This window comes from Poecilia mexicana, unplaced genomic scaffold (assembly GCF_051168715.1).
Source record: "Poecilia mexicana isolate PSO_F unplaced genomic scaffold, ASM5116871v1 scaffold_3, whole genome shotgun sequence".
In the NCBI taxonomy this organism is placed as follows: Eukaryota; Metazoa; Chordata; class Actinopteri; order Cyprinodontiformes; family Poeciliidae; genus Poecilia; species Poecilia mexicana.
In genome coordinates this window covers 32,475,712-32,547,800 of record NW_028263372.1, presented here as the reverse complement: position 1 = coordinate 32,547,800, position 72,089 = coordinate 32,475,712, and the positions used below count along the sequence as shown (strand labels likewise).

At 36.2% G+C, this 72,089-nt stretch overlaps 1 protein-coding gene across 1 annotated transcript; it reads right to left on the bottom strand.

The window, feature by feature from the left end:
- Positions 1 to 48,685: 48,685 nt before the first annotated feature.
- hsd17b12b (hydroxysteroid (17-beta) dehydrogenase 12b) lies at positions 48,686 to 71,827 on the bottom strand. Its single transcript, XM_014970861.2, has 11 exons — positions 71,480 to 71,827; positions 61,990 to 62,036; positions 61,599 to 61,674; positions 60,919 to 61,026; positions 59,808 to 59,872; positions 59,535 to 59,579; positions 58,625 to 58,659; positions 55,661 to 55,742; positions 54,661 to 54,726; positions 54,354 to 54,503; positions 48,686 to 49,721 (listed from the first exon to the last, which is right to left on the bottom strand). The coding sequence occupies exons 1-11, from the start codon at positions 71,655 to 71,657 to the stop codon at positions 49,614 to 49,616; spliced, it is 960 nt and encodes a 319-aa protein (XP_014826347.2). The 5' UTR covers positions 71,658 to 71,827; the 3' UTR covers positions 48,686 to 49,613.
- Positions 71,828 to 72,089: the final 262 nt, after the last annotated feature.

Here is a 72,089-nt window from a genome sequence, read left to right as displayed (position 1 = left end):
TTTTGAAGAATTAAAACCGAGACTTTTTCTACTTTGAACATTTTTTTGTCTTCGTTTGAGTCTGGTCCCTCACACTGTCAGTGGTTAAAATGTTATGACTGACTTGTGTATTCATGGTAAAATGAGGTTTGTGCTGATTCAACAAGCTACAGCTTGTGGGTAAATTCCCTGCACATCAAAATGTGCAGAAAGCATGTTAAAGTGTAATGCTAGGAGGCTCCTGTCAGGTTGGCAGTGAGGGTCCTTTCAATATTTATCATGTTTGGCCTCTTGCACTGGGATGAAACTTGGCTTGTAAAAAACAGTTTTGTGCTGCAGAACAATGTAGCTTTACATGGGTCTTAAGAGATTAGTTGTAGCTTTAATTTGCTGACTTTAGCTGCATTGCCAAGGCCTTGATCAAGCTTTGCTTTGTAAACTGCTGCTTTATCATTGTCTTTTTGTAAGAAAGATAGTCCTAGATGCAATATGTTTCACTATTAGCTCAGCAAAGGATAATAAATATTTAAAAGTACCCTTTTTATCTCACAATACTTGAAGCATATCTGCTCATGTTGACCTTATTTATATACTGAGTTTTAACTCTTTAATAAACATGTTCCTTGACTTACTTTTGTTTAAAGCCCAGTTTTTAACATGTTCAAGATTTTTGTTACTGCCACTAATGAACATGAAGGTCTTTGTTATCTCCATTGCAAGGACTGTCGCAAGCATTAAAACATTTATTCCAAATAAGGATAATTTTTAAAACTGTTTTGCAAAGATGACCTTCAGACACCGCAATTAAATTTAGAAGTAACACATCTTCAAACGCTTGAATTTATGGCTGACCATGAAGGGAAAAAACTAATAAATGACACAAATATTTATTTGAAACACTAAATATGCTGGTCCACAGCAGTTCAAACGTTCCCATTTTTTGACATGGACTGCTCAAGGGGCAGCACCTGCATTTAATAATAGTTCAAGTATACTCGAAACACTACATGCTACTTCAGCTTATTAGGGTAATTAGATTTGCACTAATATGGATAGATCAAATGCAAACACATAAAACAGATAAAAGCTTTAAAAAAAAGCTTGCATATGTAAATACAATCTCATTAACCCTTCTAGGCGGGATGTGTCGCCGGCGACATCCAAATTTGCAGTACCGTAATTCCGCCACACGTAGCGCTATCTGAAAAATTCCAACGGTTTCTGAAAGGGGAGGCGTTGCCCTTTCCAGCAAGTATCGGGTTAATACGGCAACGTCACAGCTGCAGCTGCAGAGAGGTAATTAATCCGGGGGGCACTCGTTTTATAGATGGCATATTGCGAAAATAACTTGCTGGATATTGAAAGTTCCAGTTGTTATCGATACATGGGTAAGTATATCATCTGACAGGACATTTAAAGAACCACTTACAGTTAAAATAAGGAACGTTTATTTAGGCAGACGCTTGAAACTCCGGCGTAAAAGGGTTAATATGATCAATTCTACAGTATGTACAACTGAAAGTAAATTACACTAAATATTAAGAGTAGTGGTAAAAGTATGTTTTTGGCTTCTCTGCATCTATTTGTAAAGGAAAAATAAGAACATATTTAAGAATGTTAGACAGCTCAAGGGCGGCAATGACATGCTATGCCAAATTCCACTTTATAAAGTAGTACTTCAAAACTGGACTTATTCAATCAAGTTCAATTTTACAGATCATATTCCCAGACATTTTTTGGGTTTCAGTTTCTTAAAAGATGCTGAATTGTATATTTGGAAGTCTATACCAACAGGAGATTTCAATCAATTTTCCCTTTTTGAAATATTTCCACATGCCAAAACACAAATTTAGATCGGCAGCTTGATTCTGGTTTTAGATTAGTGTATGAACATATTTCCAGCCATACTGCTACTGATAACTGCCAGTTGTCAATATGTTCAAAGAACGAGAATAAAGGGAAATAAACTAAATCATGTAACACATCCAGTTTGTGAAAATCTATCAACAGTATTACGTAGAAACAAAGTTTTATTACATAGTATCAAGAGAATCACGCAATTCAGCTAGTTCTCCATCACTCATACCTTATTTTAGATTCTTGAAATCCACCAAGCAGAGTGACAAACATTGAGGTCCTAAAGTATAAGCATCTAAAGATTGAGAAATCCATCAGCATTTTACATTATTCAGTAATTGTTTTCAGAAAGATGATTCAGTTTTACGCTGGGTGGTTTATCAAAAACAACTTCTGCAATGTCCTCCAGTCTTTCCTTCTCAAATTTAATCTCCTCTTCCAGAGACGGAAAGATCCTGCAATAGATACCGTGTGCACCTTCTTGCAACCGAAACTGAGGCTGTCTCTCCCTAGGGATATTACAGTAGTTTAATTCTATACACCCAATATAATGCTATTGATCAACACCTCCTAACTGTCTGGTTCCCACACAGGCATTGCCTTATCCAAGAACAAACTGCTGAGCATCCAAGTAAAGAGAAAACCTTCTCCTAAAGATATACAGTCGCAAGGAAAAATACACTCTTTAATTTAGCTTTAACATATGAGTCATCCAAACTTTGCACAACTAAGCTTGTTAAAAGCATACCTCAAGAGTGCAGAACTACTAACTATAACTCTCAATATGGCATTATTTATGAAAAAATGACACAGAACTTCAAGTTTTTGGGGAAAGAAAAGAGGTACACCCATCTCTAAATCAAGTGTGAAAAATCACTGAAACAAATAAATTGGGTGGGGACATCCTGACCAGGCTGTCATTCCATCACAAGAGCATCACAAAACCAAACCAGACAAACAGACGTGTGTGCATCCAGTTACACCTTAAGGGTATTAGGCAAACATTTGTGTTTTAGAACTGCAGGCAGATACTAAAATACCCTCAGACAAGCCACTCACACACCAGTAGATAATTCAAGATCTGCCCAGAAAGGCAGACAAATGCAGAAAGATAACTCATGTGTAAATGTTTAAATATGTCTTTATTAGCCACTACGCTATGAGTTAGAGTTTGGCAACTAGGCTGCAGTCTCATTACTCCACAATGATGCTGTTCAACGTGTCATGTTGTGATGAATGGGTTTCTTCTCCCTGAACATGTCTTACACATGTCAGGAAGTGAAGCAAGGGTGTCTGACCTCAGAGCCTTAGGGGCGTGATGGGATGGTGGATGGACTGAAGAGAACCAAGGTGAAGTTGGCAGCAGCATGCAGGGAGCAGCAGTTGCACAAGACAGGCAGACAGACAGGAGTAGTGCAGAAAATGCAAATAGCAGCTGGAGGCTTTGCAGCTTAAATAGACCACCAAAATCTTTAGAGTACATTCTATGGATTCTGGAGTGTGAAAAAGATTACATGTGAATGAGCAGCGTGTGGACTGCCTCAGCAATCTGAGCTTCCGCTTGCAGTTTTCTTATGTTTGATTTTTTGTCATGATTAAATGTTTCAGAGCACCAAGTAAATTTTTATATATATAAAAAAATAATTACACTTTGTGAGAATAACTGCCATCAAGCACTTGATCTTTGGACGAGTGTTTTACATCAGTGTGGAGGAATTTTACCTCACCAAATTGTATAATGGTTCTGAGCATTAAAAGCGTGTTTAAGGTAATGCTGGATTTACTTTACAATTTGGATTTTGACTATTTAATTTATTTGCTTGTTATTTATGTGGCCAATTAGAGCAGGACCTGCTGGTCTAATTGGCCAGCAGGTCCTGCTCTAAAGTGGCCAATGATCAGGACATCATTGATTGTCTGTTTGTCAAGTCTGTTTGAACCAAATGTCACAAACTCATGGCCAGATATTTTTTTCTGCAGAACTTTCCGGTAGAGAGCAGTATGCATAATTCCAACAACTACTGCAAGTTATCTAGGTAAAACAGACCATTTCAGTATCACCACCATGTTTGACCAAGATTCACCAATGGCCAATATGTTTTCTTTGTGGAATATGGGACTCATTGTGGTTCACTAGAGTACCAAAGTCTTGGAAAAGGCTTGGAAAACCCCTTGTAATCCCTGAAGGATTTTGCTTTTATACATATATGTACTTACTTATTTTTGTTTCTTCTACATCTCTTTTAGACAGGGAGTTTTGGTTTTGGGCTCTTTTAGGGCATTTCATTAGAAGTTCTTTTTAGGTAATTTCTTGATTCTGCAGCTCAGGCCGTCACCTGGCCTATGTGGGGTTCATGAAATTGAGCCAATAATTGGGTTTAATCATAGGTAATTCATGACTTAACAATAGGGGAATTACTGTATTACATATATTGTCCGTCACATCTAATTGGCACATTGAAAAGAGTGTGAACAGCATTATAATTCAATCATTACATGATTAAAAGAAGAATGTCCTCTTAAGTGGCAAGGCCGACACTGAAAATGACGTCAAAACATTCTTGTTGGCACACTTGTGGAAGTCTAACTGAACATTGCTTGTAAAGTTAAAGTCTCCAAGGTTTTCTCTACCGAAGAGCAACAATAAAACATCTGGAACATTTTTTTTTATGATTCAGCACAAGAAACTGCTTAGAAACATAGTGGGCAGATGACCATGTATTAGAGAGTGACCTCCCGCCTTTGAAAATGTCTCAAAAGGTTGTTTTTCTCTTCTTTCCTTTGTTACTGAAATTCTTTGTAAGAATTTTCTTTTATATATCCCACAAAGGGTTCTTTTTAGCAAGACACAAATTCAACAAAAAGACAGATTGAAAACTCACACACATATATACATTTTAATGAAATTTGTTACTTAATGTTTAATATTTTTTGCAATTTCAAATGAATGTTGAATTTTATACCATAAAAGCCATCGCCTTATTAATATTAACATGTTTCAGCAAATCATGTGCATTTCACCAATGCTTTGTCAGTCAGAGGTGTTGAAACAAAGTGAACAAACATCAATGCATTGTATATTAATTGTCAGAATCTTGAGATGCAGAACAGTGGTTTCCATGTAATTTCAATACCTCCAAAAGTGGGTTTATTAATACAAGTACTGCATTGTTAAATACAACACTTGACTTTTGTTTCTAAAATGATATGGGTCTGTATGTTTGTGTGTGTTGGGGGGGCTTGCTTTTTTTCCCAGTCTTTTTCAATATGTAATACTTTTTGTTTTAAGTCAAATTGGGATACATGGTGACATTTCGAAACATCTTATTACTGAACTTAAAAGAGCTAGGGAAAACACTGAGCTGAAAAGAAGACAGACCCACATTTGAAGCAGAACATATATTTCATGATGCTGTAACATGAAATTGAATGACACCAACAAAAGTATTTTAAGGCTGTCATGTTTTTTGTGCTCTGTGAATTGGATTCAACTTGTGAAGGTCTGAAATGCCTAAAACAGCTAGTGTAAGCTTTTTCTGGTGGGCATCACAAACAAATACCAGGAAGTAATGTTAAAAATGGCTGACCAGCGAGACTTGACTGGAGAAAGCTCTAAGCCAGAGGATTTGATTTAACGGGTAAGTGCTAAACTCAGGGACTCCCTTTATTTTCACAAATCTGACTCTTATAGTTGGTCACAAAGGACATTTTCTGTCTTGCAGTAAAGTAAAGAAGCTGAAATGGTTTTCACACAGTTCTCAGTGTAATAACAAATTGAATTTCTACAAAACAATGGCTGCTGCTATACACACACACACACATATATATATATATATATATATATATATATATATATATAGGGCAACACTCAAACTTAAATAAGACTTCAGTACATTTCAACTCAAAACAAAATGTGAAATGTCTGTGCCCTAAAGGTTAGCCTTACAGGCAAAAATCCCACAACATTAAATAAGAGTCCTTTCAGTCAATGTTTTTGCAAGTAATTTAGAACATGCAACATTACCAACTAAATCAGTGTTTCTCAACCTTTTTCGGGCCAGCGCCCCCTATCCCATATCCAGGTCCCTCACCGCCCCCCAACAAAGAATTTGTAGGCTACTTTGCACTGACTATTATTTTATTATTAATATTACTATCACTATTGTAGATGTTTTGATTTTATGCTTGTTTCTGTATTTATCATCAAGATAATTTCCCAGAGAACAAAAGAGCAATGTGATAGAAATTATTTTCACAGGTGTCTACAAAAAATTTAATGAACATTCAACTTAAAATCGGTAGGCCTAACAGCAGCCAATCAGAGTGTAAAGAATATTCCTATTCTGTGCCATTTTCTAGTTGTTAAATATTCCACAAAATGACCAGATAAAAGATGTACAGCAATGCCAGTTTAAACTTTGAACTATTTGCAAAACGACTGAGCTCTGCAACATTAAAACAAGGATAGAACTGTAACTACATTAATCATAGCTCTTCTTCTCTTCAGTGTTTCTGTGAGTTTCTGGTGGTGCAGCTCTGTGCTGCCTTCAGGAGAATGGGACATGTGCAAACCAGAGCTTTCAGTGGAAAAACAAAAGTTCCTTTTAATGCTATACAAATATGAGACAGAAACATGGATATGGATTATATATTTATTTTGCCCTGTCTATTGATTTATAGATTAATAGTTTTACTGGACAGAAATTACAAAGAACAAATCTGGTTCTTAATCAAATCCTAATGAGTCAAATTGAAAGTGTCATGGAGTCATCAGCCTCATGACATTAACACCGACATGAAAAATAATATTGAAGAAATAAATATATCAAATCTAATTAAAAACATAAATAAGTGATAAGTTCTTTACTGTTATGGTCTGTAAGATATATTTATTCTCAGTACTAGATATGGTCTCAACAAACCCATGGCACTTCAACAATATTATTTTACCTTTTATCTGGTAATAGTGTCCTTGTTCTTGCCATACAGTCCTCTGAACTAATTATTGTTCGAAAGGTCTTGCCATACCAGTTTATTCCTCTGTATTTACTTTAATTTCTTAGTTTATTCTTGCATTTTGTTCTTCATTCATTTTCATTTAGTTTCCTTTGATTAGTATTATACTCTCTTGGTTAATTGCTATGTCCACTTTAGTTTCTTTCCTGTTGCTACATTTATTTTATCTTTTATTGACGCTCACCATCATTAATCTTCACTCACTTCACTGCACCGCCTAATCATCATGTTTCACATCATGTGTTGATTTTCCACTGTTCAGCGTCAGATTCTCTGTTTTCTTGCCATATTTCACATCTAGTTCGTCGCTCCGTTTTATGTCCCGCTTCTCCTGTTTCAGAGTTTTGCTTAGTGTGCGCATCGTTTTTGTTTTTTTTTTGTAACCCCGTAAGGTGCAGGGCAGTCGGGAAGTGTATCGATGGGGAAAAGGCAGACTGACATAAACCTTTTAAAGCAACGGAAACAATTTCGGTATTCCGATTATTGAAATTTAAAAGTGCTGTGGTAATACCGTTGTTCTATCACATCCGTTTCATACAAGACCACTTACAGCACCGGTGTTAATGCTATAAAATGAGCGCTCTCTATTGTGGTATCACCCATGGAGGGATTTCTTTATTTAAATGGGTTCATTTTTCAGAGGGATACAAAGACAGAGTATCGTGATTTTAGTAATTACATGTTTATAAGAGCGATTTTATGTTGTCCTTCCATGGAAGCGGGCAGCATCCAGACGGAAATAAAACACTTTTTAATATAAGTTGCTTCTTTGACATGATCACAGAACTGCCAAAACATATGTACAAAAATCCTAAATAAAACATAAAATATTTGAAAGTCAGACAGCAGACAAAGTGAATCACAGCAACGTCATCAGTCGGTGTAACGCTGAACTGATGCGGTGAAGCTACTAGTAGCAGGAGCGGAGCGGAGCCAAAAGCTACAAACACTGAATAGAAGGAGAGCTGCCATCGATACAGTTGCAGCCAGGCATGATTTAATGTTACACAATACAGTTTTAGGAAGTTGCTCAAAGTCTAAACTGGTATTGTTGTGATTGTAAAGTGTGAAGTTTAACTTTGACCAAACGCCCCCCTTTTGTAAAAATTTCCGCCAACTTCCCGTCTTGTCCCCTTTCCTCTAGCCATGCCCAGCGCCACTTGTTTTTAATTCCTTTCTCAAGTAAACGTGTTTCTTTACCGGGTGAGACAAACTCCATCTTCTTTCATATCGCATTTGATTTAACCGCCGAACCGAACGCATGCGCTTCTTTTCTACAAACCGTCTTACAGTCATTGGTCAAGAACACGGGAGCTACAATTCTGATTGGCAGACATCTTTGTCTATTATCTACAGTTTAGTTGAGGCGGGCCGTTTGGTCCAATGCTCGCTTTGCTTGAAAAGCTGGAAGTCTGGTCCCCAAACAGAGCTCTTTAAACCCAGAGACTACAGTTTGGTTGAGGCGGACCATGAAGATTGGTTGAGGTGGGAGGTGGACCATTTGGTCAAAAGCCGGAAATCCAGCCCCCGGCCTGAGATCTTTAAGCCCTGCATGCGCACATATATATATATATATATATATATATATATATATATATATATATATATATATATTTATTTTTTTTTTTTTTTACTGTCTTATATACAAACAAAACAGCAAACATTAAGACCTCCACAGTTTTTGTACAATTCTCATACCACACATTACTTAACCAACATAATGGTATTGTAAGCAAATAGCATTTCTTTCATCTGGCTGTCCAGTATGAACACACTTAAATTATCTTCCTCATGGCAGCCACATCAACCTGTGCCGGAATCTACACGACTCAAGTTGTGTAGTGTCTGATATAGCATATTAAATCTTGAGCCCTCAGGATGGGCTTGGAGCACATTTTTAAGCAAAAGTTTAAATATCATTATGCAGAGCGGACAACTACACCTTGATGCAAAAATAGATGTAAATTACTCCTGAGCTTGATGGATGTGTTTGAGTCTGCAGACTGGATTTGGAGCAACCTGCTTAGTGAGTTCAGTCAGAAATAAACAGGCAAGCCTATAAAAAAACATGTCCAGAAGATGAAGATTACACTGCTTTCTTATTTTCTGTACTCTTCTTTTTTGTAACTGTGGATTTAACAGTTTTTTCTCAGCACTGCTTTAAAGAAAAAATTTTATTTCTATTTAATGTAACAGTCAAAATGAGCTTTGACTGTGAGTGATAAAATTGAAATGAAAACCTATAACGATAAATGGCAAATTTGTGTTTTGTTGGCAGATCCTGATTTGAGTTTTAGACAGAAGAGTTGTTCATCAGGATTTAGAAAGAAAAAAAGTGTTTTATCAGCAATAATAAAGAGCAATCTGCTTTCTGTGAGTGCTATGTCAATCACTGCAATAGTCCAGCTGACATCTGATCTGTTATGCAGCATGTGCATTTTTCAGGCAAACCCATGGGGTGTAAGCAACACTGTTTCAATTCACAAGGCCAACGACCTCCAAATCTCAACTTGTAAAGTATTCCTTGTGGTTTACAATTTTAGTTTTGTCTCAAAAAATACCAAAAGCAATATTTAATTTTAAAAAGAAATAATAGTTAATTTAATTTGTTCTCTGTTTGATGACAATGGTAGTCTACAGTATCCTAGGGTATATTCAGAGTCAAACACTGAATTTTGCAGGTCAAATAAAATTAGTCTCATGAATTATGTATGTGGTCAACCTGCCAATATGGCTTCAGAAACTTGCAAATGGTTTAATATCGTTAGTAAACTATCTTCTTGTTTACTAGCAAATATACTTTGGGGGAAATTTCCCCTGCACTACAGTAAAACTCAATTTGTGGGTTTACAGTAACATTTAAGTGGGTCAACAACAAAAAAAGAAAAAAGTTTGGGAACTCAAGTTACTAAAGGCTTAAAGCAACATAGAGGCAAAGGAGGATGGCAAACAGCTTACTCTCCTATCTTTTTCCACTCTCTCCCACACTGGATTAAAGAAAGATAGGGGAGTTGGGCATGGAAATGGAATGATTTATTTAAGACAGGTCGCTCCACCAGGAGTAAGGATGGTCCCTGGGGATACCTTATTTTCTGTACAGAGCTCTTTTCCTTTTCTCACTCACTTATTGCACACGCACAGACATTTACATAAGGATTTAAACAGGAGAGCACTATAAAGCTGGAGCATAATGTAGGATTTGACATCTTATGATAAATGCGTGTGTCTGCAGTGTTGTTATAGTCAGTTCATTGTGACTTATTTACTGTCACATAGATTTATTTTTGTGCTGCCATGAGTTACTCAGGACTAATACAGCCTGTGTCTCTTTATGTTGATGATACAAATTATCCCCAATGCACAATTATACATTTACATTAGACTTATTTAGAAACATGACTAAATAGCTATCTCAGAATTTAGTAAGAGGTTACACACATCCCCCCTTACAATTCTCCTTTAGAAATCATCATTCATTAGCATACATTTAACAAATGCTAACACAGCTGTTTAGCTTCTTTTTTTTTAACTTGTTGAACTACAGTCAAACTTTGGGACAGAAAGATAAGGACAATTTTCACATTACAAGCATAATATTATTGCATCATACAAAGAACTGTTTCCATTAAACCTCCATTAATGAAACACCCAGCAGAGCAGTTGCATCAAAGACAAAAACATAAAAGCAAATTTCAGAAGGTGTTAGGCTTTCAGATAAAGCTGTGCTCATTTAAGAATCTTTTGTAAAACAGAATAAAGCAAACTGTAGACAAAGTATCATATCCTACTATAGCGACAAAAACATCTAGGAGAGGATATTAGTTGAACAATATGGTCAATAAGAGGTAAAACTCTAAAATTGAGACTAAGAAATGTATGTTTGTGTGTTTTCTTTAGGTTTAGATTAAGAATATCAACATCAAGTAAATGTGACCCATGAATGGAGCCTTGAGGAATCCCTGATATAATTTCATTTGCTTGTATTTACACAAGGTAAGTAATCCAAAGTAGTTGCTGTCAGTTATACAAAATGATAACCAAATATGATTCTAAAGTGTGTTTCAGCATTTTTCATCTTGTAAGGTTGTTTTTTTTATCCCCCAACAAAATCTACTCTGAGAATCCACTGCTCCTTATGGGGCCCAAAGCTCAATCCCCATTTTGGTATTGGGTAAAAGGTTAAATTTAGGACTAAGATGTGAATTGTGTTAGGCATGTACTGGTAATGGCTAGAGTTAGTACTAATATTTAAGATTAGAATGTAAAAATGAATGAAAACTGAATGCATATCAAAACAAAGTCCTTCAGGAGAAAGAAAGACATAACATGGGTGTCTGGGGAGTAGTTTTTTTTTTTTTTCTGAAGCTGCAGGTTTTCCACCATTAGGCATAAACGGTCTAACTGCAGCCCTGAATTTGTTGATTGGGTTGCAGTGCTTTTAAGGAACTGGCAGACAAACTACTATTCAGATGATGTTCAACCAATGCGAAGCAGTCAAGGATCCTCCAGGTGAACTGTAACTTGGCCTCTAAGCTAATCACGTTGTGTCTTTTGTGCCTCTTCGGTTTCTTCGTCCTCTGAAAGTACTTACTTCTCCAGGCATTATTTTCTCCTCCAAGAGATACTCACCTGGATCTTCACCTTCTGCCACAGTGGTCCCTCGCCACTCCTGCTTCCTCCATTGAACACCTGCCTGTCTGCTTTCATCAGTTCGCTGCACTTAGTCCTGGACAAGTCATCACCTTGGATCTCCCATCCTCGTTGCTCAGTCTCCCAGCGCTGCTTTCTCTTTGTTTGGGTTTAGTAAAAGATGAATCAACAAGGATTCAGAGAAGGCCTTGAAAGTATTTTTTATGTTACCCTTTTTTCATAAAAAGTAAAAATAAAAAAAAATCAACAAGGTTCCATCCTGTAATGTAACATAAGTATTTTTATTTTCTTTAGAAGATGAGTGTTCTTACTGGAAAAAATATATATATATTTTGCTAATTTCTCCCTTCAGAGTCTTGTTCTTTGTACTTAAACTGCTGATTTAAATGAGTGTGAACTTGAAAATTTGTTCATAATTTTATTAAAGTGGACACATTTTAATTTGTGACCGACTGGCTTTTTTAGAAATTTACTAATGACTAAAAGATATTCAGAATTTATCACTCATCTATCCCAGTAGAAAACCTGAGTGCAACCTTCAGCGACACTGAAAATCCCATTTGAAACTGAAATTGATGTAGTATTATGACTGACATTCTAACTTTGCCTACAAAATAAAATAGTGAACTTTTTAAAGAAAAGAATCTTACTAGCATGAAGAAATATTTCAGCTCTTCCAGTTAGTTGCTGGAGACACACTGGGATCCAGACGTTTAGCTGGGAGATCTCTCTTTAAGGACCGCTGGGATTTCAACTGTTAATCTAAAAAGACACAAAACACTAAGAAGCAGGGTTTACCACTAAACCTTCAGAGTCACAAAGAGAGATTAATGACAAACAACAGATCCTGTTTGAGTTGGTGTAGTTGGTGAATAGAACAGTGTATATTTTCAGACACTTATTTAATTAAAGCTGTGACCTTTCTCACTAAATAGATTTACTCTCATTGCATAGATTTCTTAAATCATCTTTGGATGATTTATTTTTTGTTATTATTCTTTCTAGTCAATGTTGATTCTATCATATGTGTCCTTTATTTGGTGTGTTTTGCACTGACAACTGATGAAAACATTTTTCTGTGACATTTGTTGGAATAGCAGAAAGTTTAAGTGGTCTATTTGGATGCAATTGTGTTGTGAGCTATTTTTATGGAAACATCACAGGATGTGAGTCAGTTTACCACTTATCAGCTGCAAATGAGTACCATGCTTATTTCTTAGTAAATCGGTGTTGGTGCACCTATTACTCACTGTGCCTTATGGGCAAAATGGTTAATATGTTGAAGAGCCCTCATGTTATAAGGAATTTGTTACCCTGCAACCTTGGATGGCTAAGGGTAATGTAGAGAACGATTTTCCCTCAACGTGTGATGCTGTGGTATGAGAAAGACGACACACACACGTTGAGCTTCCTTCACATTCAACCGGAAGATTTATACTACATCTGTGCAGTATATAATCATATACAACATGCTTCAGATATTGCATACTTTAGGTATCACATACTTCAACAGAGAACCATTAGCTGCATTACATCAGAAATGAATGTAATATTCCTTTAAACCAAACAACTATTCTTTTAACATCCATTTAGCATTATGAATTCCATCAAATGACAAAATTAATTTACAAATAGCTTTTACTTCTCTAAACTATATTAATTTTGTAGTTAGTGTTTTAAATCCAATACCTTGTCCCCTTTTCTGAGACCTTTCGTATACTATCAAAATAAAAAATATATATAAAATGGCTTTTAATTATTTTAATAGCTTTTACCATTTTTAATCAGTGCAAATAAAATATATTTTAACATGTAAGCATCTTAGCTTTTAACAATGCCCATTGTTTCAATAGAATAACAATATTTTACGTCTCACATAACAAACAACTCTTAATATAAAACTGAAAAAACATTGCAATAGTCCTAAGTTTCACATATATATCATAAATATAGTTTCTGTTTTTTTGCAACAAACCCATAAAAAAGAATCAAATAAAATAAAGAAACCAAAATAATGTCCTTTGAGTGAGAACTCTCTCAAAAAGTGCAAAACACAAGTTCAAATGAACTCCGCAGTCCTTCAGCTAGCTCCTGCGCTAGCTTAAGTCCGCTAGCATTAGCCTTCAGAGCAAGTCCAGTTTGTACACAATAACAATCACAAAACGAACTACGTGACTCATTAGTTGACATTCGATTTAAGAAACTGTTCGACTCTTCAAGAGAACTAATATATGTGTATAAAATTAAATTTCTACTGACCTGTGATATGAGAAAGACGAGACACACACATTGAGCTTCCTTCACGTTAAACCGGAAGATTTACTCTTCTTGTGTGCTCAATCTTCTCTATGCCACCAACGCGGCAGCGCCCCTAGCGGTTGTGTGTGGAATTGCATGGACTAACTGAAATAACACTAAAAAACTTATTACAACGAGAAATTAAAGATACAAAATGAAAAATTATGTTGGGGTGCCTATTTTCTTAATTATTGTTTTATCTATAAATTGTTTTTCATCCCTCTACAAATACATTTAGAAGTATCTATGTAACATATTGTACAAATATGTTTGAGTCATAACTTTCATATCTATTATCTTGAGACCAGTGAAGGCCCTGGTATTGAAGTCAGTCAGCATAATCTGGCTGTATACAGAATAAAATAAAACAACTCTATCTATCTATCTATCTATCTATCTATCTATCTATCTATCTATCTATCTATCTATCTATCTGCAGGGTGGTGTATATATTACATATTGCACACACAGAACCGATGATCCACTGCATCCTCAGCTCCATAATTGAAGCCTGAGTGTAAAAGCTACTCTCAAAGCCATTTGTGATGCTCTTTATTGATTCATTTTTCAAGAATTTTCTGCCTTTCTACTCTGCAAGCCTGAGTATTTTTTTTTCTGTTTTTACTCCAAGAGCTTTGATTTTTCACTTTGATTTCAGTCCAACCTGAGCTAAAAGCTCATGCCAGGTCTGTGACATCAAGCCTCTGGGCCACTTGGTTATGCAAATCAACACTGCTTGACACTACAAGGGAAATTTTGTTTGACCTCAAAATGATAACACAACAAAGAAGGCATTTGACAAAAGTCATATGTGACAGAAGACATATGTGATGTGCAATATTGCATATGCACATCACATTTGTGTAAAAGATGAAACTCCGTTGCCCTTACTGTTTCTCAACTCAAGCTGAACAGACCAGAATGAGTTTTGGTAGCCTATCTTAAAAACATCCACTGCTTTGCAGAAACTTCTGATACATCTACTCTCCTTGCTCTTCCCAAGGCTCTTGAATAACATTTTATTCTCTGTGATGACTTTTTCATCTTGAAGAGCACCTCGAGGCTTCCTCAATTCAAAAGCAGGTTGAGTACTGTGAGTGTCTCTCTGGTCTTTAACACCAAAACACAAAAAAAATAAGAAATGATGTTGTGGTCTATTCATTGAGAAATAATTACCTAATCATTTTCCTGTTTCCTGAGGGAAATGTAAATAACCAATCATTTTATAGAAAATTTGTTACAGTGTTCAGCTGGTCTGTTTTAAATTAAACATCCAATTAAAAAATGCAAATAACTTCTTGTGAGATCTACAGCGTTGCCAGTAAATAGTAAATGAGTCAACCCTAAATTTCAGCATGCTGTTAGGTGAGGAAGCCATTAAAATGTATACGTAACTATGGTTATTACTTCAGAGAAATTATGTGGCTGTCATAATTCAGAGACCAATGATGCATTTTCTTTCATATGTCAGATGGCTTGCTACAGCTAGTATATTGCGCTGCACTCACAACATTTTCACATTTATTAGATAAATCGACCTTTTCACAAACACAGTAACACCTTTTAATTTATACTTAGGTAAAAGTACTATTTTCCTCACACACATTTACACACGGATCAATGTATTGACAGAAGCAAAGCGTTCAGTGTGTCACTCGATGACACTTTCTAGAGGCAAGGTTCGAACAAAAAGCCTCCTGACTGACAGATATCCTCTCCTTACCCCTATAGGCAGTTACTCCAGTCTGGAATTCTGCCCTTCACTTATTTTAGAAACAAACATTTTCCTAAAAGAGATGCTGCATTTCAATTGGTTAAAAACAATAACTTAGTAGAGTGCATGAAAATTATGACTAACAACTTATACATTTTTAAAATGGTGGTATCAGCTGGTGGTTCCTAAACAGTTGTATGAAACAGCAGCTTACTGTTAGTGTTGTGAAATTCTTCTGACTTTAATGTGTAAAACCCAAATAACCATTTTAATTTCTTGTTGCAACTCAAAAATTACCCGCATTTATGGACCAGTGGCACATTTTTTAATTCCGTGTACAAGTAAAATCTCTTAAAAGTGTCATCAGTGGGTTGTCTATGCGTGATCTCAATGTGTTATGATGTCTTTGTCAGCATGCATGTGTTGTAAAACCCACCTGACGTCTTTAACAAAAGATCAGAGTGGAGAAAAGCCCAATACAAATTAACTACAGACATAATGGCATAGCTGTGCATTTCAATAATGCTCACTATGATGTTGCTTCCCTATGCTTCTCCAGCATCTAATGCGTGATATACCACCAATGGTGACCAAGATAAAATACTTGAACAGCATGAGGTCTCCAGGATTTATACTCTTCAAAGATTAGCCCATATGGGGTAAGATTAGTGAATCACTCCTTTGATATCTTTTGTGTGTTCGGTTATGCTGAATATTTTCTGATTAAATCAATAATACTTGAGAGATTCTTTCCTCTGTTATTTCTCCTCTTTTTCAGCTTCAAATAAAAGTGAATATGTAAATGTACTTTTCTGTTTTCCTCAGTCGCTTTAGTGCTTTTCTCAGAACAAAATTTAACAGAAGTACTTGTTCAATCTTCAAATTGCTGTGTCACTTGTGTTTATCAAAATAAACGCTGTTTCTCATTTCTGGGAACATGATGCAAATGCTTTTGTACATCCATGCAGGGATTATGTACACTTCTCTGTTTTTTCCTACATTTTCAATTCCTTGTGTCATGTTTATCAACATGTATTATATGGGTCTCCGTTGAATGGTCTCAACCTCCACAATATTTTAGCATAAATTTGTTGAGTAAGTCTTGTTTGAACAAGTTGATATTATGTCAACTTGTTCAAATGCTTGAACAAGTTGACATAATATGTCAAGTACATTTCTACAAATTTCCATTAATCTTTATAAAAAATAAAAAAATTCCCTTCTCACCCTCCGCGGGTGGTCTCTTTCATCCTCTGAGCTCGGGTCCTCTACCAGAGGCCTGGGAGCTTGAGGGTTCTGTGCAGTATCTTGGCTGTGCCTAGAACTGCACATTTCTGGACTGAGATGTCTGATGTTGTTCCTGGGATCTGTTTGAGCCACTGCTCCAGTTTGGGGGTGACTGCCCCGAGGGCCCCGATGACCACAGGCACCACTGTGGTCTTCACCTTCCAGGCCTTCTCCAGTTCCTCTCTGAGGCCCTGGTATTTCTCCAGTTTCTCATGCTCCTTTTTCCTGATGTTGTGGTCACTTGGTATTGCTACATCCACCACAACGGCTTTCCTCTGTTCTTTATCCACCACCACTATGTCCGGTTGGTTCGCCATTACCATCTTGTCTGTCTGGATCTGGAAGTCCCACAGGATCTTAGCTCGGTCATTCTCCACCACCTTTGGGGGTGTTCCCCACTTTGACCTCGGGGCTTCCAGTCCATATTCGGCACAAATGTTCCTGTACACTATGCCCGCCACTTGGTTATGTCGTTCCATGTACGCTTTCCCTGCCAGCATCTTGCACCCTGCTGTTATGTGCTGGACTGTCTCAGAGGCCTCCTTGCACAACCTACACCTTGGGTCTTGTCTGGTGTGGTAGATCTGAGCCTCTATTGCTCTGGTGTTTAGGGCCTGTTCCTGGGCGGCCAGGATGAGGGCCTCTGTGCTGTCCTTGAGTCCAGCTTTCTCCAGCCATTGGTAGGATTTCCTGATATCAGCCATTTCAGTTATTTGTTGGTGGTACATCCCATGTAGGGGCTTGTCTTGCCATGATGGTTCCTCCAGCACCTAGTCCTCTGTTCCCCATTGTCTGAGACATTCGCTGAGCACATCGTCCATTGAGGCTTTGTCCTTGATGTATTTATGGATCTTGGATGTTTCATCCTGGACAGTGGCTCTCACACTCACTAGTCCTCTGCCTCCTTCCTTACGGCTTGTGTACAGTCTCAGGGTGCTGGATTTGGGGTGGAACCCTCCATGCATGGTTAGTAGCTTCCGAGTCTTAACGTCCGTGGCCTTTATCTCTTCCATTGGCCAGCTAATTATTCCGGCAGGGTATCTGATTACTGGCAAGGCATAGCTGTTTATTGCACGGATCTTGTTCTTGCCATTGAGCTGGCTTCTCAGGACTTGCCTTATTCGTTGGAGGTATTTGGCTGTGGCTCCTTTCCTTGTGATATATATATATATATATATATATATATATATATATATATATATATATATATATATATATATATCATATATCATATATATATATATATATATATATATATATATATATATATATATATATATATATATATATATATATATATATATATATATGTGTGTGTGTGTGTGTATATTAATCTCTCCTGTAGTGGTAAACTGCTTCCAGGTAAATCCTGGCTTTCAACATAGGTAAATCTGTGCAACCAATGATCAACCGGTTTTTTAAAACAACAAACGAGGTTGAGGAAGGATTCCAGTTCCCATCTCTCCAACATCATCTGGCCAAGGTTTGCCATCCACAACAAGATGCTGATGGAGATCTTCACCCTACTCCTCATTCCTTAACCCAATAAGGAATTTTTCTCAGCATGCAACTGAAAAGAATAGGAAGACTGCTCTGGATGTATAGTTTTTCTCAAGGAGATTGTCTTATATTTTCATTTCTATTTTAGTTGTTGTTGTTATATACAGTGGTGACTTTGAATTTTAAAATCCAGGCCTCAAGGGCCGATGTCCTGCAGCTTTTACGTGTCCCTGATCCAACACACATGAATCAAATGACTGAATTATTGACCTTAGTATGCGGTCAGATTCTCCAGAGTCCTGCTAATTACCTGATTATTTGACTCATGTCTGCTGAAGCAGAGACACATCTAAGTTACAGGATACCAGTGTTCAAGGCCTGGATTTGAAGACCACTTGCTCTGGACTACTGACCACTTACCTCAAAAAGCTCAAGCACAAATGTACAGAAGAAATGTAAATAATTTTTGAAAAACTTTTTTGCGGTAGTACAATTGTAAAAACCAGTTTGATATTTCTATAGACTCCTGAAGCCTTCCACATCCTATGATTTTCTGTAAGTTTCCAGAATAGCTTTTGACAGTGAATGGTTCATTTTATTTGTTTTATTTTTACAGGACTCACAGGGAAATAGTGTCGAGTATTGCTTTATCTTTATGTGTGGTTCCAATTGAAAAAGTATAAATTATCCAACTAAAATCTTCAAAATGGTTTTGTGTTCATCAGACATAAAATTATTGAATATTCTAAATCATCCTTTCAACACTTGCTTAAGATTAACTGAAATTGAAATTGAATCCTAAGGGAACAAAAAGTTGGTACTTGGCTGTTACTAAGGAATTTGTGGCTGATGACTTACAGGTAAATTTTCTGTAAACTTTTTGATTCAGAAATTCATTTCATGACCTTATTTACACTGGTGAGTCCCATTGAAACATGAGGTCAGATTTTCAAGAGAGACCCATTTAAGCCATTGCACAATATGAGAGCAATTTGTTACATACAATCATAATCCAAATGGTAAGAAACAGAACTCTTTAAATCAGAGCAGACAGGTCATTGAAAGCAGGATAAAATGTTATCAGGTGCTATAAGTATCGTCAATTCCAAAACGTTCCTAGTGGTGAATTTTGTAATTCTGCACTAGAAACAGCTACACATTTTAAGATACTTTTCGAGAACCTTTAAATAATGTTAAAGTAGCCCAATGAAATTAGTCTGGACAACTTCAGATCCGGCTGTATAATGTTCCAGGTCGATGGACCTGCAAATGAGAATGTCTTTTTGCAAAGCTCTGTGTGTGCTGACGGGACATTGTAGGTGATAAAAACCTCAGAGCACAGCCTGTTACTAGTCAATCTGTGTGACATGAAAGACACAACATATGCAGGTACCGCTCTAAGAATAGCTATGCAAATGAAATGCTTACATATTTCATTTGTAAGTAAATAAATGCTTGCATACAGAAGAATTTGATAAAGTTGTTAGGCTACCATTACCTAATTTCCTTTTAGATCTGCTCATGTTGAATAGAGAAACTTTACATTTAAAATAAAGACAGTCTAATTAATGCACTGCCTCTTCTGGCCACACATTTCAAAACTGATCCAGCATAAAACTCATTGCTGATCCCTGCCTAAGCTTCAGATGAGAAAATCTAGGTTGGGACATTCTATACGGCAACAGTTAACCTTCTGTCAGTACCTTGTGTGCTTCAAGGTTCATGACTTTTGAGTCTGTACCCTGAAAAGTATATAATATGAAAAAGTAAAGGTAGGTGAAATAGGGTAAATCCTCTCCCTGGTTGGCTGCTTGAATCTGTATAAAGAATTTCACTGGGAATGAAAATTAACATTTATTTTTCATGTACCAAATATCACATTGCCAGCTAGACCACATTCCGGCAGTATAACTCAGCTACCATCAGGTTTTTGCCTCTAACAAAATTTATGTGCTCTAATGCTACTTCTGGCTGGAGCAGCTGCCAACCAACCAACATGACAACATAAAAGTTTAACCAAACATGTCCGCAAGAGCTCTATGTTGGGGTTCATTTGTTAAGCACCTAATTTGTATGAGAGTGAATACCCAAAGTTGTATCCTCTGATCATTTTTTGAGTTGTATACCTAACAAAATGATATTTCTTTGACCTTTCAGGTAATCATAATTACCAGATCCAAAAGTACAAAAAAAAACCATTCAGGTTGAACACTACATCATAATTTCACTCCTTTAAATAGAATCTAATTTGATGCAGTCTTTCTAGTGCCAGTCAACGTTACCAACAAAGTGTACAGACTCTTCTGTCAATGTCAAACATCCAAGAGTTTCCTACCACTTACTGGGTTTCCAGTCTTTGCACTCTCCCACTTTGCAAAGTGAGCACTCCCTTCCAAGGAAAAGAAGCCTGAAGGCTTATGTGTACATGTGTGCGTATGTGCGTTGACAGCGCATTTGTTTGTGTTGCACATGACGGAGCAGGCTCTCCACAAAAGACCTCACAGTGTAATGGGTTTGTGTGCAACAAACGTAAGACAAGAAGAAATGAGCCATAAGCAACCCCACGGGTATCACTTTGCTTTTCACTGAGCTGTGTGTGAAGATGAGACCAAATATAAACGCGAAATGCTGCTTTTGTGAAATGGTACTGATGCAGGAGTTTGCTCATTTTCTGTCAAAAGAGAAGAAAAAAAGGCTACACCCTATATACACAGTAAACTGAGTATAACAATGATGCTGGCGGAAAATAACGTAATAGCATCAGGTCCAGTCTTCTGTGAAGCCACTTCTACTTTAAATGAATAGACTGAGAAATGATTTTGTCAACAATAATAGTTTGAGTGTTTGTTGGTCTAAGGATAAATACTATAATATTATTCTTTACAATACAATGTGCCAAAAAGTGCAGGTTTGCTTTCTCAAAGCCTTTTAGTGATAAATAGTAGCACTCCTATTAACTTGATCTCCTACTTTTGTTGAGTATTTCTAAAACAAAGACAATGAACCAGGGAAATAAATGTAATATAAAGACTTAATATAAAAGCTCTCTGAAGGTTGAAGTGTTCAGTGATCTCCATGACATTGATTATATTTTTTTTGAGTTTGCACAGTTAATTTTAGTTGGAACTCTTTTTCTGTTTCGAAAAATTAACATAAATTTGTAATTTGTTTACTCAGCTGAAACAGAACAATCACATTACCAATCGTAGCGCATTAGAAACATGAGTGTTACCCTGGCTCTCAGTAGTGTTCTATTTCTACATTGTTGTAGAGTCACCTACATATCCTCCCAATGCATCTTTAAATTGGGTAATTTCAACTGTCTAACCTGAAGGTTATTGATTCTGAAATGTGACGCATAGTGAAATTGCTATTACCATGTTTGGGCTTTTTGGGGTCAGAAACCATCGTTTTGCACCAAGACCTAATCAAAACAGGGGGAAATAATTCTGTGCAGAGGAGAAATTGTGACCTGTTTTAGTACAAACTCTAGATTTAACAACAGCCATGCAGTAAATTGCATTAATGCAACTTGGCCACTCGACACTTCAGTAAGGGGCTCGGCCTCAATCATAGACTTGCCCCAGTGGTCAAGAATGTTGTTGGGGAGACAATTATATCTGCACATCTACCTTTTATTGTCAGTAATAAGTTCATGCCCTTTTCTCTTTGGGTTGTTTAGTCATTTTTGGTGACAGAGGAGATCACGAAATGAACAAGAAATGTGTCAGCTAAGTCAAGGGCAAAAGTGTGCATAACAATTGTCATACTTAGAACACCTTCTTCCTATAAAATAACTTTTGAACATCAATAGAAATGTCAGAAATGTGACACAGGCTGCTTTAGTGGGAGATATTTTTGTACAAAAAGTTTTTGTTATTAGCAAGAGTAAAAAATAGGAAAACATTTCTCCCTTGTAATTAATGTATTTATAAAATGTATTTAATTTTCAAATAAATATATTTACACTTTCAGAGGTTCTACAATTTCTAGACTTTAATCTTTCAGACTTACCATTTCTTTTTTTTCCAAAAACTTAAAAATATTGTTTTTGCTACACCTTTATTTATCATTTGTAATAGAATTACTACAGTAGTTTCTACAATGCATTTCTCCTGATATGGCCAGAAAACCCATGATAATGTTTCATTTGCTTTACAAGAAGAAATGAAAGTAGAATCTTAGATAAAATCAACTCAAACATAGAAACTGTGCCATCCTGCGCCTTTATCTAATCCCACTACAACTGGTGGAATTAGAAAAGGAGCACTGACTTGGGAGAACAATTAATTACACCATGTTATTTTTCTAGAGGGAGAAGCTGAAAATAAGTTAGCCGGGTGACTGACAGCATCTCTAATTTGTTATGACCTATAGGCATAGAAAATTTGGCGATTTAGGCTTCATTGCCACTGAACATTATTATGAATCAATTTGGCTGATTTGTTAGACTAGATGGCTTTATATTTGTTACTTTTTATTATTCATGAGTCAAATCTATAACTGTGTAATGAGGAGCGGCATAATGATGATGTTTAGAAGTGTGTCTGACATTTACTCTCGCATTCAGTGAGCATTTTCGGCTTAATTATCATTGTATCAAAATTGGCTCAAGTGTTTTGGGATTAAATATGAAGACAACAGGTAATTATTAAGTTTCTGCTTTCAAAAGAAAGCAGTTGCAGTTTTAATGGCCAATAAGAAAGTAGTTAAAAGTGTTGGTGTGTGGAGTTTCAGTCATAGTTTAATTCCCCTCATGCATCAACTATAGGTGAGCAGCAAATGGCTCAAAATAGTCATTGTAGCCACAAGCCTCATTGTACTGGTTAGTTCAATTAGCACCTATCTGGTAAAGTAAACATTGAAAGATAGCAAGTTAATTAAGAAAATAGATTCTGTTTCCATAGTAGCTAAATAATCTAAGGCACAGGTGATTTCCTGCTGTGTTCAGAGGTGCTTCAGTTGTGTTACATAAATCAATCACCAGTCAAGGTTATAACCTTTGCTTTTTCCAGTTAGTGGTAAGTACAAAAGTTCAAATAATTCATTTGTTGGACAAATTTATAAGGACTAAGCAAAAGAAGAAACAACTTTTATCTTTGGATCTGTAAAAGAAAAACACTATGAGATCTAATTCTGATTTTAAGCAAATTTTTGTGAGTATCAAATAACCCTTTTAAAATGCTTCAAACATTAGTGTTTGTTCATTTGCAGAGTTATTATGGGAGAACCTATTTTTTGTGGGTATATTCCAAATCAACCTAAATCCTATAGATATGACCCCCCTCCTATCCTTCTATCCCCTTTTTTCTATTATCAACTGTTTCATCTGCAAAAATTAATTTACTGGTCACTTGGAGGAGCAGACCCTATCTTGTAAAAACTAATCTTTTTTTCTTTTTCTTTTCTTGTAATGACATATTCTTTTGACGTGAATACATTTTAGCTGAGGAATTTTGAGAACATAAAGCAAAGTGTCAATCAAGGGGCTTGTAGAATAACGTAAAGACTTGTGATTGACTGTTCCATTGCCTTCCCTTTGTTATTAAAAATGATAACCATGTGCATTGTGAAGTCAGTTTTTATAGCTACATCTCCTAAGTTAATCCTTTAGAAAACTACCTTCCAGTGCAGAAACAGCTGCAAGTCTTTTGGGGGATAACGTCACAAGTTTTGCACATACATATTAAATTTTACTCCCATTCAGCAGAATGTGAACCATATAACAAACAGACATGCACATCATCAGTAAATGAGCTGAAATTCTTTCTTCATGTTTCTTGTTGGAACATAGCGAACCTGTTTTATCTGATTCAAGGAGAAGTTTAAAGCTACTAAACCTCCCCACTTGCTCACTGTTTATTCCAAGCGCTGGCTGAATGTTCCTCTTTTTTTTTTTTTTTTACGTCAAGGACCATCTTCTTTGTCTTCTTAGGTCACTCTCCCTGTGCCAGGCTGCCATTGTGTGGTCCTCTCATTGTTGTTGCTCATGAGCCCTAAGATAGCCATGCTGACTCCAAATTAAAGCAGGGCATTGTTGTTATCCTTGCAGCCGCAGGTGAAGAGGGAGTAAAGGGCAGGGCTGAGCACACAGCCTTGAGGCGTTCAAGTGCTGAGAGTGATGGTAGATTTTACTACTAAACACCATTTATGTTAGCTCTGCTTTTCATTATTTATGAATTCATTATCCAATCATTTATTCTGAGCCAAAAAGTGAAACTCTCCATTTACTGGTCCATCTTCATTTCAACCCATACCATTGGTCGGGAGACATGGATTGTTACCAGACTAACAAAATCCTTCAAGTACCTGAAAATAGCTTCTCCTTAGGCTAATTGCAAACTCTGAAACTGTAAATTTTGATTATAAATTGGACAATATACTTTTTTTTCAACTATTCACTAAACAAACCAGCAAAGTCATATTTGCTTATGCAAGGTTGCTAGTGAGGTGTGTTTGACTGTCACTTCTTTTAGAGGTCCAGACACATTAATTTCTGTAATTTGAATAATTTGCATATGCACATCTACTGCTGCTCAGGGATAAAGAAAGCAAATGTATTCTTCCCTACAGGTCTCTCCTTGTTATAAGGGAACAATAATGCAACTGCTCATTCACTTTTCCAAAGCCCAGACCACTGATTGCACAATGAAAGATAACTTAGCAGAAATTTATCATGTTCTGTCAGACATTTACAGTTGTAATATTATACTTAAAGGCTACTCTGCTTCATGTTGCTTTTCACAAACAACTAGCAGATATTAGCAATTAAAGCTAGAAAATGTTCTGTTTTTACGTATTTATTAAAAATACAAATCTGTTCACTGTTTCTTTTTACATCTCTCTGATAGCCTCCTGATTTTCTCAGCAAATCCATGCAGATTTTCCCATGCATGATTTTATTTCTATATAAACATACATCTGGGATAGAAGGGTGTAATTGTTGCCCTGAAGAGAACTAACACGTTTTTATATCATCTGTTAAATACCCCTCTAAGGATTTTGGTATCAATTCTTTAATTACCGAAATGTAAATTATCTCGTCTATGTTACCGTTTCAGGCTACAAATCTATATGGAAAGTCAGGGCTTGGGCAAACAAGCAAATAAATAAATGAATACCAGCACTTGTGATTTATCAAGCTAGCAGTTTAAATTTGTTTTAGGACAATCAAGGTAAGGGTAAAAAGAATCCAAATATTTGAAAAGCAGCTTCTTATGTTTTGGCTTGAGGTGAACATCACTTACGCTAATTAATGTGACAAACATTACTGCTGGCATTGAATCTTTGGCTAATTAACAATAATGCTATGAGTAACTTGATGCCAGACGAAACCTGAACAATGCTGCGATATGAGTCCTCAGTCTTAGGCCTGAAGGTTGTTGTTTTCTTGCAGCTCATTGAAACCTGAGACTGCAACAGCAGATAATTTGAGCCATTTGATTCACCTGAAGATAACACATAATATCAGTTGAAACAAGTCCAGTGTTATTACTTGAAGAAGCACACACTATTATTTTGAGAACAGCAATATTGCAACACAAGTTTCTTGCTTTGATACTATCATTTTTTCAGACTTTTGTGATAGTAAATGTAGCTTAGATTATTGACCCATGTTAGTTTAGTTATTTTGAAGCTCGAAAGCACAGATTCTACCAGGAAACAGGTCATCAACATACTCAAGGTACAGTTTGCATTACTATCTACACACAATCACACATACGCTTTTTATGTATATTTATTATTTTTAAACCTTTTTAAAGTGTTTCTATAACATCAGAATAGTTATTCCTTCCTGGCGTTCTCAGGCAGGCATGATTGAAGAAACCAGCCTCCAGATGCTCCTGTTGTTTTACAGGAGCACAGCACATGACAGATTACAAAAAGTCTGCATGCACAAGAGCTGCCAAAGCAATACAAAAGTGCCCTATGTAGTGGGTACTGAGATAACATTTGACAACACTCACTATGCTGAGAATGGCATCATTAACTATGCATAAATCTCCTGTGGCTTCAGTAAAGTGACTCAACAACCACAACAATATGTGACCTAGAAAGTAAAAGGTTTAGTAACATGAGCAAATTTGCTTTCCAAAACAAGTAAGGTTAAGTACAAACATTTGGATAAAATGGCAGGCGCGATGATTTCAAAATATATATTTTTTTTACGACATCTGCACTGTAGATACAACAGCAGGCAAAAAGATTTTGTTTTTGCAAAAATATTTCATTTTTTTATTAACTCTGGTGAGCTCCTAACATATTTATTGCAGTGATAATAAAAGTGACAATAACAATTATAATGTTTTATGACATTGTATTTTTGTATGGAATTATAAATATATAGAGGCTTGACAGACAACTTTCTTATTTGATTCACACAAGGTTTTTGGCCACTTTAGTATACCAGTTGCACAGTTATACTAGTGAGCAATACCAAGCAGTAGATGTATTGATTGTGAAACAAATCTTGTGTTAATTGATATTCTCATGCAACCAAACATAGAAACATAGTTTGATCACATAAAATGTAAGCCCCACCATGCTAAATGTTTTGGGGATTTATAAGCTTTATGTGCAGCTATGTTAAGTTATGTTAAGCTATTTTGTACTTCTTAAATAAAGCAGTCTCTTTATCTATCAGAATTATTTTTCTCTTAAATTCTTAATTTTTATTTTTATTTTATTTTTTTTTTACCAAAATGTTAATTAATTCTTTATGTAAATCTCTGCATATATCTGTAAATAGGATTAGGGTTTATTTAGGATCAACACTAAATGATGTTTATAGGTAGATGTAACTAAATCGAAATGGTTCTGTATACAAAATATACTACATCCAATAATTTAAAATAGCTACATTTTGTGAAAGGTCAAATTAGGTAGTTTTTGAGTTTACAACACAGTTAATATCACAATAATAAAAAAAAATCTTCTCAAGATACTATTTCCCAGGTATACTATAAAGATGCAATATTTCCCATCATTATTCAAAATTGTTGCTGAGATAAATGTGAACCAATTGGATTGAGAAAAACAGTTTTGACGATGCAGTTTGGCATTTGAGTATCAACTGTTAGTGTTTTTGGAGGCGAATGAGACCCTATTTAGAAAAAAAAACTATGGATCTACAAGGGGATAACAGGAAACACAAATAAAATAATATGTATCCAATACTTAATATTAATAGACTGAACTTGGCTGTTTGATACCACATTGGCTTTTTAAAAAAGCAAAGTTGACCAATGCATTATTTCATCAGAAAATTTAGGATTTTTTTCTATGGCAACTCATTAGATCAAGATATGTTTTAGTGCAGCCATCAGCTGCAATGCACGTTGAGATAATGGCTTAAAATAAAAGACCCCTTAAATGTGCTTCAAAAGGCATGAAAATATTCATGATTTCTGCATAATGGACAAGGTTTGAATCCATCTAGGGGCCCATTGTGTTACAGTGTTTTTTTTTTGTTGTTTTTTTTTTTTTTTGCTTTGTTATTACGTGGTTGTGGAATAACCTCACATTCTCTGGCATTGTATACTCATATAGAAAAAAAAATTATACATAATGATGGACCAAGTCAAATGACTGCTCATATAAAAACTATTATGGCACACTTAATAGCTGGTGAGAGACACAAAAGACTAAATGCATTCTTTCAAAATTTATTCTGTGGCAAAACCCAGTGTTGCTCTAAATGCCTTCCTCACCCAATTATACTTGATGAGAAGGAAGTAAAAATGACAAAATGTGCTTAAAGTGAAAGACTGCACTGACTTTCAGGATTCATGCATTATTTCCTGTATCAGACAATGTCTCTGCTGCTATACAAGTCATGCCTAAAACCCATCATGTTCTTCTGCACTGCTTACCGTTGAGTAAAAAAAAAAGAAAACCTAATCTCGCCCCCCAAAAATGCCTGAGATGCCTAAAAATAATACAACGTGCCTTTCAGTAATTTGGATTCTCATAATGTAATGACTTTAAGTTGTTTAATTAACTTAATGGACATTTTAGAAGAAAAACGTGTTTCTTATGTTTAGCAATAAAACATTTTCATTCTAGACAAAGTCTATTTGGTTAATTTAACCTGCCAATGCTGATGGTCATGAACAATTGTCAATAATTGCCAAGCTCATATAAATAATTAGGTAAAATCCAAACTGATAGATGATAAAGTCCCGGATGTAAAAAATAAAATCCTTTACTATCCGACAGTAGTGTGTGCATATATCTTTCACGATGTGTTGCTCTGTGTAACCTATTAGCATTTCATGTTTTTTCTTTTCTTTTTTTTGCTTTGCTATGCTTTTGTAAGCTCTTTAGGACTTCAGTCAGTGGAAAATTATTAAAGAACTAGAGCACAGGTTCACGCGAAAGCAGCAGACGAGATTTGGTTTATCAGGATCACAGGTCCTGGTGTGTGATTTAGGAAAACACCTGCCTCAAAGGTGTTCAATCAAAGGAACAAATGACAAAAAGAGATTTTATCAAAGTATTTGATTCACGAGGAAACCTTGGCATACAAATACAACAGATATCAGATAAAGGACAAAACTAATCAAGATTAGAAACAGAGGTTTCAGTGGTGCTCTTGGTTACAAAAATCAAAGAGAACACCTAACGTTCCCTCATCAGCCAGTCTTTTCTTGACATTTTGAAACAGACCCAAAAGACATCATCTTTGTCTCATTCAGGACTGATGTTTTTAAGCGTCAGTACCACAGATGCTTAGAGGCATCAGCGCTGAAAAAGAATAAAATTGGTCCCCAAAGAATTAATTTAGATAGGTAAGTATTTTTAGCAAGGTGCCTGTATAATGATAAATGTTTCTGAAGCTTAATCCCACAGTTCTTCTTAAATGCAAAGTTTAAGAGAACTGAAGAAACAGAGTTTCTAATTTTGGATTGTATATTTTTTATCAGTTAAATTGCTTTTATTGAGTCAAATATCGACAACGTTAAGATAAGCCATGATGGCCTCTATGACTCTGAGAGAAACAGCAGTGATGACGATGACCAGCTTCAGAGTTTTAACTGGTACAAAAATGTTCATGTTTAGTTATTATTATTATTATTATTATTATTATTATTATTATTATTATTATTATTATTATTATTATTATTATTATTATTATTATATTTTTTAAGGCTTTTGTGATAAATCAAAATGGCTATTCTCAAAATAACTAATCAGTCTTCACAGTGTACTTGTAAAAGTTTGTCTTTGGGGCCCTGGGGTTATAATAATTTAATAACATACAAAAAGTGTTATGGCCCGTAGCCATAACAATGAGGAAAAAGTATAGACCAGGATGATTGGCAGATGAAAAACTTTATTCTCAACTGAGTTTAATTTTCTAAAAATGTCTGACCAGATGGTTTATATATATATATATATATATATATATATATATATATATATATATATATATATATATATATATATATATATATATATATATATATATATATATATACCTTTAAAAAGCTTCAGTGGAGCTTAATGACTTACAGAACAGGCTATTAATTGGTCTGAATCTGGTGTTTCTAGCTCTGACACACATGAAACATGCAGAGCCATATGCCCCAAGGATGAAGACTGGGGAATACCAAATTAAGGCATTTTTTCAGTCATCGATTTTCCACATCCATTTTATCCTGTCCAGCTTGTGGAGCTTGTCTTCGTCCATTTCAGCTGCCACGGGGCAAGAAGTGGGGCACACAGCAGTGGGTTAGACTGACAGGCAATTGCGATTGGACACACTCAGCTTCTGGAGCAGCTTTGAATTCATATAAACAAGCAAAACAAATGAGAAGCTGGGACAAAATACAGCAATTCTGGTGTGAATTGTCTGATCTTAACCTCTTGAATGTCAGTAGCAAAACTATAATGTTAAGAAAAAAAAAGTGGTCTTGATTGATAATGATAAGAAAACATTTATACATTTATGAAGTCACAATACTAACATAAAATGCAGTTCATGCACACTGGAAATACCTGTCATTGTTTATAGGATGCTTGAATATTTTTCAGAAAAGCCTCACCTGAGGTTAAAGAAATATGGCCATGTAGTTAGGTAATCTTAAATTTACCTGGTTGGATACTGATGGGCAGATCAGAATCAGAAGTGTGGACGTGATAAAGTGATGAATTTATTATTGGCACCCTCTGTGAATGCATGGTGGTGCTCTGTGTTCTTCAGGTGCTCAGGTTTATGTGCAGCTGCTTGACTTTTTGGCAAGACCTTAAAAAAATACTGGTCCAAAACTCCAATATTTGGAAGAAGATTTCATTAAAATATGAATGCAACTGTAGTTTGTAAAGTTCATGAGGCATGTTGGTGTATTTAATTTGTTTCATATGTCAGACATGAGGAAAGGAACTTCATTTTCTGGAGCATCTTGATCTATGATAGATCATGTGTTATTTTTTGCTGTCATGTCTTCATCTCTTTATGTACATTTCTATAAGAATCCTCATGATTACCTGAGAATCTTGGATGGAAAGTTTACTACTCAATACACAGACTAGGTGTTCCCTGACAGCTAAATTCAACTAAATATTAGCTGAATTCATGGTTGTATCTTCTGCTGTGGCAGCAGCTTAAAGCCTTTACCAGACCAAGGTAAGGAAATCTTCATTAATGCAGACAGAACATCAGCATGGCTCATCATAAGTTTAGGTACCATCAGTATTGGGTCATTGCTGCTATATTTACACACCATTTATGTAAATTTGTTTGTCACCTTTAAGAAGTATATGTGGTGTCTCAGAGTTGTGAAACAGATGGCATAACGTATATAACACTATATATGCATATAAAAACTCATGCTGGAGCAAATGAATGTGCTAAAAAAAGTTATAATGGTACAAAAACAGATTTCCCCCCCCCCCCTGATTAACAGCTAGGCAGCATGTTAAGGCATTTCTTTCCTTTTGGTACTTTATTACAGTACAATACAGTTTTCATCAGGGGGTAACCTGTTACTGAAATTCAAAATTGACAAAGAGTGTATTTTTTTTTTTTAATGTTGAAAAGTAATTTTAGATCTTGAATGAATAGCATTGTGAGTTACTAAAATTTGATTGAGACCAAACTGGCGACTGCCAAATATTAACACAATGTGCTTGTTTCAGGTTTGATATTACCTCCACGCTGATATTTCTTTCATGAGAGTTGAGTTTCATGGATTTTCCTAACCAGTACTCAGATAAAAGCACACAGTTGACAACAGTAGAAAAAGGAAAGCTTAAAAATTCCATTTTCATCCACAAATCTATGTTTAATTCTACAATGACAGTTTGATTGTGATAGATTCAAACACCTTTGCAATTGATGCTGTTTTAGGAATAATACTGTTCTTTTTTATAACCTCAAGTCTAACATTTATTTTCCTACTTAAATCAATTTAGGGTACAATTGAAATACCCAAAACTGGTTTTTGATTGCAGACCTCTTATAATTGTCTAAACAATATACTTTTGCTCTCTTTTGACATTATAAGCTTAAACATAGATGTAAAAAGTGTTACAGTCAAACTTTGATTATATTTTATAACTAGTTCTAAGTAGATGTTCTTAAATAGTTAATAATAGTAATTCAAAAAGGGATTTATCCTCAATCAAACATAAATTGCCATAATTCCAGATAATCCAATCTAATCCCTCCGAGGAAATAGCTTGAACACCAAGGCAGGCTGAACTGGAGAGAAAACACTGCATCCATCATATCCTCTGTCATAATCCACCCCCCACATGTTTGAGGTTAGAGTGGATTTAAACTCAAATAACATTCCCTGCCATTCTCTTCAACCCTAGTCTGTGCATCACCATTACAGTAATGGTGCTCAGCTCATATGCAAGATAAAAAATGGATTTAGGATCCATTAGCTTATTAGGAGTAAAATGACTTTATCTCCCCTCAATGTGAACCTCACGGCAACCATTTGGAGATAAATCATCCCACAGCAACACCCACTGATCTGTCAATCAATCTGCTTATCAGTTTGTCTCCTAAAGAGATAGTGATCAGTTATTCACTGCATGATTTAAATGAATGTAAGGGCAGACATTGGCCCTTTTTGGCATAATTGGAGATGGAATATTCCAAATTAGAGATATAATTTAACAGTGATGCTGGAAATGACTGAACTATACCATATATCACATTGCTATTTACATTTATAGTTAAGGTTAGGGTTTTACATATTAGGCTATGATTATTTACATTGAAGATTTTGATGGATTTGTGGTGTTCAGTGTTGCCAGAGTAACCATCAGAAGTTAAAATGTCATGGGAAGTCAGTAAAATACACTTCTATGTGTGTTCAACACAAAAATCATTCAGAGATGGAATTCACATAGTTAGACTTTGCTTTCTATTTTGCAAAACATGTTTTATATTGAACATTACTATTATTGTGTACATAAAATTCACAAGAACTGGTAGGGGAAAAAAAGCTAAAAACTCTCTATGGCTCTATGGACTAGCTAAAGCCGAATTTATGTTTCAGAGCTATACATAATGCAGGTAAGGCTGGCTTGGGGGTTAAATGAAGAATGAAATAGTGAAGAGTTAGCCTACTTGTCCTCCAAATTGGAGTTTCCCTTCTCCTTGCTTCATTATGGTAACTTTCTTTTTGGGCTTGCTAATTAAGGGTAGGGCAGGCAGAGCGAGAGAACAAGTCCTCACTGATGGAAATGAAATGAGACGGACAGAAAAGCAGGACTAGGGGAATAATCGGTTGTCTGATGAATGCTCAGTTTCCTTGATGAACAGCCCTTGCACTTTCCTAAAATGGATGTGAGACGAGAGAAACAAGAGCCAAGAACAAACTACACTTTGTTCATGTTAAAGTAAGTATCCAAGTGTGGGGAGAGCCAAGAGTAAGCCGAATAAAAGACCAATTTACTTTGCTGTGTCTTAGTCCCTGGACACAGAACACCAAACAAATTTACTGTGTCTATAACTTAGTTGTTGTTGTTGTAGAAATTAATTTGCTTACAGATTGTCTTTCTTGCTAAAAGCCTTAAAAGCAGAATAAAACATTTTAGAGGCTGAAGCAAGTCCATGTTTACATTTCTTCATTCTGCATTTGTTACAGGAACCACTAACTAGTTTTCTACCAATAATCTCCTTATTCTCAATGTTGTTTAACAGCCCAAACATGGTGCAGCATGTCCCTCTCTTTTTCCCTCAACCACGGTGAGGTCATTCAATCACTTTGGGATTCTTTTAAATTCTTTGTGACAAGTGACCTTGCAAAATGGCTTTTGTCATCATCCCCGCATTGTAATTCATGCTAAAACGACAGAGCTATGACTCTGCCAGTATAGCATCATTCAGATCGGTCGTCTAATCTAATACAAAAGTACACTTTATTAAATAAACCATTTCTCAGGCAATATCTGAATGGGACAAATTCTTTAAAGGGAAAGTCAGAACCTAAGTAGGAAAAGTCTTTTGGTTGAGGTCACTGTTTGACAAAAATAGCCTTTTACCTTTCCAGAGTCTCTAATTTTTAGTGTGTATTTCTATTTTATTTATTAACATTATGAGGAATTTCTGTTCTTCCTTCATATGACAGACACTAAATCATATCTACTGTTTGTTTTGAAAACTCTGTCCAGTCATGTCTTGTCAAATGAGGCCTATGGGGATAAGCATGGTAAAAGTCTCGCGATTTAAGTTGTCTTGTTTTACACACACAGACACACACACACACACGCACACGCACACCCCCCCCCCCACACACACACACCCCCACACACACACACCTATATATATATATATATATATATATATATATAAATTACTCCTAAAAATGTAAACTCCAGTAAGACTGATAATTTTTCAATAAATGGTTTCCATACAAAGTAAAGCCATTGTAGACAATAATAACTCAAAATAATCTTTTGTACCTTTGATTTGTCACATCATTGTGGGGGATTTTAACCTATTCTTTTTATCATTTATGGGTATATTTATAAAAATATATGGCATTTATTTCTCAGGAGGTATTTCCAGATTCTTCCATGGGATTTCAAAATCTGCACAGTCTACTTAGCATCATTTGCTTGATCCTTGACCTGACACGGGCTAAACTTCAGCATTCAAACAGCGTTACAGTTGAGTCTAGATGCCTTTAGACAAAGGAGCTCATACAGGATTCAATAGCTGCAAGACGTCCTGGTCATGTGGCTCCAAAACAAGCCCGTCTATTTGGTGCTCTAACAATGTGCTTGACAGATAGAACGAGGTGTTTGTGCTGACATGCTGTGTTTGGTTTTTGTCAAATGTGACTCTGTGAATTATGGTCAAGCATTGCCACTTGGGTCTCATCTGTCCAAAGGAGATATTTACACAAGTCAGTTAGTTTGTTCAGATCCATTTTTTCAAATTTAAACTTTACTTCCTTTTTATTAGATGGATAGACTTTTTTTCCATGCATTTCCAAAAAAACATATCTTTGTTAGTTTTTCTCCTGTTGCATGTCATGAACTTTAACATTTAATTTATTGAGGTGCTTAGAACCTGCAAATTAATCAGGTTATATAAAGTTAACACTTTCTGATATGGTATTTCCCCCTGCAATTCCCTTATATCTAGATGAAAGGATCATTGTAAAGCTTTTATTTTATATTTATCCAGGTTAATCTGTGTCTAATATTGCAATTTGTTTGATGATTTGAAAATAACATTTCACAGAATTATATATTTAGGTAAAATAAAAGATCACATATGTGGTTGTACATCTATTGTACATCATTTTAACATATGACAAAAATAATGAGAACAAATTATTCTCTCATCTTCATAAGTTAAACCTTTTGCATCCTGACAAGCTGAACTTACATTTTAATACTAAAACTATATATTAGGTTAAGGATATTGAGACTTATAATGGTACTATGTTGTCCTGATTAAAATGGGGTTTGGGGAGGAATACGGGGGGCATTTGTCACTAAAGCTATGAGGCAAGTCAATAAAGCAGCAAAAGGAAAGAATAAAGCCAAACACTGTATAACACTGATCCCTCTTCACAGACAGAGCTACCTCAGAGAGTGTGCAAATTGTAATAGCATTAGAGTTAGTTTATTGTGCTTATGGAATCGCACTATCAATGAATATTCTTTGCAGGTATTATTCTAATCTCTTTGAAGCACATCTTTACAAAAACACACCACCTCAGATGAATAGACTGCTGTCATGCAGACAGGAAAAGCTCTTAGACTCCGTAGGGTAAATGTGGGTTTTATATAAAAGCAAGATAAATCTGACTGGCACGTGATGCATAAAGCACTCAGCATGGTGACAGCAAAATGTGTAAACGATGCTCAACACACAGAAATAACATTTAGAAAACTCACAGAATGAATCTGATAACAACAGGAAATGCTGGTTGGATTGTGTTTTTAAAAAGTTACTTCAAAAGTTTCACAACTGAGTTAAACTAAGACGTAAGCAACTGCAATAACTGGCAAAGCATTATGTGAATTTAAACATAAGGTCAAAATTCATACTTTGTTTCAAATGATTCTACTCAGTTGTACATTTCTTTTAATCTGAGTATGTTAGTTTGATCAGTTTGTTGTGTTTTTCACACCCTGCTAAAAGCGGATTGGCTCAGTAGCTTTTTATGCCTGTGTTGGACTATGAGCTCTTTTGTATATGATTGCTTCCACACAATGTAGGATATTTGACTCTGTCTACCTCTCTTCTCTGAGGTTCCACTGTGATTTACACTCACAGGTGGGATGGACTGGTCTGGCTGCCCAAAGGAACTCACTGTTGTTAATCTTTATTTACAAGGCACAATTTGGACTTCTGTCTGCCTATATTTGTACTGCAATTGCTCTGAGAAATGTCGACTCTTATGCTTTTTGCTCACAGGATTTGCTGCTTCTTTTTGTCCCTTTTGCTCGGACTGAATTGAGTAAGAAGACTTTCTTTCATCCTGCTCCTTCTTATTGGAACTTCTAACAAGAAACTTTGAAATTGGCTGAATTCATCTCACTTAGTGCTTTTGCATTCAAACTAAAAGTTCTTGGGGTTGATTCAGTGACGTTTACCTTTTTTTCTTTATAGCTTGATGGTTTTTTAACTGTGTAATTTTTTTTATTGTATTTGTTGCTGCCTCTAGGCCAGAATATTTTTGAAAAAGAGGTTTTTAATCTCTTTTTTTTTTATCCTGGTAAAATAAAGGTTCAATAAAATAACACACACACACAAAAAATTCTTTCCTATGCAGTAAATTACAACTTTGCTGCACTGTCTCTTATTTTTGTTTTATATTGTTACCTTCCTGTGAATACGCAAGCTTCCATCTGCACTTCCCTTTGTTGCTGGTACACTTGAATTGCTATTTAAAAATAAAATGATTCTCTTTCGTCTGGTAGAGCAAGTCTAGCACTATTTATTTATTTATTTATTTTTATTTTTTTTACCATTCTGCTTCTGTTCATTTAGGTTTTGTTTTTTAAAGGTTTGTTGACACCAAACTACAACACTGAAATTCTGTTGATGTCTAGAAGCAGCATTCAGTTTCTATGCAGCACAAATCTGGAACAAAATTCCAGAAAACTGCAAAACAGCTGAAACACTGACTTCCTTTTAATCAAGGCTAAAAACTTGCCTGATGATGATGTGATTTCTGGAACATAGACTGTCACAGAATTTGCTCTTGAATACTCTGATTCAGAGACTTTCATGTATTCATGGTACATGTTTTTATGTACCAAAAATATGTAGCTGCAAAATGAAGCACAAATCAAAACCATGTTCAACAGTTGCTATGAGATTTTTGGGCTAATATGCTGGTTTTTTTTGCAAGCATGGCACTGTGAAATATGGCCAATCATCTATACTTTAGTCTCATTTGTCCAACACAGTATTCGAGAGGTCTTGTGGTTCATTCAAATGAAACTATAGAATTTGGATTAGTGCTGCCACAATCTTTGGAGACAGAATAACCTTTCCCTTTTCATCTGGATGAAAAACTTCACACTTATTCAGCCTTTTCGTAATTGTATTTTCATGAGCTGTAATATTTAAAATGCTAGCTGAGGTATGTGGAATCTCAGACGAAGCTCTTAGATTTTCTGCTATTTCCCCACGCTTTGCAAAATCTAAGCCTGGATTTGCTGCAAAAATTGCTTTTAGATTTATGTAAGCACACACTTCTATATTCCATACCATCAAGGTGTCATAATGTCAACTTTTATAGAAGTAATAATGCTGATGATCAGTGATTCAAGCGATGTCTGCTACCTGTTAAATTCAAGGAAATTTGCCAAGCACTTCTCAGTTTGTCCGACTTTTTAATTGACGACCTTGAAAGCTTTTTTCTCCTGGATGTATGTGTCCATATCAAAACAGTCATTTTCCAAGGGCTTCAATCCCTGCTGTCCCACCGAGTGAAAATTAAATCACTGATGTTTATAGTTTATAAGACAGTCAATTACTCCAATTAATTAAACCTCAGAATATTTACCCTTAAAATAACTTCAGCTTTGAAAAATAAAATCATATTAATATATACAGCAGTAGCAATAGAAGTCCTTAAATGTCATATTTAAAGATTTTATAACACACTAAATTAATTAAGAAGTAAAAAACAAATATTGGGTTTTGATATATTTTGTCATGATGGGATTTACACATTTAAACAATAAACATTTGCCAAGTATCAAATTTTTTGTCGAACTGTTTTTATACCAAGATTTGTCATAAAGAGGTGCAGGGGATGTTGAGGCTGAGTCAAACACTCTTATTATGAAGTAATAAAATCATATTTTTACCTAGATGTTCTTAAAGGGAGCATGCACTCAACACATTGCTTTTATGATCGCTGAAAAACAAAACTTCTCTGTTAAATTTGGACCAGCTGGTAGTGCATCGTAAAAAAAAAAAAAAAAAAAAAAAACTAACGACATGCCTATTAGTGAATGGATGGGCCACAATTTCCTCCAGCCTAGTGAAACTAAAACAGTTTTCATGGCTAGAAGTCAAAGAGTATGACCAACAATAATCTTAGGTGTAGTTACGACCTCAGGTTTAAATTTCAGCATAAAGTCTTTTACAAAATCAGCATAAGATCAATGTAAAACATTGACAGAGTAAAAATTGAATATAAATCATGTATGCAGTCTTGTCTTCTGTAGAGTGGATTATTGGAATTGATGCTCTGGAACCAGCTCCAGGTGAGATATAGAGGAAGTTTTCAAAAATTAGGAATTTCTGAAAGAGATAAAACATTTTTTTTAATGTAGAAGGCATTGTATAGATTATATGACATCTATTGACATACTTTGCTAATGTAGACATTTTTAAGGATGATCTTTGTATTGTTTTTATATGTTTTTACCTTCCAAATATTAAAAAAAAGAAATAATTCAGTGTGTTCTAATAAAAAATGTCAAATCATTTTGATATAAATACTAGGTAATGTACTGTACGTTGGTTTAGATTGCTGCTGAAGGGAGCATTTCCTTGTCTGTGATCTGTTTTCTTGTCATTTATGTGTAAAAAGTGATTTTCTGTGCTCTTGACAGGAGGACCTGTAAGTTTCATTCACGGCTGCTTGGAAACTCCTGGACCGAAGAGGCAAAATAATTACCAAGATATCTTTGAGAGAACATGGTTGATCTACATGTAACATTACAAGAACATATAAAATATCCAAGGAATTAGGGGCCAAAAAACAGTTTTCGGTCTGCAATTAAGAAGTTAAAAAGAGGAACTGTTGAAACGAAACAATGATCCGGTACACTGACAAACAGGTCTACCACAACTGCCATGAAAATTGAATGGAATGGAAAAACAACAACAAAGAAAAATCTTGCAAATAACTTCAGCTGGCATATTGTGTAGCTGTTTCAAGTTGCAAAAAAAGGATGATCTTGAAGAAAACAAACCGCATGGCCAAATTTGTGGAACAGAGCAATCACTGTATCAAACAGTACAGAAACAAGCTCCCAGAATCTTATGGAACAACGTAAATTGGAGTGATGAGACAAAAAATTGAACTTTCTGACCAATAAACTTCACATTTGGAGAGAAGTCAACAAAGCCTTTCATGAAGACTGTGTCTACCTACTGTGAAACGCAGCGGTGTATTGCTGATGTTTTATCTGTGACTTACAAAGTTACATCAAGGTGGTCAAACCTAATAGCAAGATGAATGTTGACAGAGCATGTTGAAGGAAAATGTACACTCCACAGCTTGGAAGCTGCACATCGGACATATTTGGACACTCCAATATAATGATCCCAAACATGACGCTAAGTTAAAATGCCGCTTCTGAGTGGACACACCTCAGTCTCCTGACCTCAGTATCACTGAGCCATTTTGGGGAGATTCAAGACCTGCTGTCTATACAAGACAGTCCAAGAGTTTGCAGAAAATTGAGACTTTTTTGCCAAAAGGAATGCTAAGATTTTCCGTCTGGAAAAACTACTGGAAATAATGAAAAAAATCATGAGCAAATAAAAGCTTTTGGTATTATTATTATTATTATTATTATTATTATTATTATTATTATTATTATTATTATTATTATTATTAATAAAATAAAAATGTATACTCTGCCAGAGTATGTAAATTTATGAGCTAAACTATGTTATTTAAAAAAAAAAGGTTACTTCAAGATATCAGTTTCCATGAAGATTCTGACTTTGAATGACTTTGACTTAGCATTTTTTTTTCTTCCCTAACAGATCTGTCTATATGCTCATGATGAAACTGCAAAGCAAACAGCCTAGAATTGGCCCTAGCATTTTAAAGTCACATTAAACAACCAGCAGGAATTGTGTGTCATTTGAATAGCGGTCTTTACTAACTTAATCTTCATTTGTGTCCAGTCACGGGTGCAAACATCACATACGGCAGCCCTGAATACAACCCCAGCTGTGTAACATTAAATGTGAACTCAGTACAGCGCTTAGCCAGGTGTACGAAACTATCCCCCTGACTGTGATCAATTGATCCTTTTGTCTTGAGTTTCCCCTTTAGTTTTTTTTTCTTTTAATAATGTCACCTGTTGAGCTGAACTGCAGAGACTGTATTAAAAAAAAAAAGGTCACTCTTAAAAGGAGCCAGGAACAGTGAATTATTTTAGTGTTTCTGGAGATGCAGATTTGAGTGAGAAATTTTTTTATCTCCACATTTTACTTTTAAGAAGCCATCACTGTCTTTTGCATTATGAAACACACAAGCATCTCATGAAACCTTTTCATAGGAGAACAGAAAAAGACAGATAACACTAACTACAAATATGTGACTTCAAAGCAGCTTTCTGAAGATTAGAATAACATGGTAAAACTTATGTTCTTTTAATAATTCATTTGTTTTCCGTTTTTCTGTTCTCCTTTTGAGCCTTTCTGTCCTGTAGGTTCACTTTTCTCCTACTGCTTTCTTCTAGCAAAACAGAATGGATGATTACTCCTGGGCGGTCCAACTCCCACAGAGTAGCTCAATTATTGACTTTGCTAAGTCAAGCTTTAACGTACAAATACAAATCCTGCTCACACTCTTGTCCTTGTGGTGGCCGAGGGCCCACTGAAGGCATGCTTTCAAGCCTGCGGTCCAGCAGACATTAATTCCTCTCAATCTTCACACTCAATTTAGTCTTGAATGTTGCTGCCAATATGGCTGAGCCTCGGAATTAGAAGTAGTAAATTATACAAATAACCCCTAATAGCATGACATGCCCAAATGAAGTGAACCCAACAACATATGAATGATTTGCTGGTAAAATAGAAGGGCAAGTGCAATTATGTTGGTACAAATATACTGACACCGTGGAATAATGACAGCTGCATTGCTACCCAAGTACTCCGTGTCTATTGGATTGATCTTAAGCACTGCATTTTGATAAAGCAACACCCAGTGAAGCTCTAAGCAGTGAGCTCAGAAAAATAGACACGAAATGTTGCCGGGGAACAAAAATCGATAAACACATAAAGGTGTTATTATAGCTGGACAAAAGAGGCAGCAAACAAAAAAAAAAGCTAAGATGCAGGTCACACCAAAAGTTGCTTTAGTCCTTAAAAACAAGTATTTACAAACTGGGTGAATTACAAGGATTTATTTGAGATTTTATATGTAAAATGTGAATAATTCTGTTGCTCTCAGACAACATGTGGGTTTTATTATTTATGTACTTGTTTCTGTCAAGCATCCATAAACCCAACTCATTGCAAATGAAAAGGGGGATGCTGAGAACTGATATTTGCTGCCAGCTTCTGAGCATGTCATTCACCAAAAGCAGAAAAAACCTCAGCACAGTGAAAACGTAGCAGTGATGATAGTAAACTCCCCCCAGAAAAAACTCGAAAGCCTGGAGGTGAATGCTGTGCAGTGCTTTATGCAATGCAACAAGAAGGCAGCTGCAAGTTTTTTGCAATAAAGTTAGAACTAACACCAGCGGCACCAAGCGCCATGTGGCCGCTCCCCCCTGCTGGGCACCTGGAACCACAAGGGGGGGGAAACTTTTAGTGAAATGAAGAGGATAAATCTAAGCTCAGCAATCATGATTTGCAGCAGAGGCAGGTTGAGTCATAAAAGCTTCACAAAAGCTAATTATGCATATAGTCTTAAAATTCAGAAAACCTGAAGCTGTAAGTAGGCAGTTTCGCTTTAAAAAAATACAACAATAAGCAGGTGACAAGCACTTATGCTCATATATAAAACCTACAATGGGAGCTGTTAAACAGCTTTATAGTAAACAGTTTTAGCTGTGAGTTATCAGAGTGTGCAGAAAACGGTAAGCTAAGCTTCCTGTGGTAAATATTGGTTTGGGCCCCACCCACAAAAAATGATTGCATTCTCAGTTACAAAACCAATATAAAAACCAATATAAAAATCAACAGAAATGCAAGTAAGTAAAGAGTGAAAATGTTTTAGAAAGTTTTTATATAAATACAGTTAAGCTCAAACTTTTGCATTGCAAAATATTAGTTGATGTAGATTCACAATTATTTTTAATCAACAAAAAGCCTGTTTCTGATCAGGAATGCGATTGCCATCTCTCAAATGATAACAAAATAATGTAAAAAGAAAGAAGTTAAATAAAAAAATAATTTCCCCCTTTTTAATTTTTTTTTAACGTTTTATCAAAAACAGCATGACAAAAATATTTATAATCATCTCAGTTATCAATTCAAACACCCTCCCTACAATCACTGGCCAGCTTCTTCTATGTTTCTTCTGGTGATTTGACATTTTATCTTTGGTAAGAAAATACAAATTTTTCAGGTTGGAAGGCCTCCCTGCCATTATGCTAATCTTTATCTTCCTCCAAATATTCTCTAGTGTAATTAAGCCATTACTATTAACACCATTATACCCTAAAGCCTTAATAGTACATTCAGAAATATGTTGGGTTTAAAAAAATTTTGAGTTACACGTAAACATGAACACAGCATAAACATGACCAGCACAGTGTTAGACACAGACTACATAAAGACATTGAACTTCCTTTATTCTGAGCTGAACTTCATAAAATCATGATAAAAAGTAGAACATAGTTCTAATAACTCTGACATTTAATTCAGATTCTTAATGGCAGGCCAGTTCCATGACAAAAATATATATTTTATGAAAAACTATAACTTTCTCTGGAACATGCAGGTCCAATCCATTAAAACCACCAGCAATATCAAAACACTAATACAATTTATCTGCAAAGCCAAAGGCACATTCAGAATTATGAGCCTACATCTGAAGGTTAAATAGGTTGACCTGATGTCCCCTTTAGTATCTTGTTGTTTGAGCGCTTGCTACTTTTTAAAAGATTGTACAGAAAAAAAAAAAGAAAATAAAAAACCATAGGGCCTCAGTAGACCTCAGGGAAATCTGAATCAAATTTTATCTCTAATTGTTTCCGCTATGTCCAATAAAAAAATAACAATAAGAACAAAAATGAAATATATTTGGAGCCAGATAAACTTTGCTCTCATATAAATAAATTCATCCATTTTTTATGTGTCTGCCGGCTGTTTTGCTCACAAGTTTCAGCACCAGACATACCAAAAAGTAGCTTCAAAACAATGCAGCCAGGAATGATGTAGGTTTGAATTTGATTGTAAGCTTACACAGACATAGGGCCGAGTCTCCCATTTGTCAATTGCTCTTATATCCAAAGCCAATGTTAAACCTGTCTGTGTTTTTGTCTCTAAATAAAACTTTCTCTGATGAGCATTAATTAACAATGCACCGCCACCTTCCAAATAAATGTCAATCAATCTTCCATACCTGTTTAATCCTTGCATGGCCACAGAAGCCCAGGTCACCAACATGAGACAAAACCATGTATGCACACAAAGAGCAATCTATGGTAGGCAGCTGATGCCACGTAAACAGTCTGTGTAGTGGAAGGAAATTCAGTAGTGAGGAAAATGAAACACACAAAGACTGGATTTGGTTATGACTGTTAATAACTCCACCAATATGCAGGCCAAAATTATGTATTCAAATATTAGAGTTTATTCTTTTTAACCAACCTCATAAAAAAAAGGAAATTTCAGAAAATTAAACTGAAGCCTCATTGTCTTGTTGCTTTCAAGTGTTGTAGTATTATTTATAAACTTACTACAATGATTTGCACATATATAAATAACATAAAATGTATTCTATCTGATAAAATTCTGGCTGAAGCTGAACATTTGTGCTCTAATCTCATTAATTTAGATGGAAATTGTTTTCTATGTCTCAAAAACCCCTTTTCACACTGTTTTCTTTTAGTTGCATTACTTTGAAAATTAACCCTAAAAGAAAGTTTTAAAAACCCTGAAGTTTTCACTTTAGATCAGTGTGTTTCCATCTGTCATGTGTGCAGCTGACTTGTTAACTCACAAGACAAGATGTAGTGTGTTGGAATAAAAAATACTTCAGAAATGCTTGAAAAGACTCAACCTTTGTTGTAGCGATTCAAAACAATTAGGCTGCAAGTTCAAAAGAAATGTTGGTGGCACAGACTGATCTTCCAAAACACACATTAAAAGTATTCAGACATCTAGTAAAAAAGGCAAGTTATCCAAAAAGAGGATGTCAAATGTTAAAATTTCTGTAAATGTCTAACTTTATTATGAGGGAGACTTGGAGTAGAGGATTGTCTGGTGCCTATGTCCAGCAGTTATTGGGCGTTAGGTGGGATACACCCTGAATAGGTCTAATTAACTCACATTTTTACAAAATTATCCTAAATTAACTGTCATGCGTCATCAGAACCTGCTGCATCTGTTACTCAGCGGTGATTTTGTAATCAAACGGTGCAGCAAGCAGAAGTAACAGACTACTTTTCTAGCAGAAAATTAAACAGAGCAGGTATTTACCAAACAACCAAACACTAAACGGGTTCCAGATGGTGCACAATATCGCCAACAAAATTGATTCATGGAGTGGATATCTGCAAACCTCTCTGGCTATTTTATGAAAATTATCAAGAAATGGAGAGATTGCAATCTAATATGTGCATGATTGGAGCAACATTCATTCTGTAATAGCTTGCTCAGAATAGTTTTCGATCATTTTATACTGGAAATGGTGTGCAAATGTGAAGCTAGGCTGTGTGTTAAACATTTAAATAGCCATGATGAGCATAAATTTGCCACATTATAAAAACATGAAAGGAGAAATAAATTGATTTTGAGCCAAAAGGCAACATTTTTGACTAATTTTTAGCCCAATTGAGGTCACTCTTTGTTAATTAGTGAATTTTTGTTGTAATCGTGTGCTTGTTCCTTATGAATGGTGAGAATATCATCTCACAGAAACAGCAAATTAGCTATAATAACTGATTAAAGTGAGAACTTGTAAACTCTATTGGAAATAATGGAGAAGTTACGATGCAGTTGAATCTGTTTTAGCTTTTAAACACCAGAAAGTGTATCAATACTGCCCCCAAATGGAAGGGCTGAAAACATTTCAAGAGTTTTTTTTGTTTTTTGTTTTTTAAATCAGTAGTTCTAGTAATAAGCTGAAGTATAAATTTGAAACAAAACATGTAAAAAATACTTGTTTAAGAATTACATTTATCAACTTTCTGTTGAATTCAGCTTACAAACAAAGAAGAAAGACAAATACATTTTGAAACTTAAACTTTATCAAACTTTATACATTAACAGAAGGCGATATAAACATGAAGAGAAACAGTACAAATTGCCTTAATGTGCAAGTTACCAGAGAAGGTGAAAGCATTGCTTTGCAGAAAATGATAACACAACAAAGCCAATTTACTTTGACCAAACATGCTGTGTCAAGTGCTGCTAGTGCATTTTAAGTTGCTCTTTTAAGAACTCTGTTAATGTCAGGACTCATCTGTCTCATCTGTTGCCTCATACAGTCATTTCCAATCCAACGATGGAAGTTTGAGTACATCACCACTCATAAAAGCCACTTTCTGACATCTGCTGGTTCCCAAACAGTTGCAGGCAAGCCAAATAGGTCAAAGACGTCAGGCTAAAATTCCCCCTGGAGTAGTTCATCTGGTACTCCTTCTCAGGCTTTCCAGGGTCTGCAGGAAGGAGCGCTGGGCCTGGTCCTCCTCCAGGGTGGAGCAGTCCTCCTCTTCCTCCTCAATGATGCCGCACTCAACACAGCGGAGGCGGGGTTCGCGCCGTCCAGCCCTGCAGACGCAAGCTGTGGCCAGAGACTGAGGGAACTCCTCCATCGCTAAAGGCAGCAGATGGGCAGGAACAGTGTCCATGCTGGTCGCCATGGAGAAAAGAGGCCCAAATGTAGGGACGACGAGCTGCGTAGAGTAAAGCTCTAGAGGAGACGCAGCAGAGGATGAAAGATTTAAAAATTCAGATGTATCTGATGGGCTGTCCTGAGTGTTCTGGGACAAATGATGCAAAAAATGACAAAAACGTTGTAACAGTGGGATTTAATCAATGAGAGACGTTGAAAAAAAATCCCTCAGGGTTCTGCTTGATAAGATGTTTTGAGAGATCCTGTTGAGCTCCTTTTCCAATTAGTTTTTTTTTTCTTAAAAAACAGGGAAAAAATGTGAACAAGTCTGAGTGAGCCGTTGTGTCTGAGCACCACTGAGCTCTTCTTTTATACATTTCAGCAACCCACTCACTTCTTCCTTTGGGCATCCCTCCACGCACAGAGCGCCTCTCCCTCCTACATCCTCATTGATGACACATTTCCGCAGCTTCCATACCAGTGCACCGGAATAACCTCCCAGAAACTGTTGGCATGGGAACCGGATAGAGATGTTTAGGAGGGAGTAGGCAGAACAGGGAAAAAACAACACATTGATGCAGAAAATTATGAATAAATGTACAATCACTTAGGAAAGTTATGTGAGCTGACTGACAGGCTATAAATAGTGTTCAGTAAGTGTATAGTAAGATCTTTGCTAAACAAAGTTCACAGAAACTCTGTTTCTGTGAACTTGTTCAAAAATCACAAACTAAAGATTGAATCCCATATTTTGATGTTTAGTTTGACTTTGGTTTTTGAGTGTGATAAAAGCTGAAAGAGTTAACCAAACCCAACGTACACAAGTGAAAACAGATGCTGTATGTGTCCTAATTCTAAAATCTCAAAGTTTTATCCATCTTTTCTTTAAGTAGACAACACGTGAGACAATAGCTAAATGGTTGTATTAATTTTGGGTTCTTAATGATTTGGCTGAACCACTATTCTCCTGGAGTGGACCAATTCTACAAGAACTTTTTTCTATGTTGTTCGTTCGTTCGTTCGTTCGTTCGTTCGTCCGTCCGTCCGTCCGTCCGTCCGTCCGTCCGTCCCTCCCTCCCTCCCTTCCTTCCTTCCTTCCTTCCTTCCACCCTCCCAAATTTCTTTAAAATATACTAGTACTGTATTTTTATTGTCATTTTTATGTAGCTGAACAGCTGGTTGGAGCTTCTTTTTCACTACTTTATCAATAGTGTGGTACATTGGTTATTAGCCTGTGGCAATGCAGAATCTTAAGAAAACCCAGAATACTTTAATACCAACCCTCATCTACCTCTTAAAAATACTCTACAGCACAGGTCCTCAAATCCAGGCCTCGAGGGCCGGTGTCCTGCAACTTTTAAATATATCTCTGCTTCAACAAACCTGAGCCAAATAATGAGGTCATTAGCAGGAATCTGGCGAATCGACTGCATACTGACGAGGTAATTCAGCTATCTGATTCAGATGTGATTCAGGGACTCATCTAAAAGTTGCAAGACACTGACCTTCGAGGCCTGGATTTGGGAATCCCGGCTCTAAAGAGAATTTACAATTATACCTATATATTATCTCTCTTGTTTGTTCCCCCTATTCTACTGTTTTCTTTTCTTCCACTTTGGTTTTCATAGATCAACTTTGAACAGCTTGCCGCATTAGTAATGATCTTTTCTGTGTTGCTTTCCATGTGTAGAGCATAAAGAACTGTCAGCTGGAAAACTGTCAAGCAAGCAGTCTGAAAGCTTGACTTTTGGCATGGTGTCTTTGGGTTGATATGCATTCTTCATCCAAACATGGGGGATGTGACCAAACTCCCTGACCAAACTCTATTCTTCCACTATGTCCCTTACTTGTTTCAATATTCTGCAGCAAAGTTTAAAAAAGCCTCAAAAATCTTTAGTAATGAGTCTTGAGCAGAGATTCTGAAAGCACTGTGGTTGAGTGCATTACGATGCTTTTCATTGGGGAAACTATACCTCTTTTTTCCCCATCAGAAATTTTACGATGGGAAAATCTCTTTTTTCTCTTCCAGTTTGTCTCCCAACAGAACTAGAACATCCAGAAGTTTAGAAATGCAGCAGCAGCCATTGTCATTCACATTTTGCAGAAGCAAGATATTTGTGTGAAGATCTCTTTGCGGCTGTACAACACTTTGGTGATTAGGACATTTTTTAGGCAATCAGTTTATATTAAAACTAGATGATATTGATGTACATGTAGTAGCAGCAATGTTTTATTAACTGATTTTAGCACAGATCTTGGGTTTCTATGTATTTCTGTACATTTTCAGTACTTATTTCCGACTTCACTATAAATATGTGTGGACTAATTTGTTTTAGATTTTTTTTTAATACGCTGCTTGTTTCAAGTATCTGGTGTGAATTTGATAATGGCGTCAACTCAAATATTTAAACTAGGAAAAATGTGATGTATTCAGTACTTATTGTGTATCCCTGTACGTACATATAGTAAATTTATATGCTACATTGCAATAAAGGTTTTTGATGCATTGATACACCTAAATCTAGTAGAATAACTCTGATAATTCACATTAATCAATTCAGTAATAACATGCTTGACTGTCTGTGATTTCTCTAATTATTTTAATAATCATACTTCAAAAGTAGCTTAGACTTTAAAATGTAAAAAGTAAAAACTAAAGTCAAACTAATGCATTTAAAAAAAAGACAAATTGATCTGAAAAGAATATTTATTGATAGGAAGAACAAGTGCAATAAGTTTCAACATTAAGTCAATCATCCAGGGTAAAAAAAAGACAAGTTTATGCTGGAATGAGAGAATTGAAATGGCAAATCTGAAATTGCATACAGACCCAACTTGATCAAACATACTTGGAGAAATTACCAATGGTTTGGCCGAACAGCCATCATGACACACAATAACTCAAAACATAGCAGGTCAAAATATATTTGTGGAAATGTCTAAGTAGATGGACACACAACAACATATGTGTTGTAGTTAGAAATGCAAACAGCAATTAATCAAAGTGTTTGGTTCAACTATTTCAGTAACTGTCATAAATACAAATTACTGAGACATTAATTACACAAAAACAAAAGCTAAAGCTTCGGAATGATTCAGTTGGTGCTTTAACAGAAAGTGTTTAAATCAATGTGGTGAACACTAGACACTAAAAAAAAGAAAAATACAAAACTATGAAGAGTGAATACTGGTGAATCATCCTTTAAAGCAAGTCACACTTAGAGTGTTTTAGCAAACAGAAGTCATAAAATGCATGCACGATGCCAAGAGACACCATGCCCCTGATAATTCCAACTTCATAGCCTCCTTTCTCTTGTAGGATTAATTTCTCATCACGATTCTTAGACAGATGGTCTGGTTTTAGTTTCTACGTTTAATTAAAGCCGTTTACTGAATGCACAAATTAGTCCAATGGTTATTTTATACAACTGTTTGGGTTGAGCACATAGAGACTGGCTCACATCATCCATCACTTGCAGGAGGAAAACTGAGATGTTGCCCAGAAACTGTCACTTTCTCTTTGCCTGGTCCATGATGATGACGGCAGTTGGACATGACATTAATGCACCTGGTCCCCTCCATGTCTTGCTGCGGCTCCCACCGTCCATCTGATCCCCCTACCCCTGCTTCTGCTTCTTGAGGTAACGAGCGCGCTGGGACAGACCCATCCCCATCACGTAGCTGTTGAGCATCTTGGCTGGAAGCAGAGCTGTAGTCACCCAACCCTACAGAGGGAAATTACATGGTCATCTGGTGGCATTTACAAATAACAGATTAGCATTCATTATTAATCTCCAACCCACAGGAGCAACAAATGTGGCAAGCGTGTTTGTACAAGGGGAAAAAACTCAAGCAATTGTGCCATCTTATTGTATATGCCCTTTTCCAATTATGTCTGAACTACATGCCATTTGTTAAAGTCAGAGATCACAAAACTCATGTCCTTATTTGGGGACTATTTGAAGCTTTCCTTAATGCCACTTTAAAAAGCAAAAGAAACAATCCAAGTGTTTTTGTAGCTAGAAGGTGGCACTTTCTGGGGTCAGTGGATGAATTTACGAGCCTGTGCATTATGAAGGAATGCAAATGACTACTTTAGCAACTATGGGAAGTGTAGTACAGGTGGAAAGTTTACGTATTCCTCCACTGGCATGGAGTTCAATGTCATTCTATTTGGGATGTTCCTGATGCATATTAATAATTTGTATGGAGACCTCCTAGGTTTCAAAACCAAGATTTCTGCTCACAAGTATGATTTTCTGCAGGATCATATTCCCGATCCAAACGTCTACCCCAATGTTGGAGTAGCAGAATCAGAACCACAGACTTAACTAGGATAAAGAAACCGATGAAGGCTGGTTCTCTTCTGTGGAAACACTGGAGATAATAGTGCAAAAAGGATTCTCCATAAAAACACCGTCATGAAACTTTTCTACAACAGAGTGCCTTCAGTCAGAAGATTTTTCAGAGCTGCTGTAAAACTGACCACTACAGGAGATCCTTTATGCTCACAGCCATCAGCACCTACTACAACTCTGTGAAGAAACTTTGTAATATGAATTACAGCAAAAATTAATTTCAGATTTAATTTAATTGAATCAAATAAATAGTTCATTCATAAACAGGCTGAATGAATTAACTTAGTTGTGCTGGAGCAGGACTGTATCCAAAAGGTGAAAATAGTAGATTTCGAAAAGTGGACATTGGGACCTGCGCCTTAATGTTCAGCAACTCAACCATAGCGCTTTTTGCAGCAGTCAAAAAGCTTCAGGTGTAATCCTGAAGGAGCCTCTGGCAAAATCTGAAAAGATAACTTAAATATCTTGTTTCTCTGGGACAGCCATAGCTCACAAATCCCTAATGGGTCGAGGCCAGGAATTTTAAAAATGCTATACGAGAAGCCAGATTTATCCATCCATGAAAAGTCAGAACAATGATGAAAAGAAAATCTGTTGGGAGAAATTAATGTACAAAACCCACAAAAATGAGTCAAATGTGAAGCATGGTGGTGTTAGAATTATGGTAAATATCAATGCACTCCCATTGATACTGGATTATCAAAATAGTGGATGGGATACTGTAGAAGGGCAACCTCCATGTTCTTCAACTCCTCAAAGGAATGTCCAGATCACAGACACACATGGTTTTGGAAAGGATGATGAAGGTTCACATTAAGCTGCTGAAATGGCCCAAACATCTACACTTTTAATAATTTCTGGAACATAATTAAATGCCTGGGAGTTGGAATTTTAAATTCCAACTTTAAAACCATTGTAAGCATTTGATCCGTCACTACTTCACTCCAAGAGAAGATTGGTTCAAATGCATAATAAAAAGCCACAAATGAATGACATCAATGTTCACGGTGAGTATGTACACCTTCCACCTGCAATGCAAATCAATTTTAACTTTAAAGTGTTTTGCAGAAGAGATTCACAGTAAAACCAGATGATTTGGTTTAGAGTTTCAGTCCTCTCCCCAAGTGATGAGCAGGTTTATGCGGTCTAATCAGCAGTTTTACTCAGACTAACTGAAAACATAATGAACTCATTCTTCCAGCATGGAGAGAGCTGAGGAGAAGGTATGTGATTACAGCTGCCTATCTGTTTGTTAGCCTGATTAACAAACAAAAAACACAACCACATATAATCACATTGAACTTGCTGGTGAGGCAGCCAAGAAAGAGTCCGTTAAACTTCTCTTTGGATCCGTTTTCATTTAAGATGTGAAAAAAAGAAAAATGGAATAGACTTTAAATTGCTTAAGTGCAGTTTGAAATTCCAACAAAATTTTATCTTATTTTTAATAACCGTAATTAAGTTTCATCATATTTTGCAGCTGCAGTTTTTTTCCCTCTTTTACAAAATCTACGCATCACTCAACCTAATGTGGCTATATAGTAAAAGGAGAAAAGCAGTTTACTTTATGTAGTTAAAGACTACAAACCCAGTAAATGAGAAGCTGATTGAGCCCAGTTAAAGATGACCAAGAAGCACCATCATAGGCAATTTACATGTACTGGTTGGTCAAAAACTGCAGGAACAGCATGGAATTTCACACTCCACTCACTTATCCATTTAGTTTTATTATTTTAAGAGTATTACTATGTCATTCTAATTGTACAACCAAAGAAAAATAAGCAGCGGCACAGTTAACGGAACAGATGTTGTTTATCCCCAGAAAGGTGCAGATTGCAGTTTTACAGCAGTCTAAATTGGATACTGGTGAACTGTGGCTTAAAACTGTAAAACGTGCAGAGTGCCGAGACACAGCTGAACAGAGAGGGATTATCAGATAAACACAACAGCTCCGCTTGTCCGCTGCTTATGGACCGCTGAAATACTGTGGCTGAGGGCAGACAAGATCTGGGCTGAATTGATGCTATCTGCACAAAACCCAGCGACTGTGAAGAATTAATAAAAGCCTTTTTTATGACGAACATAATTCATTGACCACCTGTGTGCTGAAATAAATAGTGTCACCTAAATGTATAATCAATAAACATGATCGTTGATATTTAGGTCATATAGTCCACTGCAGCATGCTGACATTGACATATGCTTGTGACCTCTGATGAATGAAGGCACAGACTGGAAAATCAGGCCAGGACTGAAGTTTCCGCCTCATTTCTGATAAGGTGTCATTAGGATGCAGACAATGCTGAAAGGTAGTGAGGCATCCCACACCATTATTTTGGAGGATGTTTACTTCCAAACAGATGCTAGGAGCAGCTGTTGGAACAACATTACCTTTGTGAATAGAGGTGAGCTCGTAGGAGGCTCTTTTGTATAAAGTCAAACCGGAGCTTGATGAGCTTTTAACACAGTTGCCATGGCATACCTTCACCACGCTGCGCATGTATTATGCTGTTCCAGTTCTATAGCGCTGAGAAAGAAAGCTTATTTCTTTAAAAAATGGGTAACTCACTACAAGCATGCTTTCATAACTTCCATAGTCGTCGAGTCTGCACAAAATGTGTTTTAGTTGCTCCACAAGGTTATATAAACAAGCTACATAAAATATTTTTTTTCTCTATTTTGTACAAAAAATGTCAGCAGTTGTTTGCTATGGCTACACAACTGATAAACTAGAGATAAAATAAGGGATGGGTTTCTTAGCTGTGCTGGATTTTTTTTAGAAATGGATCAATAAAAAGAATGCTTCAGGTCATCCTGAGGCCTAATGGAGCTGAAGTTATCTACGTGTTTCTGAGCACAATTCAGAAAACAGTACAATCTGTAAACAAGTAAAAATTTAGGGTGAAACATCAATTTCAAATAATCCATTAAATAATATAACCTTTTCTTGTTCTCTGCTTCACTAACTTGAACTGAAATACTAATAACTGCTCAGATCTGGACTAACTGTCTGTATACTAAGAAGTATTTTTCAGTTCAATGTTATGAAACGGTTCAAGGAATGACTCCCCATGTGTTTCCTAAGAAACGATTGACTAAACAACAGCAATGACGTAAGCAGTTCACTTAAATAAATGGTTCTTAATTAACATGCACGCATATACGGTTGACCAGGATTCTTTTTCAGGAAACAGGGTCGTTTTCCAGGGACATTTGAACCCCAAATGCCATCCATCCAATTTTGTCATGTCTGGGTAAAAAGAGGATACAGCCCTGGTAAAGAGGTGATGAGGAACTCTAAACCTTTGGAGCGGAGCATTGTGCAGGGAGCTAAAACTCTCTGATTGGAAAAACCACATACAAGTAAAACAGCGCTCCAGCTTATATTTTCTGTAAATTTCATTTTTACCTGAAAAAAAGATTTAAGCTTAACAAAACAAGGTGTGTGACTGCTGTGTGTGCAGCTTAAAAATTAGAGATTTAATAGTAAGCATTTCCTTAAAGGATTTGTTCTGTTTTAGAAAGTAGCAGACATAAAACAAAGAAACAATAGATTGATGTTTTGCAACTGTAAAATACCAGGTTGTGATGCCAACTGAAGATCCCTCTTCTCTTTACCATGCCTCAAATGTGCATGAAAGGAAGGCTGCAGCTATGAAGTGCATTTAGAGCTTGTTACAGTTACACCTTACCTGGCATTTAGACTGACTTGACATAAGATACAAAGTGAACTCACTGTGAAATAATAAGTTAGTGGCCTTGATGTTACTTTTCCTTTCCCGTCTCATACTCTTTCTTTATAAGATGTTGGGATCTAAGCAATTAAAGTCTGAGTGCTTTTAGAAATGTTTCAGACTGTACCCACTGTTTTACAATCAGACGGATCCTTTATTGGTGTGATTTCACCTACAACACCACCTACCACTGGAGGCAACGCAATTAACAGGTTAAAGAGAGTAGCATAGTTTTAGAGAATTTCTGGTTCATTTCATGACATACCATAATAGCATGTGGCAGGTATCCATTGGTCTGAGTCTGCAGCCCCACAGTGTTGAGCTCAGCTGCAACGTAGCGCTCTGGACTAGGCTTGTCCAGGGTAGGGCGACGGATTTTACTCAGTTTGGTGGCAACATAAAATGGCAAAACGCTCTAAAAACAGAGAAATTGATTTAAAAAAAAACATCAATGCAAATAGCCTCATTATCTTTGCTTAATTTCCTGTTACCCCTCCCCAAACTTTAGTTATTAATCAACAGCACTTGATAACAGTGTTGGAACCCTTAGATTAGATTAGTCCATTAATTACCTGAATGATGATCCCTTTGCTCTTGTATTCAGCTTGCAGTCCTCGGGAGAAGAAGTCCACAAATGCCTGTTTGAAGCAAAAGCATGTGATTAATATTCCCTTTAGCCAAGTTCTCACCATTCTATTAATGAAAAAATAAAATAAAATAAAAAAGGTTTATCGGCAGGATCCTTACAAAGTTTTAAATTAAAAACTCCAGACCTTTTCAAACTCAAAAGCCGATTACTCAAGCCTTTGCACTCAACTTAAAATATAAATTTTAAAAAATCATAGAAAATGAAACACGAGGGAGGGAAGAATGGACAAAATAGAAAGGACAAATAAAATGGAAGAAAGGGAGGTAAAAAAAAAATGGAGCGAAGGAAGGAAAAAGCAGTAAAGAATGGAAGGAACGATGAGAAAGGCCAAGAAAGATAAAAGGGAAGGAAGAAAGAAATGAAAGAAAGGAAAGAACAAAAAAGGAAAGTAAGATAAAAAAGGAAGGAGGAAAAGGAAGACATTAAGGATACAAGGAAGGAAGAAGTAAAGGAGGACATAAGGAAGTACAAGGATAGCAGGGAGAGAAAAAAGAAAGCAGGAAATCTTCATTTAGCAACTTTTCAACATTCTTGTAGCAGTGTTTCAAGTTTCCACTACAGTGACTGTTTAGTTGCACATTCAAAGTGTGGATAATGGGATTCAGTAGGAAAAAAAAAAAAAAAAAAAAGATGCCAATGAACTTAAGTGTAACAGCGAGGGACAGACCATTTTCCAGCTACCAAAGAGAACATAACACTAATAGGCATTAATGCTGCTCTATTCCTACACATATCGATTAGGTTTTGCCTGAGGCAATGTTTGTCAATAAAACAATAATTTGTAAAATGAGAACAAGACAGCATTCTTCTCCTCGAAGGCTACAGTGCATGTAAACAAAGTGTTTATGAAGCTGAGATGTGCCTACAGGTATTCCTTCAAGTAACATTTGATGCGAAGGTCATACACCATGTACCGCAATTACCTTGGAGGCAGAATAGACGGTGAGGAGAGGAACAGGGTACATCCCACTGGCAGATGAGATGTTTAGGATGACTCCCTTTTTCCTAGAAACCACATACAATGGCAAAAAAAAAGAAGTTCTTTTACACCAGAAAGAAGGGGAAAAAGGCTGGTAGGTGGGGGGCAGCAGACACTTCAGCCTGAAATCAATCCCAGCAAGATAAAAGAATATGGTAGCACATGTACTCGCATGCTGAGCCAAAACTCCACTCGTAGTACATCAAAGTAGAGCTGGTGGATAATGATAAGATCAAAGATACAGCAACATCAATACTTAAATGTTTACAATCTGATGACATTTTTGCTTCAGCTCTTGGTACCTTCATCCTGATTTTTTCCCCTTCTGAAAATAAACTTTATTGTAAGGAAAATATTCAGCAAGACATAAATCCTTAGCACAATGATAACAGAAGAATACCATACATAAATCTATATGAAAGCATATGCATACATATAGATAAAGTCAGATGTTGCAAAACATATTAGGTAATTCTAAAGTTTTTGGTGTTAAATAATATAGAAAATTTTGATATAAAAAATACATATTTATTTTCTACAGATTTTCAAATAATTTATTCTAAAATACTTCTGTATTGTGGCAACTACGTCTTCCAGCTTGTAACAGAAAAAGCAACACTGTCTCCCCCTTTTGGCTGATTGAGAGCTTACCCCAGTGCCACTGGCATTCAGCGGATGCCACATTTGGCAAATGCCAAATTGTTTTGGGCAAACTGTGTCAGATTAGTTAATTTTTAGTTGGATTTTAAATATGGATGTCATGTATTCCAGGACAAAGATTTTCCAAAACAACTTGGTCGTTAGAAGGGTGTGATATTTGGCATAACACCAATAACGTCTCAGACAACAACCCATCTTATATTAACAGTAAAACAATGCGGTCTGATTATCTGGAATAGATCTGGTTTTTCAACTCCTGAGACAGCTTGCAATTATTAATGGTCCATGACTTTGGCTTTCTACCAAAAAAATGTTCTGAAGGAGAATCCTGCAGAATGACCCCAAAACAAACCTTTTATGGTCAAGAACCATCTGTTGTGCAGACTTAAAAGCACTGCGATAAAAGATGCACCAAAATTCTTCAACAGGAATATTTAAAAACTCATTGCCAACTATTACACATGCTAAAAAGAAACATGCAAGAAAGAAACCACAAAGATATTTCTAGTGGAGGAACCACTTTTTCACCGAGCTGTAGATTTTGCAGACAAATTTCTCAAAAACCCTTAAACTGTCAGTGGAAGAATTTTGCTGGGGTCTGATTTAAGTTTGGGCACAGCTCCAGAAGTGGTCAAAAAAGAATCCAATCACATTTTCCTTCTACATTTCATTATGTGCCTTCATCATACATCCACATACTCATTTACGGAATGAACATGAATAAACAGCTCTTTAATCCTTTCAATATGTATTCTAAAACAGATTTGGTTATTGACCTAAACATATTTCCTCTCAAGGTAAAAGACATTTTTTGAATAATAAATATTTTTTAATTTAGCCAAAAGCTTGTTAATCCAGAGTTTCATAATATTCAATATTTTGCTGAAACATTTCTGGCAGCAATCAAGTCTCCATAGAAACAGCTTTACAAACTTGGTACACATATTTTAAGGTATTTCTCCAATTCGTCTCTGCAAATCTTATGCTTAGCAAGGTCGGATGAGGAATATTTGTAAACAAACTTTTCCAGAAATGTTCGATTGGATTTCAGTCCAGGCTCTGGCCGGGCCATTCAAGGACATTCACAAACTGTTCCTAGAGCCACTCCTTTCTCCTGGTGATTGCTTTGAGTCATTGTGTTGGAAGACGTAGAGTTCCAGAGCACTCTGTGGGGGGCGGTCTCAAAGGATCTCTCCATATTTTTTCCCACTGTCATTGTATCCTTGTGCACCCACTTTCTTTACTTAAGCACATCTTTACAACATAATGCTGTAAACGCTTAACAGTGTTTTCTTTTGTTTTCAGTGTTTCATCAGGCCAAAGATTTTTTTTTTCTCTGGGTCTGAAAATCTATAAGATGCTTTTTTGGCAAAAATTCAACTTTGCTGCAAGTTATCTACATGATCTCCTTAACATTCACTCATATTTGACAGCACTTCGGTCAATCAGCCAGTTTTTCCTTGATGTTCTGCAATCAAACTTAAAATTAAGTAGGGATTGAGAATTTGACATGTCAGCTAAAAACGTCTCTTTCTCTGAATGAGATGCTAAAGACGTCAGAAGTTTTGTTTTATTTTATTACTGTATTTGATTTGTCGTTGTTAATGTTGGTGTAATCGTTAAGCAATTTGGTCAAATTACGTTTCTAATATGCTATTTAAATAAATTTGACATCAATTTACCATAATAGGTCAAACTGGTGGAGTGAGTAGTGAATGGCTGAAGTTCTGGATCATTCCATCTTCAGAGAAAAACAGTGCACGTCTGCCTTGGAGACCATTGAGTTCTTGGTCACCTCTCAGATCCGTATTCCCCAATTATTCAGTTTTATTATCTGGTCAGATCTAAATATGGTCCAGCTGGTTTTAAACTTATTCCCTTTCTGAACTGTGTTTTTCAAGGGAGTTCAATGCTGTCAAAGTAGTTCTGTCTCACCACATTTGTGCCTTGACACAATCCAGTCTCTGAGGTCTACAGGTCATACCTTTGATATACCGATGCTGTCAACAGGGTGACCTTCTACAGACAAGTGTGTTTTATTTCAAATCATGTTAAAGTCAACTAACTTTATCGTAGGTCTTTCCAGTTTTTCATAATAGGCTACTTAATCAAGATTTCTTTCAATAAAATCTGTTTTAGAATAAATCTGTATTGTGTGGAAAAAGTAAATAAGTGTTCATATTTTTTTTCCAACGTCGATGGCATTTCTGTATGGGAAAAAAAACAAAACAAAACAAAAACAACTCACCTTTCTACCATTTGAGGTAAAACAAGACGAGTCATCTGGGGAGGGGAGAGGAAAGCAATTAAAAAGAGATGCCAGAGAGACGCTGAACAGAAATTACAGATAAAGAATGCTTATTGTTTGTGTGTGGATGTGTGCCTGCAAACATACACCTGTGTGGGAGGTGTGTGAAGAAGTGGTCAGAGAGGTAACACAAAGAGAGGGAGGAAATGTTAATGATAGCACAGGGAGCCATTTGGAGAAATATTGAATGACCTAAATTAAGTGTTAAAAGAGTGGGTGGACTTTAGCTGCTTCTCTGGGAGCTGCTATATGCGGATAACAGGGACGGAAGTGACTTACTGTGTTTTATGTCACTGTTTCCCATGTTTTTGTGTGTGCGTGAAAGAGTGTTCTCATCTGTGCGTGACTAACTGGCAATACACACATCAGAAAAAAATCCCAGCAAACTGAATCCACTTAAGACAAACGTAATTACTCAGAGGTGGTTCAGATACCACAGGGGAAAACTAATGATATGAGCATAATTCAAACTTTATAAAGTTTTATTGGACGCAGACTGGGACTGAGCTAGACATTTAACTTAATATCTGCTACAGGTTTCCAAATAAGCTTGCATACGACAACATTTATCAAACTCTAGATTTATTCCACCTAATTTTTTACAACCCGAGTTCTTTTTTTTTTTTAAGAAACATGCTGGACTGTCAGTTCAAAAGCAGAACTACCAATCCATCAACAGAGTCAAGGCTGTAATTACAGCTAAAGGTGCATTATCTAAATATCAAATGGTAGCCAGAAAAACTTATGCAAGCATGATCTCAGCATACATGGTTGGTTTCTTTTCAGGCTGGTATTTGAAAATGTTTTCCTTCTTTTTAGTTACTGTGATTAAAAACTTATTCATACTTACCTGGCACACTGACGTTATGTTAATGTTGATCATTGTGTCGATGAACTGAAATAAGAACAAGACCAGTTAATCATCTTGAGGAATTATTTTCTGAGTTTAAGTTTTTATAAATTTTCATGGTCATACAACACCAGTCCATTTCTTACAAACCCAACTGATTTATTAAATTATGAGAGATGAATTTTAGGCAGTTTTTAATTCAATTTAAATTCAACATAAGTGATCTGAGCAAAGCCTGAACTTCAATTAGATGTCAAATGAAAGGCAACTTACCGTGTCCAGGTTGGGAACGTTGAGGAAGAACTCAGGGTAGGAGTAGGATGTGCCCACATTGTTTACTACAAAATAAAAGTAGATTTTATTTTATTTTTTTTTTAAGTGACAGAGCCTGAAAATACACTGAAAACCCCTGACTTTAAACCAGAAAAAGACTCAATTTTATAAATAAAAATGTGGAAAAAAGTGCAATTCATTTTCTTGTCTTTTGGGGGCAGCAAAGGGTTGTTAAACCAGATGCACATAAAGCTATAATTTAATATTTTATGTTTATGCATTTAACAGATTGAGAAACAACTCAGAACATTATTCAAGAACAAAAAAATTAATTTTAAAAAAGTATAGTGCACAGTAAAATGCTGCAAAATATATTTCAAATTCATTCTCACAAATTGTATGCAATATAAATTTTTGCAAATAACTGCTTTAACCAGTTAGATATTTAATGATTCATTTGATTTGAGTTGTTGAAGTAAAAGGTCATTAAGAAACAGCAGCTGTAGACAGATGCCAGTTAAAAGAATGTGATGTCTGGAATAAGATGGAAATAATTATTTTTTTTCCGATCTTTATATGAGGACTATTTTTATTATAGATCCTCAGAAGACAGATACCAACACCATTTCTAAATTATTTATTAATCACAAGTAAATTCAGCATCAAGACCTTTATCAACATTATTGCATTTAATTTTGTAATGTGGAGTCTTTTACAGTATAAGCACTCAATACATAGTTGGGGCTCCTTTTGGATGAATTACAGCATTACAGGGTCTAATGTCATAACTTGACGTAACTTAACTTGAATGTCATAAATATTCTGAAATATTCTAAAAAAATTATTTTAGTTTGAAAAATTAACAGAAACAAATGTTTGAAATACATCACTATTCAATGAGTTTCACATTTTAAACTGAATTTCTGAAACAAAATGATCTTTTCAAAAACAACTGAACTTATTGAGATGCACAATCCCACATATGCAATACTTGCATTAACACAGATGAGATAAATAAAGAGCATGAAATAAATAAAGAGCATTTTAGAAAGAAATTCTCTTATATTCAAATAAAATCCTAAACCCGAGGTGAACGGTGCACCAGACTTACCCAGCACGCCAATCTCCAGTCCCGCAAGGCCCTCTTCAATCTTTGCATAAATATCTATAGCACTGAAGTCTGCGGCAATCGTTTTGGTCTCCACTCCACATTTGCTTGCTGGGGACAAAATCATGCATTTGAGCTTAGTAAATAGGGATATTAGAGACAGCAAAAGGGTTAATTTAAATATTTATCCAATATGTTCATCACTGACAGAATCCCTTTTATCCAATTGCGTGGATTCACAGTTGGCTCCAGCAGGAGGCTTTACTCCTCCAAAATAAAACCCCTGCTGCATCTCTACAGTACTGAAAGGATCACGTGCAAAACACTCAATTCAGTGCTATATCATTTAGTCACTTGTCAATTAGGCCCTTTGGGTGATAAAACACTTCAGGCTGAGGATGAATGAGGATATGCAGCAAGGATCTTGATGGCTAAGCCCTTGTCCAGCAGCTCTTTGCCTTAATGGATCACCTGTATTAGTCTTTTTCTTGGGAAGACAAGCAATATTGATTTCCCTTGACACAGAAATGTAAGACTTGTTTGAATAATTGCTTAAAAACACTAATACTCTGTCATCCTTAATATTTTATTATGATGTGCCATGTTAGAAGGAGAAACAAACCAAACAAACAAAAAAAAAAAATCAAAGATGATGTCAAAAAATAAGAGTGCACATATCTTACCAATTGCCTTGGATACATCGTCAAGTTTCTCCTGAGAGCGACTAATCAGAATGATGGCAAAGCCTCTGCGGGCAAGCTGTTTAGAAGCAAAGGAAAAAAATAATCAAGTCTACGAGAAAACAAACAAATCATGCTGCTGTAATCACAAAAATAAGAGAAAATAAAACGAGCAAAAAAAAAAAAGTTGCATCATTAATTGGAGTTTTCATTCACATGTAAAAACATGTAAACAGAATCAGAGAAAGATTCATTTTAAGACAGATTCTATGAAGAACCACATAACTAAAACCATACACTACATATATAAACAAGCTTGGAAAACTAGCATTATAAGATACAAAACTTCCTTAATGCAACCTCTGAATGAGAAACATTATCCATGCCATCCTACCTCCTCCGCATATGCTTTCCCAATCCCATCTGTGGCTCCTGTTACAACTGGAAGTTGGACAAAAAAGGACAAACAAGTAGAATTAGCATTCTTCCCATTAAATTGGTATACTTACACTGAAAAGGGGAGGCAATGGTATGGCTGTTTAGATCGTTCACACACTCAACTGTGAGTAGTTAAAGTAGTCTGTAGAACCAAATAATCGTATTTATCTGCTACTGTAACATTATGCGACTGTCAAACTTGTCTGACTTGTCTGGGGCGACTGTCAGACAAATGTTGGATCTTGTGTGCAGAAGTTGTTCTGATGCAGTTATAAGAATAACAATAAGTTAGGTCAGTGGTGTCAGACACTGCTCACTGTTCTTTGTATACTGTGCTCTGTATATTTATACAAAGTAACTATAGTATTTGCAAGAAAACTGTGCAAATAGCAGCAGAGATGCCAACCTATTGGGACCAAAACCTACAATAAAACTGGTTTTGTGCATTTCAGATGCAGCAGCCTATCACCAGAGGAGTTCTCCAGTTCTGCAACGGCTTCACGTGTGAGACAGGAGACATATTCAAAGAGTGACGTTATTTTAGCCAGAGAATTCTAAGTGACAAGTCGAGTTAACAGTAATGGAAAACTTTACAGATTTGCAAGTCTTGTGGGAAATGTTTCAACCATCTTTGTAATTACAGACTGAAAACATTCACCCTTTCAGCTTTGCAAAATAGCTTAACGTTAGATATGGAGAGAATCTGTGAATATCAGTTTTATCACAAAATCTTAACTGGATTTTAGTGTGGCTTTCAACTGGACTGTTCCAAGACAAAAATGCTTTGATCTAAATTTAAACCATCTTAAACATTTTGGCTCTGACTCCGGAAGGTGATCCTTCAACTAGGGCAACAATTGTTGGCTAATATATTTTAAGTGCTATGAAACTTCCTAATGTAATATCTAGTCAGTTGAACAGAGTTTTACGGCAGCCAACGTTCACAGCGGACACCAACGGCATTACGCAAAGGGCGAAAGACACAGGGTGTCGGAAGCACAGAAGTGAAAAAATATGAAAGTAGGCATATATAACTGATATCTTCCAGGATTAGCTTATGTTTAGTTCCTTCCAACAAGGGGAATAGTATATGCTCAATGTGATGCTCAGTGTTAGTTTTCCACCACACACTTTCCACTTTCAGGTGAAGAATTACCCAGCTGTTTGGGAGACATCCATGATTGTGTTCTGGATGTCCATGATGTAGTTCTTCTTACTAGTGCTCTCTAACAAACCTGTGAGGCCTTCAAGTAACATGTGCATTTAGATGGAGATTACATAACCCACGAGTAAACTACTCACTGGACTTTCTTTATAAAAAGAGTATAAAAGGATAAAAGAGTAAAAGTGGACTGAAAGCAAATGCAGGCCACACTTTTCAGATTTGATTTGCAAAAATCTATGAAAACCATTGATTATTTTCCTTAAACTTCAAAGTGCTTTGTGATTATCCTTCTATCCATCCTACACATTTCAATGAATTTAAGTCTGTGGTTCAAATGGAAAAATAAACACAGAAATAAAAGACACTATTTAATCGATCTTTCAAACAATTCTCTATGATATTAAGCTCACAAATAGGTTACGTCTAGCCAGTGTACTCTATTCTGAAGTAGAAGCATTAAGAGATGTGAAAGTATTTTTAAGACACAACCATGGATCTCTGTGTAGTCTTATATCAAGAACACTTGATATTAGATAAACATTGACTGGCCAAGCCCCAGCAAGGCCAAGTGGAAAATTGTTTGAATAGAAAAAGGGCAGAAGCAAATGAAGCAAGAGCTTTCAGAAAACTCTGGCTCTCGGGTTAGCGGTTATAAAAAAGGAAAGCTTCTTTACAGACAGAAAAGGCACATGCAGAACCAACAAAGCAAACAAAAATGATAGCACCAAAAAAGAAAGCAGCATCAATACACAGACTAACAGTGCCACCTACAGAAACTTACGAGACATCTAGAAAATGCTGTGCAAACACGGCAACGATGAACAAGCTTTACAAAAACAATAAAAAATAAAACACTGAATACACCTTCAAGGTTAAAGAGACTGTCAATTCAAGCTGATGTTCTGCAGAAAGAGATGTGCAGAGCTGCTAATGTGACAGATGAGGACAAAGAAAAGAGAATGCAAGTTCTCTCTGTCATAGGTAGCAGCAGAGCGAGCAGATGCCCTGGAAATGCCTGGCACAAACAGCAGCAACAGCAGCAGCAACAGACTATTTTTAGCAGTCCCCAGCTTTCAAAAAGAACGATTCAACACATCCCTTGCTAAATATAACAAAACGTGGATTGAGACAGGAAGCGCTACGATATGTCCCGGTATGACCTAAAAAAGCTCTGTTTAAGAGAAAAACTTATTTTATCCGTGGGTGAACCCACTTTTCTTCATTCATTATCATTTACATTTATGGATTTTTTTTTTAAATGAATTCCCAGTTGTGGCTTAGAAAGAGAGAAAAGTACATTTATAAAAATACTACTTTATAAGTTGGGGGCAGTAAGGAGGACAACTTCTAATGCCTCTTCTAGAAATGACAATATACATTTAGGCTTAATGAATACTAAGCAACAAGGAAGAACAAGACTAACTATACAGAGTTAAAAAATGAGCAAACAAATATGTCCCAAAGGGGATTGGTACAGTGAAAAGAAGAATTTGTCAACCATCTGTCCCTGCTTGCAAGGTGGCAGAGAGGTCTGGTGTCAGTCTTCAGCAGCCATCGGGCAACAAGTGAGGCACACACCCTGAGACACCCAGGAGAAACAACTATGCAGACACACACTTTTTAAGGCAATTTGGGTTGGTTCCACTAGGCCATAAATAAATGCTGCCTTTTAATTTCAAAATATTACATTTTTGTGCACCTTTTAGCACTGCACTTGCAGTACCAAAATTCAATTGCTTTAGGGAAGTCCCTTACGTGATGATGGGTAAGCTTTAGTTTTATGTTTTTGTATTTTTTTTATGAGCTTTGACTATACAGTGTGATAGTTGCACCCAAAAGACTGATGATTTTTCATATACTGTCCATCTCTAGCCATAATGTAGTAAATGTATGGAATAAAAATATACAGGTAAAATCAGTGATTTTTTTTCCTCTCCACTAAGCACATTACTTCACAATGACGGTTATTTCACAATGAAGATTGCCAGACACTTGGTAATCTTTCCTGTGGAGAATAAGCCAGCAAGATTAACCAGTTAAGCTTCATCTCAACAGGTTTACAGCAATTCTGAAATGTCAAGTTTACAAATCTAAAATTATAAAGATGTTTGGCCCTACCCCGTCATTTCTGTCGAATGAGAGCAATGATGGTCACCGGTGTGGCTTTGTTTATAAATTGTAGTCTGCTTGCAATGAAGCATAATGTGAAAGCAAACTGCACCAAACAAAAAAAATAAAATAAAATCCATGTTTGGTCTGGACCAAACAAGCAAACCAAACGATTCTCCTGGTGTGAACACACCCTTAGACGCAACCCTGTCCCAACAAACTTCGATCAAATGAATGGCTCTCAACAGACCTTTGCCAAACGTGATGACATGCTGAAGAGGTAATTAAATAATTTGTTCCAGTTGTGTTGGGGGCAGAGATCCATCTAAAACCCCTAGGACAGTAGATCTCGAGGATCAGGGCTGGTAACCCCTGGTGAATCAATATTCACCTAAGATCTCACTACGAGTCAAGATCCTCAATTACCTCTTTGAACTACAACTAGCTGTAAATCCAGGACTGTGAGCACCAAAAGCAACCGACGGCTTTCTGAAATGGTTCTAAGAATCAGTTAAAAGGCTCCAGCAGTGCATATATGCTGTGTAAGACCATGTTTGATGGGAAGCCATCATTGTCTGTGGATACTTCCACCAGAGAATGCAATTTGAATGATCAGACAGATGACGCATTTTCTTTGAATCTCCATTTAAAAGGCTAGAAATAAAAGAGCCATGAAAGAAATAAGAACATGTTAAGCAGCATTCTTCAGTCCTTTGAAATAAAATGCTGTAATTTCAGTAAATCCACTTTGAGTAACCATTATTTTATAGATTTTCCCGAGCTACAATATTACTCAAATGTCTGAGCACTCTGACTCATAAGGAAGATATGTCCTAATTTGAAATGTACACTATTATGAAACACATTTGTGTGTGTGCCACATTGTATTTTAGATTTAACTGAAGGGCTAAGATGTTCATTAGAAAATAGTTAAAAGCAGCAAACATGTAAAGGTCTAGACACATTTAATATAGGACATGATTGTTTTAAGTTTTTGGATGACTTAGGAAAGCTAGCTGATCAGAGTAATTCAGCTGAACCATTTTCTCTTCCACTTCAATTTTTTATTACTTAGTATTTCTCAACCACACAAAATCCCTCAAAAAACATTGACATTTGTAGTTGGAATGTGACAGACAGGGGAAACCTCAGGAGGGATTCAATGTTTCTTTTTAAATGCGTCATTTATTTTCAGAATAATCAATTACCTAAGCCAAATTTTCTAAATTGTTTTCACTGCCTCATCTAATGCATGGTAGATAAAACCCTTTGTAATGTTTTCAGCCCAATAAGTCTGAAATCATATTAGATTCAATACTGTTTGCACATTAGTTTGATACATCAAATGTGTTTTCATAAAATGGTGCCCATGCTACTTACAAAATCTAATATTACTTCCATAACAATGAAGCTTATTCAAAGCACACATTCTTCTTATTTTACACTATTTATTCTATTTCTCCCTCTATTCATCTTTTTTATTGAGCCCATCTCTCTTTTGTGTGATACTCTTGAGTGCAGATGATGCTGCGATGCCAGGCATCCTCTAGGGCTGCAGGAGAGCCAAACAGAAAGGACCGGCCGAGAAAAAAGAGAAAAGAAAATGACAAACACGAACATGGGGGATCCTGGGGGCAACTAAAAATAGCACAGGGAGAGAGGAGGGCGGGGGTACGGGAGAGTCTGTAGGCGAAATGATGAGGGAAACATAGACTGGTTTATTTTTAGGCATTTTAAGAATGAACAGTTTTTCAGGCAGAACAGGAATAAAAAGTAAGATTTTACAGCTGAGTGCATGTTCCCTTCACTCAAATAAATAAGGATCTATTTTCAGAGCTGCTGTTGTCTTCTGTAAAACTAGGTCAGACCGGATAAGTGTCCTAAATGATACTGCTACTATGTGCATATGAACCCCTGTTATCAACACAACCACTCATTTCTCAGGTCTCCACCAACATCAGTCATTTTAGGTCTTGTATATGCAGAAGTAATCATCACTGAAAATAATCTGAGACCAACAAATGTTTAACTAAGTCAATCACATGTCAGAATAATAGAACATAGCTGCTTACTGCCTCACTAATTTAATAGTAAAAATAGCTCAAACTGATTTTCCAATATACAAATATGTTGACAAGATGTTTGCTTCATAGGTAAGCTCAGGGAGAAAAAATAAAAAAAAACATCTGCCTTTATATTCCACGCTAATTTACATTTAAAATTGTCTCATATATTAAATAATACTACAGCAGGATGTACCGCTTATTCAATGTGACAAAAAAGTAAATAAATTACAAAAAATAAAACAATCCAATTTCACAAAGCAACTCATTAAGTATTGCAGGTAATGACCAGCAGAGGGAGACATAGAGTTCCACTCAACAGAGAAAATCCAGAAATTTAAAGTTGCAAAGAAAACACAGCATAAAATGTTAGCTGGATTAATAAATGCTTATAAATGTATAATTGATCCAAAACATTGGATAAAATGTTTTTATTATTATAAGTTTTCTTCACAAACAAAAATCTTAGCGTGTATGTTTTTGCTATAACAATCATTTTCATCCATATACATGACTTAGCATGTTCAACCCTAGGGTCAGGCTATGCAGGGCTCAAACTACAAAGAAAAAAAGCAAGCAACATCTCAAGCTACACACACATCAGACAGCAAGGTCAATGTGAAGACTATCACACTATTAATAAAACATAGACAAAGTAACTGAGCTGCAAAAGGGTAGGGTGGCTTCTCTGGGTCAGGGACCAGGTCCTGTCCCAAGCAGTGGATGGATAGATGGTCATTAAAATATCTAACTCACTCTGTGCCAATACAGCCTGTTAGCAGTTGTGTTAAATGGATTCCAAAGATAAGCAAAATAAAATGAGTAAAATTTATAATGTGATAATGTGCTTTACAATATTGAAGCATTACTTTATTTTTTTTCTGGCATGTATACCACTAATAACTCTGAGATCTTTGCTAAGCAAGTGGATTTCGTTAGTATGCAACTACAAGGGCTCAATCATATTTTCATAGATGCTCCCTTCTTTTGCTCAACATCTCTTACACACACAGTTTGTTGAACTGTGGGAACCACTGAACCAGAATCTTGAGGATTCTGCATCTCATGTGTGCCTCATTTATGAATGACTCTGGAATTGTGATATAATCAGGCTGTCCTCCCAATCAAGTCCACTTCACTGAGACAAAGTTTGTGAATGAAAGTAGCAGTGGAGGCCAACAGGCTCCTTTTGCCTCACTGCATATTCTAAATCATTTTGCATGAGTGATCCAAAAATAAACTCTCTTCTCCCTCTGATGAAGTTCCATTTATAGCCACACACACACACAAAAAAGATCAAAAGCAACTTCAGTTCCCAACTTCACTTCCAAACATTTTCCTCTCTCTGGCAGACTGATGTCACTGTGCATGTTAAAAGGGATTCTGGACATTTTCAACTAAAACAATCTGCCCAATTTCTCTACAATCTAAATCACCAAGATCAATAGCTCAAAACAGATTACTTTTAACTATTGGAGTTCCCATACGGTATGCCCATTTCTAACACACACACAGTCTTACAGCATCTGTGTTGAAATGTGGACTTCGAACTCTAGGGCTACGCGTATGAAGTAACATCAGGTAGCCTGTTCAAATGTCAAGGTTTGATCAGTGAGCAACATGGAAAAATGGACAGTATTCAATCTGATTTGATGATCCACTCGAACCATAATCCAGTCACAAGATTTACTACAGTTTACAACCAAACTGTCTGATCATTCCATCGTGTTCAACATACCAGAAGGCAGTCACCCGCATTTTCTGCTATGGCAAACAAGATAGGTCAAGAGATGTGTGTGCGCTGCTGCAAAATGGGAAGATAAATATAGATTCAGCAGATGTGAATTATTAAAATATGTTAGAAAAACGGCTGCATGGCAGTGTCACAAACTACTATGTTAATTTTATCAAATAAAACTTCGGTTTACACATATTTTGTAGCTACGATTAGTTATGCAGACCAACAGCATGTTAAGAGTATGGACAATAAGATTGTGATAAATGTATAAAGTTTATCAGATTTGGCTCTTTCTTACCTTCCTTTTTGCAAACTTGATTCAGCACATTATCATTCATTGCAATTCTATACATTTCTCAAACAGACTGGATACATTGTAGCTGGGAACAAAGAAAACAACTGCAACTAGTGACAGTTGAATAGTACACATTGTCCTGATACTGGCACAGCTATTTTCTCATTTGCAAGGCCTTTCTAAGTGTTATATATAAAGCACAATCTAGTGAGATAGTGTCTTCACTCTAAAGACTATCTGTTCCTTAAGTCAGTACCGAAATGGGAAAAAGGGCATGTAGGCATGCAGACATTTGCAACAAGATTTTAAGTCTTCAGGAACGGATGTTGCAGATCAAAATGAAAATAATATACCACATATATTTATTGGTCAGAGATGGGATAAAATGTTTCCCCAGATTTGGATAAAAATAAAAATGTGTTGATGCTTATGGCTGTGGGCAGGAGGATCTTCATAGCAGTCTGTATTACAGTGTCTCTGAAAAAGCCTAAGAGAAACTCTGCAATTTCACCATACTATCAAATGGCAATTGAATTAGGGCTGTTGTAAACTAATATTTTAGTAATCGAGTAATCTATCGATTATTCTTACGATTAATCGAGTAATCGGATAAAAAAAATATAAAATGAAATATTGGTAAATCTGGCATAATACCCGTGTTACTATCAGATATCAATATCAGTCCAATTTTTCATATTTGAGCATCCCTAACAGTTGCTTTTTTGTAGTTTAGAAAACTAACCTGTAACAATAATAGCTCACTTTCTAAGTAAACCAGAAGAAAAGTTATAGAAAAATCTGAAATTATATTGAATTTAATAACAAAGAGGCAGGCTCACAAATATGCTTATAAAAAATGTCTACAATCCAGCTTTTAGTTTATGTATTCATCTTCAGTGAGTTTAATAGATTAATTAAACTCACCTTGCCACCTAACCTGTCACGCTTTGGGTTTGAAAATACGGGAAATGCCGCCTGGAGTGGGAGGAGAGGGCGAATGAACGAACGTAAGATGGGGTGGAGGGGAGGAAATAGACCAGCGGACTGACGAACCGTTAGACCGGGGGACGAACACGGGGGGAAGCAATACGGGATATTTACGACACCTTCACTGGTCACACTCAGAAACTCATCTACCAGCCATGTACGATGCGCTCCGCCACCCGTTTCTTCAGACCGGGATATGAAATTTATTGTGCGGTTCGTCGGTAAAGCTACATTTACACGGTAAGCATCAGCTACTCAGCCGCCCGCCCTGTTCAGTCTACCGCTCACCTCAACGCTCTTCCCGCCGTTCGCTTTCAACCAGCAGCCCCGGAGGAGAAATGCTGCTGTACTCCAGGCATTCCCCAGTCATTTTAAGGATGCTTATTGGTTCCCCAAAAACGATAAAAAGTCGGGCATTATCATCAATCAATAAAATCCCCACGGGCCAATCTTGAAGATTGGACTTTATGCCGCTGAGACTTAGCTTTTGTCAACAACTCAGGCGGAAGTGAGAGCTCCGCGCAACGCAAATGAAGTCCCGGCCGGAACACGGTGCGCTAACTAATAAAACATAAATTAACGAAGCTTCGAGGCAGGTAAATTTTCCTCGAGGAATTTTAGTAATCGAGGTACTCGAATCATTCGAGGAATCGTTTCAGCCCTAAATTGAATTAAATTACATGCCGTTTTAGGTTTTAGAAGACAAACTGTCTTACTTAGTTTTCAATAAATAGGGTCAGTTATTGGACATGGCGATCACCAGTCTGAGCTTCTCTGTCCAACTGATAGGTGCATCTTTATGATGACATATTTCTACTCTCGCTGTAATCCGATTAACAAGAGAAGTATAATAAAATATAGACCTGACAGACAGATGTAGATATATCTTATATCAAAACAATACATGTTGGGTTGCTAGTACAACAATATGCAAGATTTGCTGTTATCATTTGACGTCTCTTGTTACAATTCTCACTTCACCAAAACCTTATCAAAAAGACTCACTGTCACTTTTTTTCTGCATGATTAAGACCAGTGTTAACTGCGATATTACTTGACATTAGTGTTTCCAGCCTTCTAGACTCTCACCTGCCCACTTTCCCAGTTTGTTGGGGGAGATCAGTCTTCCGTTGCCCAGCACCCACACCCTGAAGCCGGACAGTAGCCGGTACACGGAGCACACGGACAGCCAGGCCGCGGTTAGAGCACCCAGCCAGAACAGCGGCGCTTCCACGGCCTTACACATGGCTTCTCCGCTGAAAGACATTCCCGCACCGGTCCTTCCTCTGTCTCTACTCTGTGGTGACACTGACACCTGGACTTCTAACCTCTTTACTAATTAAACAGGCGCTGCTCAAAGTGCAAAGGGAATCCCAGCTTAGACGCCCGAGTCAGACGCTTCCTCATGTGTGTTTCGCTGCTGGTGATTGGGTCCTTCTTCTTCTTCTTTTGTACGTTTCTTAGCAACAGTGAAAAACCGAAGCATTATCACCACCTACCGTTGAGCAACATGTCAAGAATTCAAACTGTTCAATGATCGATAACTGGACCATTCTCTTTTTCTCTGGAAATGAACGATATTTTTGTGATACAGATATTTTTTCTTGAGTTGTTTTTTTATTATTATTTTATATTCTATCTTATACTCTGGAATAAAATAGATATCCGGCTATATCTTTTCACTTATGAACAACGGAAT

Excerpts from the sequence above, each read along its gene's own strand:
- hsd17b12b (XM_014970861.2), bottom strand. The coding sequence starts at position 71,657 with ATGTCTTTCAGCGGAGAAGCCATGTGTAAGGCCGTGGAAGCGCCGCTG. Across the intron at positions 55,743-58,624 it reads TTACCTCAAATGGTAGAAAG|GAAAAAGGGAGTCATCCTAA; the intron begins GTGAGTTGTTTT and ends TGTGGTTTCTAG. Across the intron at positions 54,504-54,660 it reads GCAAAGGGATCATCATTCAG|AGCGTTTTGCCATTTTATGT; the intron begins GTAATTAATGGA and ends CTCTGTTTTTAG.